Source organism: Coffea arabica, chromosome 6c (genome assembly GCF_036785885.1).
Source record: "Coffea arabica cultivar ET-39 chromosome 6c, Coffea Arabica ET-39 HiFi, whole genome shotgun sequence".
NCBI lineage: Eukaryota > Viridiplantae > Streptophyta > Magnoliopsida > Gentianales > Rubiaceae > Coffea > Coffea arabica.
In genome coordinates, this window is record NC_092320.1 from 43,294,664 (window position 1) to 43,366,752 (window position 72,089).

Sequence of the window (72,089 nt, forward strand, 5' to 3'; positions counted from 1 at the left end):
ATCAATTACAAGGAGCAATGGTCTTTTCGAAATTAGATCTTCGACAGGGGTATTATCAATTGTTGATTAGGAAGGAGGATATCCCAAAAACTGCTTTCAATTCACGATATGGGTACTATGAATTTGCGGTCATGCCCTTTGGACTGACCAATGCCCATGCCGTTTTCATGGATTTAATGCATAGGGTTTTTAAGCCCTACCTAGATCGATTTGTCATTGTCTTTATCGATGACATCCTGGTTTACTCCAAGACGCATGAGGAACATGAGCAGCACTTAAGAATCATTTTGCAAACCCTAAGAGAGCATCAATTGTATGCAAAGTTCAGTAAGTGTGAGTTTTGGTTGGAGAAAATTTCTTTCTTAGAGCACGTAATTTCCCAAAAGGGCATCTCGGTTGACCCGGCAAAAGTAAAGGCCGTGACTGATTGGAAGAGACCAGAAAACCCTATGGAGATTCATAGTTTTCTAGGTTTGGCTGGGTACTACAGGCGTTTCATTAAACACTTTTCCAAACTGGCCGGTCCTTTAACCGACCTGACGAAATAACATGGTCGGTTCATGTGGGATGCCAAATGCGAAGCGAGTTTTCGAGAGTTAAAGAAAAGATTAACCATGGCACCGATTCTAGCTTTGCCTAACGGAGTAAATGGTTTTATCGTGTATACCGACGCCTCGCGAGAAGGTCTGAGGTGTGTGTTAATGTAGAATCGGAATGTGATCCCTTTGGCCTCTAGGAAATTGAAACCCCACAAGCAGAACTACCCAACCCATGATCTGGAGTTAGCCGCAGTTGTTTTTGCTCTGAAAAAATGGAGACACTATTTATACGGGGTGACTTTCGAGGTTTACTCAGATCATAAGAGCCTTAGATACCTCTTCTCACAGAAGGAATTGAATATGAGAGAGCGACGGTGGATGGAATTTCTAGAGGACTACGACTGCAGCATTAACTACCATCCGGGAAGAGCTAACGTGGCGGCTGATGCCCTAAGTCGAAAGGCTCAGGTAGCGGGGTTAATGATTAAGGAGTAGGGTCTATTAAATCGATTTGTGAGTGAAAATCCTGTCTGGGAAGTCAAAAGGTGACTTTTGGTAACGTTAAAGTAACGTCCACTCTACTGGAGCGAATTAAAGAAACTCAAAAGGAAGATTCTATGGTACGGAAGTGGGGAGAGAAAGTGGATAAAGGGGAATTGTCGGATTTCAACTTTAGTCCCAAGGGAGTATTGAAATGCCGAAACCGAGTGGTGGTGCCCAAGAATGAAATATTAAAGAAGGAGATCTTAGAAGAATCTCATCGGTCCAAGTATACGATCCATCCGGGTAGTAGCAAGATGTATCAGGACCTAAAAGGAGTCTATTGGTGGGACAACATGAAAAAGGAAATCACTCAATATATGCAAAAATGTCTCATCTGCCAACAAGTTAAGGCGGAGCATCAAAAACCATCTGCCTTGTTACAACCTCTGGAGATACCCGAATGGAAGTGGAAAAACATCACAATGGACTTCGTTTAAGGTTTGTCGCGAACGCAACAAGAACATGATGCCGTTTGGGTGATCGTCGACCGGTTAACCAAATCGGCCCATTTCTTGCCAATAAGCATGAAGTATTCCATGGATAAATTGACTCAGGTGTACATGGACGAGATCGTAAGACTACATCGAGTTCCTGTTGTGACACCCCCACTTCTCCCTAAGGCGAACCAAAAGGTATCCGCGGAACGCCTGCCCAACTCTCGCCATAACTCAAGCAATTTCTATTCAAGTTTATAACGGTGCTAGATGTCAACAACCAGATAATGATGCGGTTGAGCACGAGCCCCAAAGTGTACAAGTAGACCCTGTGAAGGTGTCCCAAGGCCCAGTGACACGAGGACGAGCTAAGAGATTCAAGGAGTCCCACCAAGCCTTGGTACGTGCCATCCAAACCCAAGAGAAACCGGGCATTGAAGGAATTGAGTTGGAACATCCTTGCATGACTACTAAAATGCTGCTTACAATTGAAGATGCAAGTGTTCAAGCTCCAAACGGCGGGCTGAGCCGCAGTAAGTACCCTCGCTGAGCCGTACGGGGGTCTCGCTGGGCTAGCTTTCGGTCAAGTGAAGGCCCAAAGGGCTGGCCGAACTTTCCTTGTTATTTTTCCAGTCTATTAGGTCTTAGTCACGGCTATAAGTAGCCTGAAGTCGCATGTTACATGGGGAGTTTTTGAGAGTATTGAATAAAATTTCCAGAATTTCGTCCATTCCTTGTGGCAAATTCCCTTAGCTTGTGAAAGCTAAGTTGAACATCCTAGAGCTGATCCTAGGCTGTTCGTGACTTATCAATCAAGCACACATACTTGATTGTGGCGTCCTCTACCGTTAAATCTGTTCTTGAGTGGTCCAAGTTCGGGTTCAACTCCATCAAATCTTCATCGTGTTCCTCTAGATCCGAAGTAGCTTCCGCGTCTCGCATCAAGATAGGTGAAGTCTCCGGTAACAAGTTAATCTCAAATTCTATCTCTCTTTGGGGTGGTAGATTCACTAACTCATCGGGAAACAAATCCGAATATTTGCCCACTACTGGAACATCTTCTACTTTCAACTTATCGGTGGGAGTGTTAATGAGAAAGGCTAAGTGTGAGGCCCCAGTTTGTTCTACGTTGATATATTCATTAATTGGGCGGTAACGTTTGGTTTTGGGAGTATTTCGAAAACCCTAAGTAGGGATTAAGATTTAAACCCTCAGTTCCGGTTAAGATTGAAAACTCGTTTTCCTACATTTTCTTTATTAGAAAATTTCCCAGATAATTTTTATTGAGTAACTAGAGTTTTTAGATGATTTTTCTAGTATTAGTTAGTTTTTGAGAAATTAAGAACGTATATCGGACGTGGGACCCACTAGTGCGAAAAGTTCGGAAAAATTCGGCCAATTAGGTTAAATTCCGGATACTGTGTAAAATTTATCGGGTGTTAAGAGATAAGTAGAGTGTGTGAAATGATTGATGTGAGAGAGAAAAAGAAGTGATAAGATTGCATTAATGGAGTGACAAGTGTCACACAACCATTGGTTAGACTTTGTTGGCAACTATTCACACTTTTGACTTTTGACCAAATTGAGTAAATATCTTGAAAAAAATTGCTCAAAAATCACCATTTCTTCTCCTCATATGGCCGGCCCTCTCTCTCCAAAAGGAAGCAAGAAACTCTTCAAGTTTTAGCTCCAATCTTGCTCAAGGTGAACCATCCAACCATTTGATCTTGCAATTACTCCATAAAATCCCTTTAGTTAGTGATAGTGAGTGATTTGGTGAAGCTTTCTTGGAGAGCTAAGGTGTCCTACTACTTCCTCTCTCTTGTTTTCTTGGTAAGTGATGCTCAAACTTCCTCCTACACCTAATGATGCTTAAGTTATGCTTAGTAGTGATTAAAGTGCTGAAATTTCTGGTTTTTATCTTGGTTTGAAATGATTTGGTGAAGTTTTTCTATTTTTGAGGAATTTTCTGGTTTAATATGATCTTGATGTTGGGGACTTGTATGATGAATTGCAATGGTGGAAAATGACTCTAGTGAGTGTGAATTGTTGATAAATGCAATCAATTTTGGATTTGGATGGAAAAATGGAAAGTTAGGGTTCATGAACCCCCAATTCTGTCCGGTTTTAGATCATAGGGTTAGAGGCCGAATTGGACTTTACTCAAAACATGAAAGTTGTAGGTATTGATGTGTTTGAGGTTTCTGTAAATTTTTAGGTCATTTGGATTAGTGTAGTGTGAGTTATGTCGAAATTACTGTAGCTGTTCTGCTTTGGCCAGAATGCGAAAACTGCGTTTGTATTTGGCTATTTTGACTGGAATTGGTTGGGATTTTGAAGTTGGTGTCTTCTGATGAAATGTAGCTGGATGTCTTAGCTAACATATGCCTTTGGAATTTCGGCATTTGGACTTGTATAGACTGAGTTATACCGATTACAGTTTTATTGGTTTTGCAAACCTGTTTTGGTAATTCTGGTTTCGTATTTTGCATATTTGAACTAGTTGTGCTAGGATTTGGACTGAGTGGCCTTCTACATTGTTGTACTCCTGTTTCTTAGCTTCGAAACGGTGGGTCTTACACCCCCATCCGATAACCGTAGTGAATTTGGTGCCATTACCGCATATTGAGGTTAAATGCGGTTTGTGATTCTAGTACGTTTTTGGAAAGTTTATGGCTGGAACTTTGGCTTCACATTTGACTGAGTTACAAGCTGTTTGGGCTTCTGACCAAAACACCAAACTTATAGCCCTATATCAGAGCTTTCTAACGCCCTTGGAATTTCATGAATCGGATTTATAAAACCTGAGATATAGCCGAGCAAACAAGGCCTGCCCGTGAAAATGACCAGAAATCTGTTTTGGTCCTGATGACCAATTTCCGTTCCGAATTTGGATTGCCGACCTTCATGAAAGTTGTTCCATTTGGAATGAACTATCTAACTGCTAATTTTCAGCTCTTTTGACCATGTGTAGCATAGAAAACAGTTTGTACTCAAAACTGACCATTTGTGCATTGGCCAGATTTCGTAAGTGATTGTGTTTGGTTCATTTGGGACTGAAGCCTCCAGTTTCAGTTCTGGATGTCTTCATAACAGTTGTTGTTCATCCTTTAAGCTTCGATTTGGCATCTCATCCGCCTTAATCCGATATCCGTAGCTCAACTTATGGGTGAACTAGAAATGAGTATCAAATCTGCCGTTTGCCGTTTCCGCACGCGTGCGTGTGCCCTTTCCGTACTTGCGTGTGCCGATGTTGCTGTTTTATTTGTTTTGGGCACGTTAGTGGCCGTTTATGACATCATGTGATGCAATCTTCTATTTCAGATCGTGGTGTGCTAGGCGGAGCTGGTGGGCCCTACTAGCGAACACGCACGAAGTGATTTTCACGTTTGTACTACTTTTGTACTTTGTGTAAGTATTCAGGCCGGTTTGGTGTATTTTCTTTGCTATGTGTTTGAGATATGTGAAAAGGGCACTTAGGCGAGGGTGTACTTTATCGCACTCGACCTAAACCCTAATTTGAATGTATAATTGTACTTGGCATATGTATATGAACCTTTTGGAACCAAAACCCTTGAGCTTGTGGCTCGGGGCGACTTTCGAATAAAGTTTGTGAAGTTTGCAAAGTTTGTGATTTTGAATAATTTTGTGAAGTTTGTGAGTTTGGGGCGAACTCTTGACCTGGTTGGACTATTCGAGCCGGTTAGGGCTTGGTCGAAGGCAGTCCAACTTAGTCTGAGGTCACCAAGTTTGTAGGTTCATTTTATGAACCAATTTTGTGAATCCGGTTCACCGAGAAGGTGACCAAGTTTGTGACCCGAGCTTGTGACTCAAGCTCAAGTTTGTGATTTCGTTCGCCCGGGCAAGTTTGTGAGGTGACTGGCCAGTGAGGGTGATAAGGTGTCGGTGGGTGTACAAGTGAAGTTCTACGGACTATTATTTGCAGTCGACGGAGTGTCGGCAGGAGATCACGCATGGCACATGAGTTGGCTTTGGAGCCACCTGTATCCTTATTATGTGATGTTACTTTTCTGCTTTTGCTTTACTCTTATTGTGTAACTGTTACGTGAAATTTATGCTTTCGCCCCTGTTTACTTACTAAGCATATAGCTTACCCCATTCCTTTTGTTTTCCTTAGCAGGGGCCGACGCGGGGACTTTTGGCTCGTATACTAGTATAGTTAGTTTGGCTTGTAATAGTTGAACAGTTAGGATGTTTGTTTTTGTTTTGGTGGTTTGACTCGATACTTTTAGAGAATGTAATTATAACTCTTTTGGGATTGTATATATTGTTTTTAGTGCTCTTTCGAACTTTAAGTTTTGAATCCTGGCGCGAGCTAGGCAGGCGGCCCGCCGATACCCTTGGGTTCGCCCTTGGGAGAAGTGGGGTCGTCACAGTTGGTATCAGAGCTTAGGCTTCAGATCTCTGTAGTGTATCCTAGGCTGAAAGTTTAGGATGCCGGACTGTGGGATTTGATTTTATTTGAAAGTTAAGCAATTGAGGGATAAAACCTATAGCTGCTTCGCGTGGTCTCTGCGCGGGGTGAGCTTGGATGAAGTGGTGAATAAGTATGAAGGACTAGATGCTCGGTCAAGCATAAGTTATGGATCATAAATGTTATAGGCCTTAAATCTTTCTCATGGTATCTGAGGACCATAGGTAGGTTCGTCAGGTAGGAATTTCGATTGTAGATAGTTTACTCTTGGGACTGCAGCTTGAGATGTGAATTATCTTATTTCGGATTCTTGTGCCTGAGTACTCCAGAGTTGAGGCGCTGCTAAGTACTTGAGATTTGCATTTTGGGGAACATGAACAAGCTTTGTCTGGCTAGAGTGAGTACAAGAGATCAACGGGCACTTTGGGAAGTGGAGTAAGAAACCGGACGAGGGTGGTTTTCACTGAGTGTGGGACGACAAGTCGCGTTTCTTTCATTTGCCCTTGTATTGTCCCTACATGTCATTTACTTGTGGTATGTTAATACCTGCATCTATAGTACTTGCTGCACTTGACTTTGTCTAACTTGAAATGTCTCTTGGTGTATATGGTGCATTATATTGCGTACATTTTGGCGTGACTTGTATATATATGTACACCTTTTGATCTTTTGATTATTTCAAGTTTTTCAACCCTTAGCTCGTTGATTGCAATTTCGAGGACGAAATTGTCCTAAGTGGGGGAGATTGTGAGGCCCCAGTTCGTTCTACGTTGATATATTCATTAATTGGGCGGTAACGTTTGGTTTTGGGAGTATTTCGAAAACCCTAAGTAGGGATTAAGATTTAAACCCTCAGTTCCGGTTAAGATTGAAAACCCGTTTTCCTACATTTTCTTTATTAGAAAATTCCCAGATAATTTTTATTGAGTAACTAGAGTTTTTAGATGATTTTTCTAGTATTAGTTAGTTTTTGAGAAATTAAGAACGTATATCGGACGTGGGACCCACTAGTGCGAAAAGTTCGAAAAAATTCGGCCAATTAGGTTAAATTCCGGATACTGTGTAAAATTTATCGGGTGTTAAGAGATAAGTAGAGTGTGTGAAATGATTGATGTGAGAGAGAAAAAGAAGTGATAAGATTGCATTAATGGAGTGACAAGTGTCACACAACCATTGGTTAGACTTTGTTGGCAACTATTCACACTTTTGACTTTTGACCAAATTGAGTAAATATCTTGAAAAAATTGCTCAAAAATCACCATTTCTTCTCCTCATATGGCCGGCCCTCTCTCTCCAAAAGGAAGCAAGAAACTCTTCAAGTTTTAGCTCCAATCTTGCTCAAGGTGAACCATCCAACCATTTGATCTTGCAATTACTCCATAAAATCCCTTTAGTTAGTGATAGTGAGTGATTTGGTGAAGCTTTCTTGGAGAGCTAAGGTGTCCTACTACTTCCTCTCTCTTGTTTTCTTGGTAAGTGATGCTCAAACTTCCTCCTACACCTAATGATGCTTAAGTTATGCTTAGTAGTGATTAAAGTGCTGAAATTTCTGGTTTTTATCTTGGTTTGAAATGATTTGGTGAAGTTTTTCTATTTTTGAGGAATTTTCTGGTTTAATATGATCTTGATGTTGGGGACTTGTATGATGAATTGTAATGGTGGAAAATGACTCTAGTGAGTGTGAATTGTTGATAAATGCAATCAATTTTGGATTTGGATGGAAAAATGGAAAGTTAGGGTTCATGAACCCCCAATTCTGTCCGGTTTTAGATCATAGGGTTAGAGGCCGAATTGGACTTTGCTCAAAACATGAAAGTTGTAGGTATTGATGTGTTTGAGGTGCCTGTAAAATTTCAGGTCATTTGGATTAGTGTAGTGTGAGTTATGTCGAAATTACTGTAGCTGTTCTGCTTTGGCCAGAATGCGAAAACTGCGTTTGTATTTGGCTATTTTGACTGGAATTGGTTGGGATTTTGAAGTTAGTGTCTTCTGATGAAATGTATCTGGATGTCTTAGCTAACATATGCCTTTGGAATTTCGGCATTTGGACTTGTATAGACTGAGTTATACCGATTACAGTTTTATTGGTTTTGCAAACCTGTTTTGGTAATTCTGGTTTCGTATTTTGCATATTTGAACTAGTTGTGCTAGGATTTGGACTGAGTGGCCTTCTACATTGTTGTACTCCTATTTCTTAGCTTCAAAACGGTGGGTCTTACATCCCCATCCGATAACCGTAGTGAATTTGGTGCCATTACCGCATATTGAGGTTAAATACGGTTTGTGATTCTAGTACGTTTTTGGAAAGTTTATGGCTGGAACTTTGGCTTCACATTTGACTGAGTTACAAGCTGTTTGGGCTTCTGACCAAAACACCAAACTTATAGCCCTATATCAGAGCTTTCTAACGCCCTTGGAATTTCATGAATCGGATTTATAAAACCTGAGATATAGCCGAGCAAACAAGGCCTGCCCGTGAAAATGACCAGAAATCTGTTTTGGTCCTGATGACCAATTTCCGTTCCGAATTTGGATTGCCGACCTTCATGAAAGTTGTTCCATTTGGAATGAACTATCTAACTGCTAATTTTCAGCTCTTTTGACCATGTGTAGCATAGAAAACAGTTTGTACTCAAAACTGACCATTTGTGCATTGGCCAGATTTCGTAAGTGATTGTGTTTGGTTCATTTGGGACTGAAGCCTCCAGTTTCAGTTCTGGATGTCTTCATAACAGTTGTTGTTCATCCTTTAAGCTTCGATTTGGCATCTCATCCGCCTTAATCCGATATCCGTAGCTCAACTTATGGGTGAACTAGAAATGAGTATCAAATCTGCCGTTTGCCGTTTCCGCACGCGTGCGTGTGCCCTTTCCGTACTTGCGTGTGCCGATGTTGCTGTTTTATTTGTTTTGGGCACGTTAGTGGCCGTTTATGACATCATGTGATGCAATCTTCTATTTCAGATCGTGGTGTGCTAGGCGGAGCTGGTGGGCCCTACTAGCGAACACGCACGAAGTGATTTTCACGTTTGTACTACTTTTGTACTTTGTGTAAGTATTCAGGCCGGTTTGGTGTATTTTCTTTGCTATGTGTTTGAGATATGTGAAAAGGGCACTTAGGCGAGGGTGTACTTTATCGCACTCGACCTAAACCCTAATTTGAATGTATAATTGTACTTGGCATATGTATATGAACCTTTTGGAACCAAAACCCTTGAGCTTGTGGCTCGGGGCGACTTTCGAATAAAGTTTGTGAAGTTTGCAAAGTTTGTGATTTTGAATAATTTTGTGAAGTTTGTGAGTTTGGGGCGAACTCTTGACCTGGTTGGACTATTCGAGCCGGTTAGGGCTTGGTCGAAGGCAGTCCAACTTAGTCTGAGGTCACCAAGTTTGTAGGTTCATTTTATGAACCAATTTTGTGAATCCGGTTCACCGAGAAGGTGACCAAGTTTGTGACCCGAGCTTGTGACTCAAGCTCAAGTTTGTGATTTCGTTCGCCCGGGCAAGTTTGTGAGGTGACTGGCCAGTGAGGGTGATAAGGTGTCGGTGGGTGTACAAGTGAAGTTCTACGGACTATTATTTGCAGTCGACGGAGTGTCGGCAGGAGATCACGCATGGCACATGAGTTGGCTTTGGAGCCACCTGTATCCTTATTATGTGATGTTACTTTTCTGCTTTTGCTTTACTCTTATTGTGTAACTGTTACGTGAAATTTATGCTTTCGCCCCTGTTTACTTACTAAGCATATAGCTTACCCCATTCCTTTTGTTTTCCTTAGCAGGGGCCGACGCGGGGACTTTTGGCTCGTATACTAGTATAGTTAGTTTGGCTTGTAATAGTTGAACAGTTAGGATGTTTGTTTTTGTTTTGGTGGTTTGACTCGATACTTTTGGAGAATGTAATTATAACTCTTTTGGGATTGTATATATTGTTTTTAGTGCTCTTTCGAACTTTAAGTTTTGAGTCCTGGCGCGAGCTAGGCAGGCGGCCTGCCGATATCCTTGGGTTCGCCCTTGGGAGAAGTGGGGTCGTCACACTAAGAACCCTTGTGCCCCTCTACTCAATAATTTCCTAGCCTGAATGCCCGAAATCATTGCAGATGAGGCTAAACTGCCCCTCACATCTAACTTTAAGGTCGCTTCCCCCGGTATATGAAATTCCACTACCTTTCTTTTACAGTCAAGTTGGGCATCATACCTAGCTAACCAGTACATGCCCAATATCACATCGTACCCTTTGTTAGCCAAGCTTATCAAATTCCCCAATAACTTCCACTCTCCTATCCAAATTTCACAGTTTACGAACATTTTACTAGTAACCAAACATTGGTCCCCCGTAGGCGTACTCACTTCCAATTCATAGGGCAGGTTTACAGGGGTTATATCAATTCCACACATGAATTCGGGATTAACAAAGGAATGGGTAGCACAGGGGTCTATCAAAATCCTAGCTAGACGGTGGAAGACAGGAATCGTACCTTCTACCATCTCCGCCGAATCAGGCACAGGACGTTGCTCAAGAAAGTACACTCGCGCAGGCACCTTCGGTTTCGTCCCTTCCACTTTTGACTGCCCTGAAGTCGCCTTAGAAGATTGGGTAAACCCTCTTGCCTCTCGGGGTTGAACCGGACAACTGGCTATCTGGTGCTCCGCGCTCCAACAGGGTAGGCATTTCTTCTCTTTTCTCCAACAGTTATCTTCCGTGTGGTTTGGCTTCCCACAAAACCCACACGGTCCACGAAAAATAGTGGCGGAGCTCTCTTGTGCGGCACTCCTCTGTTGGCCACGCCCCGTCTGGCCACCTCTTGGCAGAGTCCCTCTTACCGTTCTCGAAAATCGTCCTCCAGCTCCCCTTCCAAATTTAGGAGGGATACTCTTATCCCCCTTAGTGGAACTATTCCCCGAAAATCCATGTTTTCTAACTTGAAAATTCCGAATTTGAAGCCCTACGTTCTTGGCCCGCAAATCCTTATCCACAACATCACTAAAAATGTTAATTTGGGTCACGGCTAAATCATTTTAGATTTCCACATTTAACCCCTGAATAAAACATCATAGCCTTCTTTGTTCAGTCATAATGAGTTCAGGGGCAAATTTAGCTAATCGGGTAAACAGGCTCTCGTATTCGGCTACGGATTAGGTGCCTTGGCGAAATCGGATGAACTCGTCTTCCTTCTTTTCTTGGATCAAGGGCAGAAAATACTTCGCGTTAAATTCCCTAACGAAGTTCGCCCACGTTCTTGGTGTCTGCTCCCTCTCCCACTTGGTGCGTATAACATTCCACCAGGAACGAGAGGCCCCTTCTAGCTGAAAGACCGCAAAAGTAACCTGTCTCTCTTCTGAATAATGTAAGGCCACAAAGATGTCTACCATTTTCTCCAACCACCTTTCAGCCAATCGGGATAGGGCCCTCCAAGAAATTTCGGTGGGGAGAACTTCTGGAACCTTTCAAGAGCTCGATCCTCACTTTCCACATGGTTCCCAGGGTTTCCAGGATTCCCGACAGGTGGGGTAGGGTTGTGGCCCTGTTGTTGCACTATGTGGGCCAGCAAATCGGTCATTTGCTGCATAGTGACAGCTATTTGGACATTGGGATCAACCCTAGGTTCAGGGTTTGGTCCAGACGAGATTTCCCCAGCGCCCCTTTCAGACGTGGGTTGCTTAACTCCACGCCCACGCTCTCGTCTACTACGAGTGCCCTCCATTGGTTTAAATCAAACTAAAATCAAGACACAAATATAATATTAAAGAGGCACATAAGCATATACATGATCCAATAAGCAAATAACACACACAAGACATATACATACAACACATAACAGGATCAAGTAGTTATACAAAAACAGTCAGTCAAGTACATACAAAAGTCATCCCATAAAACAAAAAGGGTCCTCCAAAACAATATACAAAGTTAGGCCAAAACAGCTAATTAAGTGATTTTCCTAACTATTCCCTTCATGGGATCAAAAGTGGTTCAAAAGAACTCTAGCCTAGCTTCCTATGGAGGCCACAGACTCTCCCCCCTGGCTAGAACTAAGGGTACTCCCTTCGCCAGGTGTACCACCACTAGGAACCACTACTTGCGCATTGGCGCCAATCACACCTTGGATTAGCGCCTCGCACTCATTAATAATGCCTCTGAAACGGTCTCTAACCTCCCGGACGACATTAGTAAGGCGGGTGTTCACCACCTGCAACTGCTCCCTCAGAGCATTCGTCTGCTCCTGCTCTATAGCTATGTCTCCTTGGAGCTCTTCGATCCGGTCAGCCTGCATCCTTAGGATGCCCCTCAATTTAAGCGCCTCAGTGTGATCCCTCGCGGCGGCACTCCTAAGTCTTCTCCTCTCATCTAGCATCGCCAAGATCACATGGTCAGCATAAGAGTAATATTGGAAACACCTGCAACAGCGGGTTTGGCTGGCAGTGTACCAAAGCCGGATCAGACCTCCCGGCCTCTCCTGGTAATCAATAACTCGTGGCCGCCTCTGGGATGTCTCACCTCCACCCTGTCCACTCGTACCGGTCATAACCTACAAAGATAACAAAAGGGTTCTTATCTTAGACAACGTAAGCATAATCGTACCTAACAGTACCTTAACACTTCCCTCACAGGTCCTGAGGAACAAAATTTCAAACTTGCGTAGGTCATTTCTAACCTAGGCTCTGATACCACCTGTGACAGCCCCGCCCACCCATAAGGCGTACCAAAAGGGTTAGCGGACTGCCTGCCCAAATCTCGCCAGGACTACTAGAACGGTTGTATACAAACTAAAATGTTTCGGAATATTTTAGCGCGCTCAAATGAATCAAAATCATGAAACAAAAATTGGAAAAACGGAGCCGCACATGAATAGTACCGTACCTGTTCGAAACCTATATAAGTGCAATAACTTTATATACTCCAAGAAAGGGACATTTCCAAACCAAAATAACACATGTACATTACCAAACACTTTTATATACGCATAGTTACAAATTTACATTTCAAAAGAAATGTTGGATCCAAGTACATGTATGGATTTCCCAACTATCGAGGAGCTATACAAAAGAATATTAAAACTAGCTCAACTCGGCTTCAAAACATCATAGTTCCCAAAAGGTTATTCCCTGTAAGGAAAACAAAGTAACGAGGGTGAGCTTACGCTCGTGAGGTACCAACAAGACCCACCAGTAAACACATTTTATCACATAGTGACCCCAAAACTCATAAACACAACAAGTCAATATAAAAAGATACAATTGGCTCTCAAGAGCCACTTTCCACTTGCCGCACTTGATCACCAACCCGTTGACACTCCGTCAACCTTTAAAGAGAAGAACATCCTGTAGATCCCCACTTTACTCCATATCCCTTCCACCGGACACCCCCTTACCGGGCCCGAACACCTCACAGTAACAGAGAGGGTAGTCCTCGAGTATACCATAAAGTCGAGGAGTTAACACTCCACTCGACTGCAGTGAACCCAAGGTCCATTATCGATTCGGCCAAACCCTTGCCGGCTCGACTCGATTAAAGACCAATGGGGTATGAGCTCAAATAGCACAGTTAAGTTGTCGGGCAAAGCCCCAAGCCATGTCAAATCACACATGTATACAATTTCACATTTGACAATAACAGTAGTATAGATAAGAGATCGGGAGCGATAAAGTACACTCTCATCTCATTCAAGCCATTCCAGTTCACATACAAGTATAAATAACCATCTCAGCATTAGACCATATAATGGCACACTCACCAAGGCAAGTAAGCAAATTCACAAGTTAGCTTCAGGCGTAGGCGTCGGATCACCGGCACGACCTACACAACAAAAATATCACAATTAAGACTCGAGCACGAGTCAAATCAAATCCACACACTACCAAAAAATAAGGTCCAATAGAACGTATAAGTGCATAGTCAAGCTAGGGAGAGTCCAAAAATGAAGTTTATGACCTAAAACCAAAAGACAGTTTTGACATCATTTAGCGGAACGGACACAACTGGAGCTACACTTATTGGATTGGGGTGTAATTTACACCATTTTGAAGCTAAGACAAAGGGATACAACTTTGAAGAAGACCACTCAGTCCAGTTCGTAGTGTAGCTTGGTCAAAATTTCAGTGTACCAACCCAGTATCGCACAAACAGGTTAACTAACCATAGTATGGTTAAATGACCATAACTCAGGCTACTGATGTCCAATTAAGGTGTTTCTAGGGCCGTTGGAAAACTAAGACCTAGCACTACAACTTTTATGTTTTGGCCAAAATCTAATTCGGTAATGATCAGGGTGAAAAGTCACGGCCAGATTGGGTGAAATGTCCACCCTGTCCAGCGAACTCTTCCTATGGCAGTCTACGGTATTTCCGCCTTTTCTCAGGCTACACAGGTCAGACTAGCCTGAAATTTTACAGGCAACTAGTTAACACCATTGGATACAACTTTTATGTTTTAACCTAAGCCTGATTCGGCCTTTAACATGCTCAAATAAATCTGGACAGAACAGGCCTGTTTGGAACCCTAAAGCTAAAATTTCCGTACAAAACCAAAATTTTCCGCAAACAATCGTAACTAACCTATATAAACTCCATTTCACACCATAACAAACCATCAATCCATGACTAAACAATAATTTATATATTAAAACAGAAAAACCCTCAATAAATAGGAAAATTAGACAACTCAACCATAACTTATGAAATAATCCACAAAATGACATGCTTCACCACTAGAAACCCTTAATTGATCATTATTATCTTGAGAAGGAAGATATCTTGACAGCTCACCTTTGCAACTCCAAGAAGCAAGATAACTAGAGCTTGTTCTTCACAAATGGCTCCACTAAAAGCCTTAAACTAGTTTATCAACTCACTTTTGTGGAGGAATTTGGAATTTAAACGGTAGGTTTGCAAGATTCAAGCAAGAAAGGAAGGAAAATTGAAGAAGCTTTCTCTCTTCTTTTCTCTCTAGTTGCTCGGCCAAGAAGCTTAGAAATGAAGATGGTTTTTGGTCAAAATTGTTTTGGTAAAGGTAAAGAAAGACTAGTCAAATGTCCACCATCCAATGAAAATGCAACATGTGGCTCTCTCAAGCTTATCTCATTTCTTTTGTCTTTCAAGACTTAATTAACTAGCTAACCCCTAATTATCTCATAACACCTAATAAATTAATCCTAGAATATTATACTTAACCTAATCGGCCGAATTTTATCGAACTTTCCGCACTAGCGGGTCCCACATCCAGTATACTCTCCTAATTTCTCATGAACTAACTTTATACTAGAAAAATGATTTTAAAAACATATTTACTCATAAAAATTATCTGAAAAATTTTCCTAATGAAGGAAATGTATAAAAGGCGTGTAATTAAATAAAACAAAGCCTAGAAAATAAGAAAATTCACTGGTTCTCACACAATCTCATAAGAAAGCTGGAAGTTCTTAAAAGTTCATTTTGTTGGAAACCAGAAATTTCCAGCTTTATGCGACAACATTTGAAAAATCATATCTTGAGTTCGGTAAGTCTAAAAATTGGAAAATTTATATCGTTAGAAACTAGATTCAATGTAATAAAACTTTCCAGAAAACACTTTTCCCATATTCCAATCAGAAATCGTTCAAATCTCAGCTCAAACTTGCTTCTTTATTAAAACAGGGCAGAAACAGTCTTGATTTTTAGTAAAGTTTGAAAATGTGGAAAAATTCACAGAAATTGAATTATTCTCTGAAATTTATAACATAGAAAGAAATTCAAGTCAAGTTTCAAATGCAATAAGCGAAACTCAATATGGATTTTCCAACACCAAGATATAACAGTTTTAAGAAAACTGATTTTTGCAACCTGTTCCGTAGATTTTCAGTCATAAGGCTTCAGCATAGTTTCGAAATCTGACCATAACTGACGCTACACAAGTCCAAATTGGAAATGGTTTATGGCGTTGAAAACTAGATTCAAAATTCTATAAATCATCAGAAGAAATCATGTTCAAATTCTTTTCACAAGAGGGACGAAATTGAGCCACAAAATGCAGCTGTATAATTTTCTCGAGTAAACAAGTGAAGCAAATCAGTCCACTTTGCCGGTTCACTACGGCTCACTCAAAATGAATTAGCAATGAAATTTTATATTGTTGGAAGCTCTTGGTGTCTAGTTTCAAATGCCATAAACAACACTTGATTTTGACTTTTATACAAAGATTTATGCATAGTCAAAGAGCCCCTGGTCGGCTGGCCTAGCAACTTTTCCAATTTTCTTTCTTTTCTCAAAACTCAAGTTTTACCCAACCAACGGAAACAATTTTTGAAAGATAATTTTTACACACACAATACAACATATAACAAGCATTTTTCTAGCCATTTGAGCAACAAAATTCAAAATTAAAGCAAGGGAACAAGACAGTAAAATTTCGGTGAGCCTCTCCCCTTGATTTCTTCAACTTTCTCTCCACTACCAAGCCAAATATCAAGCCATAACTCACAAGATTAGCAACCAACAAGCAAGAATCCTCAAGTCCTCTACCTAGAAGTTCACCTCAAGGCCACTACCTAGGATATAAAGCAAGAAACAAAGGTTTCCTCAAGTCCTCTAGCTTAGATTTTTTGTTAGGGTTTTCAAATCCATGCAAAACAACCACTAACCATTACTAATCCTTGTAAAAATTAAAGATCAAAAGAGATGAGCTTGTTACCTCTTCAAGCTTCTTGAACCCTAGTTGGAGACAAGATTTTGTTTCACCAACAATCCACCAAAAATCTCCACAAGATAGCAACTTTCCTCTAGCTAAAGCAATATCCAAAGGTCCTGGGGGTTGGGATGTGGATCTTTGAGCAAGATTAAGACCAAAAGTTGAAGCTTTTTCTTCCTTCTTCTTGAGCTCCAAGTTCGGCCAAGAGAGAGAGAGAATGAGGAAAGATGAGCTTTTGATTTGTGGTGTAAAATGAAGAAGAAAAGCTAGCATTTTATTTGGTGAGAAAGTCAACTTTGAATAGTGGCGTAATAGTGTCATGCACTACCAATTTCCTTCTTGTTTGCTACACTTAAATATTAACCCTCCAAGGTAGTTCCTCTAGCAATACAAATGCTCATCCTTACTAGTCTAAAATTAATTCTCCAAATCTCCGATTAGTCGCGCCGGTGCGACTTTTGAAAAATTTTGATGCATAAACAATAAAAGTATAATTTAAGTAAAATTCATGCTAAAATAATAAAATTAAATAACACCAATGAAAATAATTTTAAAATAGGCTAAATTAACAATAAAAATATGAGTCCTCACAAGTAGCTCTCTCGATCATTCCTTCTTTTGTTTAATTGCTCTAGTTGGAATCTTAAAGTTTCGTACTTGCTTGAATAATGGTTTTGGTGTGGAAAACGAGAACCTTGGTGGGACCATTTGATTTGCTCTGCTTTGTCGGTGAGTATTCCAATGCATGTTATTTGATTATGTACGACTTGAGAAAATGTTATTGTGAGGACTCACAAAAAAAATTAAATATTTTAAGTTCTATTTCGAGCTTATTTAAATATTTAATTGTCCATTTACTCTGATTATTATTTTCTAACCTCTTTAGACCTAATTACATGGAACTATAGTTTCATTATATTTTTAAAATGATTTTTTTCAAAAAATTAATTTTTGGAAACTCGTTAGTGAAAATAGTGAAAAAGTGTTTGGAAATTTTAACTGATTGAGAGTACAATAAGTTTGGAAAATTGGAGACTTACACAATGGTTCTAAAATAGGTAATTTTATATTTAAATACTCAAGTGATAGTTATTAGTACTATCGTTATAAGAAATTCTTGGAGGTTTCGCTTTATCGCGTTTAATTTGGAAATACACGTTTTACACGCACAATTTAATTAAGGAACTTTAGACCCTTATTTTGGGACAATTAAGAGTGGATAATATTTATATGAAAGTAAGTGTACTAGTGGGTAGCCTGGGCCAGGGATCCAGCCGCACTGCTCCTAAAAGCTTAAGCTGTTAGGGCCAGCCTCCCCCTGACTTAAGTACCGTGGCCACTCCTAACCAACCTTCGATGTGGGACTACTGTTCCCCTTCTTGGCGCATCCTGCCTCGAGTACTTTTTCACCCCACCGAAAGCCTGGCTCTGATACCACAAGTAGCCTGGGCCAGGGATCCAGCCGCACTGCTCCTAAAAGCTTAAGCTGTTAGGGCCAGCCTCCCCCTGACTTAAGTACCGTGGCCACTCCTAACCAACCTTCGATGTGGGACTACTGTTCCCCTTCTTGGCGCATCCTGCCTCGGGTACTTTTTACATGCTGGTCATACTGTGGTGACTGCTCTTGTTCCTCCTCAGGCTCAACTATTTCTGGTTCTGGTTCTGCCATATTGATGTGAGGAATAGTTTCTTCATCTGATGAAGATTCTGAGGAATCAGTTTCAGGGGAATCAGTTTCACTTCCTGAAGATTCAGAAGAAATATTTTCTTCTGAACTGGTCTCTTTAGGAGAATCATCATGAATTTCAGTATAAGTAGAAATGTACGGTAATGAGCTATCATGAAATTCTTCTAATACTGTTGACAGAGGATTGTCAAAGATTCTGGTGGCTTCATTTGCTTTTCTTTCCTGTTCCACAGAAAAAGTAGGATTAGTAAATGTACTAATCATTAATGAAGTTGGAGGATTCTGTTGAGAGGATGATGGTAATTCTATTGCAGCTTGCTTTGCTTTCCTTTCTCTTTCAGCCTCAGCTTTTCTTTGCTCCTTCTCAGCCATTCTTTTTGCTATTTCAGCATCTTTTTGAATCTGTTTGTTTTTACGGTATTCTCGTAAAGTTGCTGCAATATCAAAAGGTTTTGGGGTCTGTGGCTGTTGTTCAGAGAAATAAAGAGATGGTGATGGAGTAGAAACCCCACCAAAGTAGAAAGGTGTCGGCCAGTTCCTCAGGGGTACTGCCCCGTACATAGAACCTACCTTGGAAAGAGGCGCTGAGGGTCCTACATCATACATAGGAACTTGTCCTGTTGTTTTGAGTATGTGTAGTTGATCTTGAATGAATTTTGTTTCCTTTTCTTTATTTAAAATGAAATCAACTAGAGTGGAAGGATCTGTAGGCATGATGTATTTAAGCTCTTGAAGTCTTTTTTCAAAAACTTCAATCATATGAGAAACCTGAGACTGCTGGTTTGATACAGTTGTATCAATTTGTTCAATTTTGTCTTTGGTTTCGGAGATGTTCTTATGGATAGAGATAAGAGCAGTATTTTGAACAAGAGAATTCTCAGTCTGCCAATTAAGAACATCTTCTGTGGGATTTGGGCGAACAGTTTCTCCACTTGGTAAAACTGTTGAGGAAATATTTTGGATTTTTGGGGTATGTCTCGAACCATTTTTATTGAAGGTTTCCAACTTTGGAAAATCTGCTTCATTAAACATAAAGCATTCTTGGACCTGTAGGGTTGGAATTTGAACCAAAGGTTCAGTCTTGCAAAATGGTTTTGGTTTCCAATTTGTTTCTTCTTTTGCCAAAATGTCAAGACACTTTTTATAATAAGGATGAAGTTCCTTTTTTGAAGAAATTTGGAGTGTCTTCGGACTTTTGGAAATCCAGACAGAAGGAATTTGATAACCATTAAACTTACTTCTCTGAGAGATAAAACCCTCAGTATCTGAATCTGGACCTTCTGGATCTAGATCTGGTTTGCAAGGTCGAGGCTCAACTTGCTTTGGTTTTGATCTTTTCTTGCAAGATAAATCTGATAATTCAAAACCAAGAATATTTTCTATCTGACATTCCTCACAAATATTGCAAACATCAAAATAAACATGACCTGAAATAGGATCCTGAAACCATGAGACTGGAAGTCCTTCTTTGTCAAAATATTTAATAATATCTTGACTGCGATGTACCTGTTGAAGGTTGTGCGGATGATCATTATGTATATCCCATTGTTTCTCAAATTCTGTGGGATAATACATTGGAACCTGTACACACATGATAGAAGGAATATGAGATTTTGAATTCAAACTCCTTAAATGAGAATGATCAAATGAAATTGAGGTTCTCCCTTCTTTTGTGTGACTGATCCTTGAATTGCAAGAACTTCAAGAATCTTGTTCAAGAAGCTCAAGAACTTCCACAAATTATGTTGTGGTATCCAAGGTTTGCAAGAACAACGACCAAACTCAAGAAATAGGCAAAACAGAATTCAGTAATACTCAATATAAAATTCCAGCAACTTGAACACTAAAAAAAGGTATGTGACTTTTTTTTTTTTTTTTGGACTCTAATGATTCAAACACAAAACTAACAGAATCAAGAATGAAATTTGGGCAGAAAAAACACACAAAAATGCTGAAACAATTCTGGAAAAATTCGGACAGCACACACCAACATGAACAAAAATTCGGACTTCACAAAAACCTTTCCCACAATTTGACACAAAACCCTAATGACCTAGCAGCGAATATTAGGGATAAAAACTGGCTCAAAACAATAAAAAGGATATAACGTGATACCTCTTTAACTAGCTTTGATTACCAACTGATACGAACGTCACCAACTTGTGACGAAACCCGTAAGAGACAAGCTCACAAGATCTAGAGGAATTGGAACATGCTTGGGGTGGTTGAACCTTGACCCGTTAATCACGTGGCTAACGAACTGTGGTATGGGGTAGATGACGCCACAATCTAGTGTGATTCTAGATTGATAAGCCTAACTTGAAGATCCCAGGGAATTAGTCTAAGATATTCCAGAGAAGCTTACAAGAAGCCAATGAGAGAACTCTCAAGTTTTTGTTCATAAGTAATAGCCCTATTTATACTGCTACTAGGTGCAAGACAACCAAGAGGGATTAGGCTTCCATGAGGCCCTTATCCCTAGCTAATCTCGACCCAAACTAGCAAGACTAAGTCGGACGTCCTAAGCTCACAAACGAGCTCTTGGTTCGGCCCTATGCTCAACATGAGCTTATTGATCTAGTCCAACAACTACTACTAATTAAATACTCAAACCCTAAATAACTAGGCTATTAACCACAGGACTTTAATGGGGTCTGTGGCCTTCAAGCATGACTTCCTTCATCGAACAAGGCCTCTAACAAGATGATTTGTCTTTTATCCTCATACGCAAGGCCTTCTATACACTTAGGCCTCCCGACTTGCTCTTGGACAGCTTTAATTAGAAGTTGAAGCACATCCTGCAGTCTCTTGGCACGTGCTCATGTGACGGGACCTAGAGGCACTCTCACTTGTTCTACTTGCATGGTTTGAGCTGCACTTCCATTCACATCGTAGTGTGAAACTTGGTGAAAAGTTTGATTGAATCTCATTGAGAAAATTCTGATTTCTTCAAGAGAGGCAATCAAGTGACCTAAGAAGTGATTGGAGAGATTATTAGAGTGTGTAAATTTGAGTGATACACGAGTGACAAGTGCATACATGTGAGCTTGTATGTTATGAGGAATTTCTTTTCTTTGCTAACCAATTTTGCAGGTCACTTAACCATGCCTCGTGGAGCTGTATCATCAAGAATTCTTGGTGTACGAACCTTCCAAGAGGAGGGGTTTTGATCACTCTAGTTCCAAAACTTCTTCATGATTGTCACATTCACAACATGAGTTTCATTCACTTTGGGAGGAAATGGATCATTTCCGTGCTTTGTGTGCATATAAAAGGTATAAGCGTACTTGTGATGAGTATGAGGAGGAGCAAAGAAGTTTGCATCGAGTATCTAATTCGAGGTCATCAAGCAAACGAAATTCATTTAAGGAGTGTCATGACAATCGAGCCATGGAGCCTAAGAATTCTCGGATTGAGTCAAACCCTCATGAACCAATGGATGATTTCCAAAGTTGGACTAAAAACTGGGTTGATTCTATGAAGGAGGAAATTAGCCAAGTACTGAATTCATACTTTGAGCGACTCAATTATGTGTCAACTGATGGTAATAAAGGAGATGTTCCTTCTAGTCCACCATTGATTGAAGAAGTATCTATGAATGCTAGCAATGAACTTGAGCTTGAAAACCTTGAAATTCCATCTATACAAGTTAGTTGTCATGAGCTACTTGAGAAGGAAGAAAAGGGAGAAAGTGCACTAACTTTGGGCAAAAATGTAAGTACTTATTTACCTAACGAACTTACCTTTGCTTTGTTTAGTGTTTCTTTTTTTATGCAGATCAAGCAAAGTCAAGTAGAGTTGATATTGATGTGTTCCATTCCAAAGTCAATTGTACACTTTGCAAGTTTCCATAGAGTTTGTCTTCTAGGAGTTAAATTCCTTTGGTATCAATTCATGGAACAATATCAACTCAAATCTGTCCACACCAATGGAGAGTTAATTCGAGCTCATCTTGAAGGGAACATTCCAAATTTTAGGGCTATTTGTGTATCAAGTCGTTTAAAGAATGAGTTCCTCAATGATCATTGCCACTACAATTATCGTCTTGCCCTTAGTCCACGTGAAGCTCCAACTCCAACAAAGCTGCCTTGGTGTCTTGCAAGTGTATTCGAGCATGAGCTCGGTTTCATGAGATACACGTCACACCATTTTGAGGATCCTTACCTCATGATCACAAGCGATCAAGTTGAGCATACATTGAAGCTGCTTCGTGAGATTCAAGGTTCAACAAGGGTTGTTTTTCAACTTAGCAAGTGGTTTTTGCATTCGATGAAATTTGCAATCATCATAACAAGATTGACTCAAAGGCATGTAACTCTTCTTGTCATCATTCGTGCTTCAATTTGTAGGCAAATTGCTTTCAAGAGGAGGGGAATGATGAGAATATGAAGATCCAAATCCCTATTCAAACACATGAAGAGTTAGAAGCAAATTAGTCTAGTTAAGTTATTCCCTTAGTAGTTGTGTCATTTGATTAAAATAGTGATGGCAAAGGTTTAAGTGCTGATTTATTTGCTGTTTTAATTAGTTTATCTATGTAACTAAATTCGGCCAGCTTAGTCTCTCAAGTGAACCGAATTCCTAGTTGCTAGTTTTAGGAAAATAAGTGATTCCAAATCACATTAGGATTTCTAGACAATTCTAAAGCACATTAGGACCTGATACGAACCTGCATGAAGGTATGAACTTGTATTCCACCAAACCCTGGATCTAAACGAAAATATCAAGTTGGGGTGCGGAATAACACTTGACCCCTCTAAACCGCGAAACTATGAACCAAGAAGAATTCTTGACCCACAACCTAATAATTTAGCGAACCAAAAGTGTAGGTAGGAGAACGCCACAACCAAGGTATATATTTGATTGATAAGTTCGAATTGAATAATTCAAGAAAAACTCTCAAGTATTCAAAGAAAGCTCTCTTGGACAAGAGAAAGTGAATAACTCGCAATTTTTGTTATTTTCTCATTAGTTAAAAACATTTGGAAGGACTAGGCTATTTATAGCCTTACATGGATTTAAAACCCTAATGTGTTTTGGAATTGTCTAGAAATCCTAATGTGATTTGGAATCACTTATTTTCCTAAAACTAGTAACTAGGAATTCGGCTCATTTGAGAGACTAAGCTGGCTGAATTTAGCTTCGGGCGGGTTCATATCACTTAACATTCCAACCTCTAGTGTCCCTACAAAAGTAAAATATAAATTAAAGAATAAATCTTGTATATACTGACAGGGCATACACTATCATAATTAGCTGAATGCCACATAGGTAAAATTTAGACTTGAAATTTAGCATATATGGCATTCATCTAAATATGACAGTGTATACATTCTCAGTGTATAGAAAATTAATCATAAATTGAAATAAAAGTATACAAAAGGGAAATACAATCAACATGAAAAGTCAAAACATCATTGTAAAAAAACACAATTTAAAACATCATTGTAAAAAAACACAATTTAAAACATCATTGTAACAAACACGAAATTTGAGAGAATCTTGTTTTCAACTATTGGTCTTCAGACTCCTACTCCAAGTCATGTTTTATAATTTTTTCTCTAGGAATTATTGGATTGTATTTTTAATCATTAATTATTAGTTCTTTAAATAATTATCCTTTATCTGAATTGATTATTCTTCTTTACATCTAATTTTGATGGAATACAATATATTGAATATTTTAATTTATTATATTATTGTAACAATGAACCAAGCTTAATTTGCTTGAAATCTACAATTTTTTTTAACAAAAACTAAAACCATGTAATAAAATAGAATTGTTTAAGAAATTGATATTGATTCAATCATATAATCTATCAGACGTGTCAAGCACAATTTGCAATGCTTGGCAATGCTAAGAAAAAAAGAAGAATGGTAGAGATTTTCATTTTTTATATTTAAAATTAGACTTTGTCGCGTGCTATTGGTCCATTTGCGTACTAGTCATAGTATTGTTAATTTGAAACCATATTTGTTATTACTTCTTTGCTGCATTGTTTTATATTATTATTATATACTCAATATTCACTTCCTTCTTGAAGTAAAAATCTTGGTTTTGTATATAATTGTTAGACGATGGTAAATACACTACCACCTAGTAGAGTGGCTGAGGTATATGTTGTGTATATAGTGTTTTATTTGGTTAATTTTTGCTAACACTATATTAATTGAACTCTTTTAAGCGGAACAAATATGAGAGGGCAAAAATTTTGTACATTTGACGGTAACAAGGCGTGCCTATATGAAATAACACTCAGTGTACTTCTATTGCAGATTTGCAAGATTTGTAAGTTGTAGCAATAGATTAATACTACGTTAGAAGTCCAATATATCAAAGTTATTGTAGCTTCGGGTGCAAAGTGGAAATTGATAAGAAGTTTGGGGTACAAAGTTAAAATCGACCTACCATCTAATAGGCACCTCGTGTGCATGCTTAGAATCCGCTTAGTCACCAACAGATATTGATGTAAGTGAAAGAGATTTGCATCCCTTAACCATGAGCTCTTGGGTTCGAAACTTATGGGAACAGGAAGGACAATGTTAGGAGAGTTTCTCCCTGCAAGGGACCCGACTCGACTCGAACAAGATTAATCGTAAATTGTAAAATTGATGCGGACACTTGTGAGTTATAAAAAAAAAATGAAATCCGTTTAGTCCACATGACCCCGTCAACCATTGAATAAAATGGGGCGAAACTAAACATTTAGGATAGAATGTGTTTGAAATTGCTATTCTTATTGTATGGTGAGAATCATTCACAAATTAGTGGATGCAATGCGGAATTCGTCCTTCTAGAGTTACCAGCTGTAAGCTACATGTAACAATCAGTATCCCTTATTCCTTTTTTTTTGGTTGCTAATTTCTTTTTGAAAGTCACAATATATTTAGTAAGGCAATAAGTTTTTGTGCATATATTGACCAAAAAAACTAGTGTTTCTGCACGTAGAAACATCACACATGTGGGCTAAATTGGGGGAAAAATCATGTGGCTCTTATTACTTAAGAATAATTTTAGAAACCTCCCCTAAGTTTTTTGATAATTTTACTAGTTTGCCTTGATGTTTGCAAAATTTCCCTGAGGTTAAGGTTTTGATAATAAAATTAATCCAATTAGTAAAAATAAGGAGAGAGATGAAACTTTTATTTCATAATTACCCCTTATGCATGTATATAAATTGTATTAGTAAAAAAATTTAAAAATAATTAATAAATACATTTCACCACTCAAAAAGTTAACATTTAATAAATTAAATAACACAAATAAGCAACAAAACTATACTAATGATCACAAGATTTAACAAAATAGACTAGGGATCTCTTTTGACATGATATTTGCTATAATTATGGTGATTTTGAACAGAAAAAATTTTTGAATTTTGCTTTTCTTTTTCCTCGATTCTCCTTTACTAATATCTAATGATTAAGTAATTAAAGCACTAATTAACTATTAGTAACTAATTAATGAAAATAACTGTTGAAGATTTCTATAATGATGAACGATGACTTGTATTTACGAAATAATATCAATTCATATACCTAATGGCGGAAGGAGGAAAAAGAAAGGTAAAATTCAAAAATTTTTCTATTACAAGAATCATAACAAATATCATGTCGAAAGAAATGACTATTCTATTTGTTGAATCTTGTGATCATAAGTGTAGTTTGTTGTTTATTTGTGTTATCTAATTTATGAAATATGAACTTTTTGAGTGGTGAAATGTGTGTATTAATTGTTTCTAACTTTTAATTATTTTTATTCTTTTACTAATACAACTTATATATATGCATAAGAGATATTTATGAAATAAAAGTTTCATCTCTCTCATTAAAGTACTTTTAATATTACTTTTTCTAATTGGACTAATTTTGTTATCAGATCCTAACTTCAGAGGAGGTTTGTATAATTTTACAAATTTTAGGAAAAACTAGTGAAATTGTCAGAAACCTCAGGGAGATTTCTGAAATTATCCCTATTATTTATCCATTCAAGAAATTTTGTTTTGCGGACAACAAAGCAAAATATATAAGGAAATGTTAGTTGCACTCCACTTTTTCTCAACTATACTCTTATCATTTGTTTTTTCACATAATCTATTAAATGAAAATCATATGATAAAAATAATAATAAAAGTCCGATTAATAAAAAGAAAGTGTAATTAAGATTTCTGAAAATCAACACCTCAAAAAAGGATTTCTGAAAATATATTAGGGATAATTTCACAAACCTCCCTTGAGATTTTTGACAATTTCACTCGACCCCCTTCAAGTTTAAGAAATTACATTAACCTCCCTTGGTGTGATAATATGACTATAATGTTTTTCACTTAATAAATAATTCACAATATGATGTAAATGTTAAATAAAACCAAGAAAAAGAAAAAAGAAAAAGAAACCCTACCTCTTCTATTCTCTACCAACAGCCATTCTTTCTTTCTTCCTTTCTTTCACTCTTGTAACAACGATTCTCTTTTCCTTTCTCTTATTGTTTCTTTATCTTTTCTTTCCTCTTACCTTTTCTCTATATCCACATTTCTATTTATCTTAATGATGACCTACCATAACATAACCATTTCTATTTATTTGATGCATATAACACTATTTTACTTGCAGGAGTAGATTTCATTGTCAACTAAAGAGAAATGAGTATGTTTGTAGTGATGATAAAAAAAATAAAAAATGGAATTGATAACTAAGAAGCATGGAAGATAAGGGATTGTTGGGTTGATTATTATCCTGAAAACTTGTATAGGATGTTAATAAATGTATTTTATTTTCTTTACTTGATTAATATTGTTGGTTCTGGTTTTGTTATGAATGGTTTTACTTTGTTTTACAATGTTAATATATATTTCTGTGGAGGTCGGAGTATTATTCTACTGGTGGTGGTCAGTTAGATTATTATTTGTTTTGTGACAATGCTAGGTTTTACGACAATGCTAGGTATTAGAGTGTGAGTTTAGTTGTTGGTTGTCAAGGGAGAATTGAATTTTCAAAAACATTTAAGTTGGGATGATATTACAAGACAGATTTTGGGATTTTTGGAGCTGCTAAAATTCTTGAACAGTTCAAACTATTTGCTTAGTAGGTTTGTCGCATATTTGAAAATAATTAGATTTGACGTTGAAATTTGAAGTATTTGCTTGGTGGTGGTGCTGTTGCAAATTTGGAAGAAAGTGTTGAGGAAACTAGTTTTCTTTTGTTAAAGGGTAATTTAGGATATTTGAGGAAAAATCTAGCCTGATGGACCTATTTTGTTACCTAAATAGTAAAATCAAGGGAACTAGGTGTAATTTCTAAAAATTGAGAGGAACTCTCTGTAATTATCATATACTTTGGGGAAGGTTTGTGAAATTATCCCAATATATTATACATGTGAGACACGAAATCCAGCATCACACTGCCCGAGCAACGAAGCCATACATGCTAGGGATAATTTCATAAACCTCCCCTGAGGTTTTATGAAATATCATCTAGCTCTTTTGACGTTTTCAAAATCTCACCTTGAATTGATATTTTGGTAACATTGGAAGCCCTTCTAACCAAAAGTATATTAAAAAGTTCATGTTTGAGGAGAGAGATTATTTTAGTGCCTTTAATACCCTTGGCCTATAAAAAATGAACATTTTACAAATCAAGGAAAAAAAGTACTAAATTGGAACAATCTTAAAAGTGAGGAGATGAAAATTGGTAAAATTTTATGTTATAACCAATAGTAACTTCTACAGTGGGAAGAGATAGTAAAAACAAAATACTATTTTTTAAATTATTTTTATAAATAGAACCCTTCATAGTGTTGAAGGTAATTAGCATGTAAAATCATACATTTGAGCAAAAAAAACTTAGTAATAGATGAAATTTAACTTCAATATCATACAAAATATTTACTCAAAATAGACAGACTTTTTTTATGGGTGTGAAATATGAAAATTTTATTATAGAAAAAGTCAGAATTTGAAAAACTATTTGAAGTTTCAATTACTTTATTTCTCTTGCGCTCTACATGAATAGGAATAAATAAACAAATAAATAAAGTTGTGAAACACCAAAAAAAGGACAAAATAAAAAGAACCTGCAACTATTCTTCTTCAAATGCATTGAATATTTCATTGATTAAATCATATATTTCATTAATATTTGCAATTTAATTATACATAAATAAATTTAAATATGAGAGTATTATTGACAATTCATCACATTTGATATTAGTATATGGCCCTACTATCACTTTAAGGGTGCTAAGTGAGAATTTAAAAAGTTTAGGGGAGCTAGGTGATATTTCATGAAACCTCAAGGGAGGTTTCTGAAATTATCCCTAAATGCTATTAACTCCCTTGAAAGCTTCCTATACCACAGCTCAATTGCTCAAGACTTCCCCTGCCGTTCAACTAGTGCAGATCCCTTTTCCTCTTTCTTTTTCTCCAATCACTCCTGGAGCCTGCTTTTCAACAGTTGCACCGCTGCATCTCCCGAGTTTCCTGAGTTTTGGTCTGAACTGCCTCTTCACTCTTTTCTCTCTGGTCAGTTTGAAAAGGACTCTACTTTATCTTCTTGCTCTTTTTTTTTTGGTTAGTTTCCTTTGTTTATAAAGACAGATTGATGATGGACCGATGGCTTTAGTACGTGTTGATGTTTGTTGATCGTTGGCAAGTTTGGCAAATAATTCACTTTTCAATAAAGCTGTGCAAAACGTACTTCTGGAACTTTTAATCCATTTTTCTGGAAATTTCAATCTCCCTTCATGAATACCATCTCATATCGCTGCCTGTATTGAATCTAAGTTGGTGTAAATTATCGTAAATTTTGCATATGTTATACTAAATTACTAAGTGTACTCTTATCAACATGGTTAAAAAAAAAAAAAAAAAAAACTCTCTCGACCCTCTCCGCACCGGTCATATCCCTAACTGTGAGGCATAAACGTGGAACGCTAAAGGCTGGTGCTTTTTGATTAGATTACTTGAAAGCTCTTTTTTCATATTACTATTATCTTACAAGATTAGTCTTTTCTTTTTTGATTTTTTGAGGGAAGATAGTATTTTTTTTTTTCCATTCTCAACTTTCTACAACTACTCCGTATATATTACACGGGAGGAAACTCATTTACCTCGAAACAAGACGAGTGCGTTACGGCGCCTATTAGATTTGAGAAAAAAAATTCTGGATGTTTGATACTGGCAAGGAAATTTAATCTCCGAGCGAACACCAAAAGAAGGACTTAGGTCCTGTTTGGATTATAATTTTCTCAAATTTTTATAGAAATTATGTTATAGCTATTTAATATAAATGAGGTTAAAAAATAATTGAAAAATATGATTACAAAATTACGTATATTTTCTCTGTCTAATATATTAGTCATATTTGAAAATATGTGCCTTTTATGCATAATATATTTCGTCAAAAAGTTTTTTCTTTTGTTCTATCATAGCGATTTAATATATATATGATATAAAAATAATTGAAAAATATGTTGATGAAATCAAGTGTTTGAATTGAGATGATTTGAAATAAAATAATTTATTTTATAAATTTTAATTATTTTTTTATTTTATATACATTATATTATAAAAAATATTATAATAATTATCTCAAATAAATTATTTAAATAAATTTTTATTTAAATAATAAATTTTTTTTTGATGAAAGATGACTTTCCAAATAAAGCCTAGGGTTCCTCCTAATTGCCACCGAACCAACCGTCATTAGTCCGGTGGCTGGGGGCGGAGGGCAGTAGATTTTCTTAATTGTCAGTCAATGGATGTTGAAAGCTGAGGCACTCTTGTCGTTGTATTTGCATGTTCCGAGGCCAAGAAAGGCCCGAGAAGCGTGTCAATTTTTGTTTCACATAACCCCTATTAAAGGCACTTCCGAGAAACGTGTCAACTTTTGTTGTTGCAGCGTTTGTCGTTTTATGTTTAAAATTGTACTACAATTTGAAAGTTTGAGACTGACCCTTTTTCGGCTAGACAATGAGTTTGTTTGGACAAGCCAAATTTGGTTTGCAAAATTTGTTTTCACAAATCCCAATCACCTTTTTATCTTCCCAATCACCTTTTTATTTCACATACATCACATCACAAAAAGTGCTACAGTAAATATCTCAAATAAATCATCCAAATAAACTCTTATCCAAACAAACTCAATTAGTTTTGACCCCTTTCGAACCATAACGTCTAAAACGATGATGGAATAACTTTATCGGTATTGCACTTAATGTATTGGTAGTGCACAATTTTAAAAACATCAACATTTGAGAAAAGTTATTGGCACTAAATTTTGTTTTATATTAGACGTGTTCACATTTTAACGTAGACAATGAACATGTTTAATTGTAATTAATAAAAATGAAAATGGTAAAGTTTGATAACAATATTCTTTATTAGTGCTGTTGCATATAAATTTTTGGAAAGCAAAATATTATGTTCCTAAATTTTTTTTAAATGTAAAATGGATGTATTTGGAGAGAGTGTTATTTGAAATATTATGTAAAATAATTATTATAGTATTTTTTATAATGTGATACATGTGAGATAAAAAGATAGTGAGAAAGATTAAAAAAATGATTCAAAAACGTGTTTGCGATGCAAGTACAAATATTGTTTTCAATAATCACATGTCAACACACTCAAAATTTATTATTTACATATCTACTTCAATTTGCTTGAATAAAAATAATGTGGCGATCCATTTATGTTTTTCATTTATTGTCACCCCTCTTTTATGTATGAATCTCGAAAAATGTGGTTCAAGTGATTTTTTGGTAAAATGTGTCAACAGAAACTTTTTGATGCCAACTTTGCAAATTTAACATAGCTTATGTCTTTCCTGTTTCTTATCATTTCTTGATAAAATTGCTAAGAAAAAAGAAAAATTTTTAAATTTTTATCATCTCTTTCTTGTATATAAGATAAAAATACTGCATTAATTTCGTTCTTTAATTATGGAAAAGAATTTATCTTTTTTAAGTAAAGTTACATTTTTTATATTATTAGCTAGCCCAAACATGTCAACTAATTAACTTAATAATGTCAATTCCCAAACTTTTGTTGTAGTTGAGATTGTCTTTATATGCTGTTAAAAATAGTTTATGGATTGGCTCTCTGCATCTTTGAAAAAAATAATATTTGAAGATGTTCTTAAAAATAGGCTTGAAAATAAATTTTGTATCAGTTATTTAAAACTAAATTAAGTTTTATTCTAAATGAATACATAAACTAGTTTATACACTCGTGCAAAGCACTTGATAAGTTTACTCGTGCGGTTTGCAACAGTGTAGTCAGAAGAGGCGGCAAGATTAATTACTAGACTTGCTAAATAGTTGGTTTGCATCGAGATAAAAGCTTCCTGTCATCATTCATATGCACTTGTATTTTATTGTTATTATTTTTGTTTACAAGTTTAACAATGTAGTAAATGATTGTTGTCCATTAAACGGAGGCTGCCTTTTAAAGAAAAAAGGTAAAACTCCTATTAGGGTTTCTTTTAAAAAAAATAATGTAAACAGAGGCCACCTTTTTTCTCAATAAAGGAACAGGCTCCAATAAGCATTCTCTAAGAGGTGTCTCAAGTGATACTTTTTAAAAGAGCAAGTATAATTCGAGAAATTACATAAATTTAATGTGGCCCAATAAATGTGAGTGTCTGAATTTATATTAAGTGTAAATATACTAGTAAGCATCCACTGGAACTCATTAAAAAAATCTTAAGAAACATTAAGACTAACTGTTGTTAGACAAGTTTTTAACAGAAAGTACTTGTGGCAACAAAGGCACTATATACATTATTTTTTTTTTAAGGGAATACCACCTGTTTTGGCTTTTTTTTTGGGGGGGTGGGGTGGTTGCATAACTGACATGATTTCTTATGTATGATATTTTCTAAAACTATGATAATCATACTCAAAGAATCATAGGCATTAAATCACATTTAGCTGCTATAAATCCTACTTAACTAGCCATTATCCATTTTGTTGTATATTCCTTTTTTTTTCTTCTAGAAGATGAGATAGCAGAAAAGGTAACATCAACTTGATAACGAGAACTTAAGAATTTATTACTAGGAATGCTTATAGCTTAGATTCTGTACAGATAATTTCTGTTTTAGGTGGACAGTTCGTTCTTAATTGGTTTATGCCAATGAAACATTTCCATTTTATTCAATTGGAAAGAAATCTTTGTAACCTATTAACTGCTGCAATGTAGGTATTGACTTAAAATCTGAACAAATGGATTCAACTTTTTTACATTGTTAGTATAAAGATATTTGACATGGGTCTAAATGCATGATATATAACCTTTATTCAAATTCTAAATTTTCTTTTTTCATATGTGACTTGCATGTACACTTGTTGGCATTAATAAAATGGGCACTGGCAAAGTAAGAAAGCTTAATCCTTGTTCAATTGCTACCGAGAATAGGGTCTGCTTGAGTTATATAATTGTTAGGTACAGGTAACAAAATCATCTTGATGTGGTGTTTCTTCTTTGGGAGGGTGTTAAATCGGCAGGCCTTGCACCTAATCATTATGGAGTAAGTTGGAGTCATTGTCTTCTCTGCGTTCCAGTTAAAAAATCTAATTACTTGTGTTCAAGAACGACTTACTTAGGTAGGACATGTTTACTACGCACTGTTAGACATTCTTACATGGGGCCTTCACTTCAACAACTGTCATTGCTGCCCGTCAAGCCTCCTGATAGCAGTCCACAGGCCAGGAATGTTGACTAATTTGAGATACAATAATCCCAGTAGCACTATCAGCAGAAAGTCAATTGCTTTTCTTAATTTCGAGTAGCTAATTTTCTTTGTTTTAATGCATGTGGCAGAGACATAACTAAAATGTCTGAAGATGTCAGCAAGAAATTGTTGACAGAAGTTAAGCATGGTGAAGAACATCTTAACGAGGAAGAGAAACTCAAGGACCGGATATGGAGTGAATCGAAAAAAATGTGGGTTGTTGCAGCTCCAGCAATATTTACCAGATTTTCAACATTTGGGACTAGTGTCATCACCCAGGCATTTGTTGGTCATATTGGAGCTACACAGCTGGCTGCTTACTCTTTGGTCCAGACTGTCCTTTTGAGGTTTGCCAATGGCATCCTGGTAACTATTTTTAACATCTTTCTATGTTGTCATATTTACAAGCATTTTTCCTTAGTTTCTGATTTCGAGTTATTCTCCATCTTGTTACAAAACTTTGGCAAATGGCAGTACAAATTAGCAAACTTGACCCTGTGGAGAGCAAGCCACTATTCTGCCTGTATACCAACATTAATATTTTTCACACATTTACATAGATGACCAACAATTAATACTTATACTATCAGTTTAAGCTTTCTTTGGATCCATAAAGAGTCGAGAAGGTTTCCACTTCATTGATCTATTTAGGAGCTTGATAGTTTGGTATTACCAGATAGTTTCTGGCCTATTAAGTGGAAGAGCAGCTTATGCAGAGAAGAGATTCTGTAAAATCTTACTCTATTTTAGGAAAAGCATAGCTATTATGCTTGTCAATGTTTACTAGAATTTTTCTCCTTTTTTTTATTTATAATGAATTTATACAAATATGAATAATTTAAATACAAAAATTAATAACAATACTACATGTTTGTTCATATTAACTTTAAGAAATTAATGGATTCTAAATGTTCAATTATTTATTAATTTTTAAAAATTTGATTACATACTTTCACAATAATATGATAGTATACCTCAAATAATGTATCTCATATCAAAAACTTCGTAGATATTTTTTTTTTATAAATATTCTTTTAGATAATTTATATTTTTATAATGACCATAAACTTTGAACTATATATTCACATTTAATTAAGTAGAAAAAATCCAGCAATGTGTTTTTTTCATCAATAAATATTTAGTTTCAAGCAATATTGGTAAATCTGTCGATGTAATAGTATATTCTTTGTTTTGAACTAAGTTAATTCAAAATCAGGGGAAGAGATGATGAACAATTTAAATACTAATTAATGATATGGTGATGAAAGGAAGTAATTTATGGAATATGTAACATTTTGAATAATTGTGATTTGAAAAAGGTTTTACTATAGTTCTTTATGTAATAATTTGATAGAAAATAGAATCATTAAAATAAAATTAGTTGATTTTTAAAGAAATATCATTAAGATAAAATTAATTATTTTTTAAAGTTATTTTAAAATTAGAGATAATTTTTAAACATATGATAGAATCCAAATAGGATTCAATATAGGAAAAACCCAAGTGACCCATAACCCATTAATTCTCTTCAATTAGGTATGCGATGTAGGAGTGAGAAACAACTCTGATTAAAATAGCTACTTTCATATATATATATATAAATGAGCTTTAGCCAAATCTGATTATTAAGTCCCTATGAATGAATGCTATACTACAAATGGGCAGTAGGAACAAAATATGAGGTAGACAATATTTAACACGTCAAATCAGTGTATTTGGCGTAGTATTAGACATCTCAAATTGATTCTAGTTTTCTATATTTTTCATGATATTTTGCATTCCCTTACGCACTTGGCATAAAAGAAAGGGATAATTTCATAAACCTCCCCTAAGGTTTCTGACAATTGCAGCTACCTCCTTTGAAGTATGAAAAATTACACTTACCTCCCTTGGTGCTATGAAAAGACTATAATAGCCTTAACAACTTTACAAATCCTAAGTGAAAAGTGGGTGTAAGAAGAAAAGAAAATCACATTTTGCAAATAATTCTTTATTCAAAAGCGCCGCTAACTTCATCTCACTTAATACATTATATTCAATTCTTGGATCATTTAAATGGACTTCTTGCTTAGTTTTATAAATAGCCAACTAGTAGGGATGCATTTGTTAAAAGCAATTTCTTCACAACTTACTTAGTAAAAGAAAAAAAAAAGAAATCCAAACATTAAAAAATAATGCCTTAAAACATGGCCTAAATTTTACTATAAAGAACCTCCTTAAAATTTTTTACTTAGCAAGTAATGCTGATATTTTATTTCTTTTATCATTCAATTTATTTTGTAAATCAAATAGGGGCAATATAGGAGATATTTTGTGCTTACATCACCATTTGTTATTAAAACTTACTTTTCAGGGGAGGTTTCTGTAATTTTTCAGATCTCAAGGGAGGTGATTGCAATTGTCAAAAATTTTAAGGGATGTTTCTGAATTATTCCTAAAAGAAAAGGCAAATGACCTGATATTATTCTCATATGTGGTGATTGATGTAGAACGATAGTGTTCACGCTGTGGTTGGTGCCGCGACTTCAGACCTTGATCATAGAAACTGAATATTATACTAGGCTCTTTTTCTTTGACCTATCTTAGCATAGATGGTGGATCTTCTTTTATCATTGTTCATGCAACTTCATTGTGTTATCAAATCGAAAAACATACCCTGATGAATGCAGTAGTGAAATACCCAACAGGTTGTCGGTCAGCTCACTGTATGACATTCTTGTGCAACCTGCAGCATCCAAAAATTCTACCAAAAAGATATAGGAGATAAATTTATGTATATGGAGAGGCAATTTATATACATACACAAATATGTGGGAGAAAGGGGAATGAATATCAATCATATATAATAACAAGACTCTCAAATTTCACTCTTCTCAATTGATAAGAATAAGACTCCTTAAAATTAGATGACTTGGCAAACAAATCTTACAACTACAAAAAATTTTCTAATAAAATATTGATTTTTAAATAATAAAACTATTATAACTTAACTCTAACAAACAAGTAAAAAACTTGATTTGATTAAAACACTGTTAAATAACAATACAGAAACTTCTATTTTTAGACTTGATTTAAAATGCCAACATTGGTCCTTTAAATCAAGTTCTCTCTAGGATTAGATTTGATACAATCACCAACATTAATCTTCCTTGCAAATTCAGTCAATGTCACTCTATACTAGTTTTTCATTTACTTTTTTTCGTTGCAATAATCCATGCACCTGAATAGACTGTTTTTCTTCACACAATTTGATGTCAATTTATTGACAACTCATCACTTTGTAATTTTTGTAATTACAATTCAACTGACAAGACTTTTCTCTGATCTCTGTCTTCATAATAACAATCAATTTAACAATTTTTGAATCAATCTTATGGTCCAATTTTCACAATTGGTTAATCCCTGACCAAATTTATGGTCTAACTCAATCAACTGACTTCTTCTAATATAACCTTGTGCGCCAACTCTCTTATAGCAAAACGTGTAGGATTAATTTCGTAATCAGGCCAATTCTTCAATATTCATAGGCACTCCATAATCAATTTCTTCAATATTCATAGGCTCTGATCCTAGATGTAGAACCCAAAAAAATTCCACCAAAAAGCTATAGGAGATAAATTTCGAGATAAATTTCATAGAATCAATATATATGGGGAGACAATTTACGCACATACAAGAGAGGAATAAATATCAATATTATACCATTATAACTTGGCTCTCAAATTTTACTATTCTCAACTAACAATAATAAAACTCCCTATTTATACATTAGATGACTTGACAAACAAGTCTTGCAACCAATAGAATTTCCTAATAAAATACCAATTTCTAAATAATAAAACCACTGCCCCTAGCGGATAGGTCAACTGGTTCCATAGCCTAGTAGTTACCAGCAGGTCCTGTGTGTGCTACCTCACTGTGTATCATTAGGGTAAAACTCTACACAGACTTGGAGGATTAGTCTGGCCGAGAGGTTGGGATACCTCTAAGTGAAATAATAATAATAATAATAATAATAAAACTACTATAACTTGCCTCTGACAAAACTATTAAAAACTTGATTTGACTAAAACACTACTAAAGAAGAATACAAAAACTTCTATTTTTTAAGCTTAATTTAATATGTCAACACAATCCCCTTCCTAAAAAAATTTCGAATTTTTGCATATCAAAACCATTGTTTATTTTTAGTATGCACCTTTTTACGCATTTCTAAGGTGGTGGTTTTGGTGATATTGTAAAATTTAAATTGAGCAGTGGAGTTTCCATAGATCAGGCTAGTGCAATACTTTGGAACATGTAAACTGAAGTGGTATTTAAGGTTTCTTTTCTTCTGTATGCCAAATTTGAATATACAGCTGGGCATGGCTAGTGGATTGGAAACTCTTTGTGGGCAAGCCTATGGGGGAAAGCAATATCATATGCTTGGAGTCTATCTGCAAAGGTCGTGGATTGTCTTATCTGTGACATCAACTGTGCTTCTACCAATTTTCATTTTCACTGCCCCAATTTTAAGAGCTTTAGGACAGGAAGAAGCTATTTCAGAAGTGGCAGGAACTATTGCTGACTGGTTAATTCCTGTGCTCTATGCATTCGGTGTATCATTTACCTGCCAAATGTTCCTCCAAGCACAAAGCAAGAACATGATTATTGCATATGTTGCAGCCTTTTCTCTATCAATCCACGTGCTTCTCTCATGGCTTTTAACAGTGAAATACAAATATGGAATTCCTGGTGCCATGATTTCTACAATCTTGGCTTTTTGGCTTCCCAATGTTGGCCAACTTCTGTTTGTTCTTTGCGGAGGCTGCCGGGAAACATGGAAAGGTCTTTCATCCTTGGCTTTCAAAGATCTCTTGCCAATTATTAAGCTTTCATTATCATCTGGTGCAATGGTATGGTAAGATAATTCTTTGGTTACACTCTTAAAAACTCTAGCATCTTGGAAGATTTGCACCTACTGTGACAACGAAAGAAAGTGGTGCCAATGCTTTAAAAAAAAAAAAAAGAGCTCTTTATTAAATCATTGCTTGAGGAATCTCTTTGGGAAATTTCAACCTTGTTTAAAGAAGCAAAATTTTTGTGTGGAAGAATAATAAATCTGTTCATGATGTGTCACATCGGTAATCAAGCAGTGTAAGCCAAGCTTGTTGCTTGCCATTTTGGATGGCAATAAACTTTTGTTATTGCCTCACCATGTGAAGCAAAGTTGTGTTGCAAAATCTGCATCATTAAAGTACCAATTGAGCAGATTTTATATGAGTGGATCTAGTTGGGGAAACGGTTATTCCTCATTTTCATCTTCCATCTGTTTTGATGTGAAAATATTGGAAACACAGTAATCTTTCTTATAGCAGGGTGAAAGTTTTAATCCAGTGTGCAAACTATTCTTATGCAAACATGAAAAATACCTTCTTTCGTAATTGACATATAGGTATTTCCTTCTTAGACGTTTTACTTGTATAATTTTTGGACCTTCTATGCAGTCTCGAGCTGTGGTACAACACCATATTGATTCTTCTCACTGGAAACATGAAGAATGCAGAGGTTGCAATTGATGCTCTTTCTATTTGGTATTGATTTCTTCCTCTTTCTTAAAATTCTCTCCTTTCCGTACTTGCGTCAAGTTCTAGTTTATCAAACCAGCAAAAAATGTTTTCCTTTTGCAGCCTAAATATTAGTGGCTGGGAGATGATGATTTCTCTTGGCTTCATGGCTGCAGCAAGGTAATTCCGCTACAAGTTTGCATATGCATTGAGCTCTTTTCTTTCAACATTAAATAAGTCATAAAAGTGATATGATTTGCTAAAGCCTAAGCGGGCTTTCACAGTGCCTGTAACTTACAGCACTTTTTTGACTTATTTTGTTTCTCTTGATGATGAATCACATAATGTTCCATTCTGTTCTCCGTAACAGTACATCCTAAAGACTACTAATCATTTACCCTCCTCACATATCTAGTGTACGAGTTGCGAATGAACTTGGAAGGGGGAGCGCTAAAGCAGCAAAGTTCTCCATATGGTTTTCGGTTCTGACATCTTTGGCCATTGGATTTGTGCTATTCATATTCTTTCTCTTCTTTCGAGAACGTGTATCTTACATATTCACCACAAGTCCTGATGTGGCTGTAGCAGTTGGTCAGTTATCGCCATTGTTAGCATTTTCCATACTTCTGAACAGTGTTCAACCGGTTCTTTCTGGTAAGCTTGTTTTTTTTATCTGTCATATTGATGGTTGTTATCAGTTATAGAAAGAGTAAAATGAAAAAATCAAGATGGTTCTGGTTCCGCCAGATTGCTCTAAAGATGTTGTGACCTTGTGAATTTTAAGTTTTAACATCTCAAAAGAAATTACCAAAAAAGAAAAAGCAAGTTTTCTATTTTTTTTTTAATATAAATGATACTATATGAAATAATTCTTCCTTTTTCAAGGGGTTGCTGTGGGGGCTGGATGGCAGGGAACTGTGGCATGTGTCAACGTGGGTTGCTATTATTTGCTAGGCATACCCATTGGAGTGGTGCTTGGTTACGTTATTAAATTGCAAGTACAAGTAAGTTCTATTTTGGTACCCATTCTTAGTTACAGCACTAGATAAATGGAAGGATCAGTTTGTTGATTTTTGGTTTGTTTCTTGTATTCTTTTATAACAATGAGTGGAGTATAAAGGACAAGCTTACAAGTGGTGGGATACATTCAAGGGATAATTTTAGAAACCTCCTTTGAGGTTTTTGACAATTTCACTAGTTTTCCCTGAAGTTTGCAAAATTACACAAATCTTTCATGAGGTTAAGGTTTTGCTAACAAAATTAGTTCAATTAGAAAAAGCAACATTAAAAAAGTACTTTAAGAAGAGATATGAACTTTTATTTCATAAATGCCCCTTAGGCATATATATAAGTTGTATTAGTAAAAAAATAAAAATAATTAAAAATTAGAAACAATTGATACAAACATTTTACCGTTCCAAAAGTTCATATTTAATATATTAGACATACAAATAAGTAATAAAATTATACTAATGATCACGAAATTTAACAAAGCAGATTAGGCATCTCTTTTTACATGATGTTTGTTATGATTTTTGTGATTTTGAATAGAAAAATTTTTAAATTTTGCCTTTCTTTTCCCTCTTTTCTCCTTTACTTCCACGAAATTATTTTACAACTGTCACAATTTTAAGAGTTTCAAAGAAAATATCCTCATGAACAATCTTGTTTTGCCCTATATTTTTTTCTTTTACCAAAATTCTTCTTTCCACATTGTGTACAACTGATTTTTTGGTCATTGTCAAATTCTATCTATAACAAAATAGTATCAATTGATGTTATTTTATAATTACAAGTCATCGTTCATCATTAAAGAAATTTTTAACAGTTATTTTCATTAATTAGTTATTAATAATTAATTAGTGCTCTGATTACTTAATCGTTAGATATTAATAAAGGAGAAAGGAGAGAAAAGAAAGGTAAATTTTGAAAAAAATTTTCTGTTCAAAATCACAAGAATCATAGTAAACATCATATCAAAAGATATAAATAGTCTGTTTTGCTGAATCTTTTGATGATTAATATAGTTTTGTTGCTTATTTATGTTGTCTAATTTATTGAATATAAACTTTTTGAGTGGTGAAATATGTATATTAGTTGTTTTTAATTTTTAATTATTTTTATTCTGTTACTAATACAACTTATATACATGCATAAGGGTATTTATGAAATAAAATTTCATCTCTTTTCTTAAAATATTTTTTTAATGTTACTTTTTCTTATTGGACTAATTTTGTTATCAAAACCTTCATCTCTTTTTGGTTTGTGAAATTTTGTAAACTTCAAGGGAGGCTAGTGAAATTGTTAGAAACCTTATAGGAGGTTTCTAAAGTTATCCCTTTATTCAAAATAATCTTAGACAGGCAATCCCCATTTTTAATAGGTACATTAAATTACATTGAATGAAACTAAGAAGGTGAGTACCATTCGTGCTGTTGCATCAATCGCTAAATCTTGTCATTGGATCAAGGTCTCAAAATATTAGGGGTCTCTAATTTTTTTCTCTCTGAATTAGAATCTACTCGACTTATACACCAAATAAAATTTCTAAATAAAAAAGAACCAGATAAGTAAAAGCAATTGTTTTTGCTAAACACTTTCGTGTTCTCCACCTTTTTGCTTCGCTGTTTCTTCCTCACCTGTGTAAACGAATGTGACAAATTGAAGTTCATTTTGTAGGGTGTTTGGATTGGAATGCTAATTGGTACGCTAGTCCAAACCATTGTACTTATTGTAATCACATTGAGGACAGATTGGGATCGACAGGTATTTCATTGTCCAATTTGTTCCTTTTTAATTCTCCACTTTTGATAGTTAGTTTAATAAAATTCTTACTTTGGTTTGCAGGTATTGATTGCACAACAACGAATCAATAGGTGGTTTATACCATCTGAAAATGACAATAGATCCGAATCTCTCTGATATATTTGATGTTTTCGTCTTTTATTTTGTCATTAAAACTAAATTAAATGCTTAATTGCAGCACAACAATAATTAACTCTACATTATTCTGTAGAATGCAAATGATTGAAAAAGGACGAATTATTATAAATATGTTTACTAGACTATTTTGATCCTTCTGATGCCTAGATAACACTGATTAAGCATCTTAGACATAAAAATAAATCGACAAGAGCCAAAGTAGAGTGTTCAATTGATGGAGACAAATATGCTATTCATTTATTACATGATTTGGATTTCAATAAGATTTTGTTCTAGAAGGAGATGGACAAAAGGTTATCAAAATGCTGGACTGTCGTGCTCCATTTTTCACGATGGAAAATAAAAGGAATTTATAAAAAGATGTGATTTTATTTTAAAACAAGTGAAAAAGGACCTAGAATGGGATTTAAAAAAAATGCGACAATTTGGGTCCAAAATTTAGTCTAAAAGGGTTTTTAAGAAAAATAGGAGTCGTCACTTGGTATTGAGTTTTGGTGTATCAAGTCACCCAAAAATAAAGTAAAATAAAATAAAACCCTTTTTGACAACTCCAGATCTTTGAAAACAAGAGAAAATGAATTCGGGAGTCACGGTTGAAGAAAGGGAAGGCAAAGGTTCGATTAACTCAAACCTAAGGCACCCTTTCAACCTAGTCTAAACTAGTTGCGAGGTTTAGTCAAAATTTTCCTAATCTAACCCTTAATTTTATCATATTTGGATGTTTCCTATATGAATGCAAATCTAAATTTATAAAAATATCGAAAAGGACAAAATGTTCATTCAAGGATTTAATTGAACCAATTGCATTAATTGCAAAGGGCAAAATAATTCCTTGAAGGTGCCACGAGTATGCAAATGATAAAAATAAAAGAAAAGAAATTAAATTAAATTATATACATAGATATAAGTGATCAAAGAAAAATGAATGCAATATAAAAGGTAGGCAAAAACTCGTGACATAATTTTCTTATATAGGGATTAACGGGGTATTTAAACTAAAAAGTTATAATCACTCATTTCCCATGTTTGAAAAATAATTCTCCTAATATGCACAAGCAAATAAGCTAACTTATTATACAATGTCCTAAATGAAATTCAATTCTAAATGACATGATTAACACATATAGAGGATAGGGGATAATATAATATGGAATATCATGCAAATGAAAAAAAATCCTAAAAATGAAAATATGCGTGAAAATGTAGTAAATAGCACACAAAGATAAATCTAGCGCAAGACAACCTAAAGGGTCTAGTGTTGGACTAGCCCATTTCTAAAAATCTAGCGTTGGACTAGCAAATAAGCGGATGGAGAAGCCACAACTAGCGTTGAATTAGTGTGGTGACGTCATGCATTAATAGTACATAGTAAAACAAATAAAGCATAAATTAAAACAAATAAGCACATAAGAGCACGTAACACATAACACGTAAATATAATATCTAGATGCAAAAAAAAATCCTAAGGAAAGCGGGTAAGGCACATAACACACAACCTACCTATTACATCGGGGAGCCTAACTACAACTCTAAAAGGAAAAAATATAATAAAACAAATTTAATTATCCTATCTATTACATTGTTGAGGTATTTAAATGCCTCTCAAATAACTATAAAATTAACTAAACAAACATAAGAAAATTTAAATGAACATTCAAATCAAATAAACAAAACATATAAAAATATATAAACACATAGGAGCACGTAGGAGCACATAAGAGCACGTAGTTAACATTGAAATAATAATAGGGGTACCTCCCTTTTGAAGCGATGACTAAATGGGAGTCAAATTGCCCTATTTATACTCAAAATGAACAAAAGATTCATGGCACCAATTTAATTAAAAATAATAATAATGATAGAAAATACTAAATTAACCTTAACATATCAAATGTAAGGAAATTTAAGAACATCTAAAATTACAAGTTAAATATACTCAAAAGAAACATAATTAGCTATTAAAGAAAAGTAACAATTATAATGAAGAGAGACAAAACTCACCAGAGACTAAATTGCAAAAATTGAAAACTTTTGGGGACAAAAATTATATTTTTCAAAGTTTAGGGGTCAAAATTAAATGAAAGATAAAACTTAGAGGCCAAAGTGCAATTAATTTAAGGACTCAAGTGAAAGAAATTTAAAATGTTTTGGGCCACGGTGAAACTACTCCAAAAATTAGGGGCTAAAGTGCAAGTTCGTTTCTGATTTGGGCAAGAAAAGGGCATCGGGCCTCCCTTTTTATTTTACTTGGGCCGAACCTACCTAAGCCCAGCTGAACGCCTAAGTCAAAACACACAGGCCAGCCCGTCTTTTATCACTCAAACCCAGCCAAAATACATGGGCTCCAACCTCTTAGCCCAACGGAAAACCCAAAAGATAAACCAGAACCCAAGTCAAAACCCAACTAAAAAAAAACAAGCCCACTACAAAAAATTAGCCCAAACCATTTTTCTTTCTTTTCTTTTTCTTCTCTTCTTCTTCTTCTTTCTTTTCTTTCTTCCCCGTTCGTTCCTCCTCCTTCTCTGACCATCTGAGGCTTACTTCAGTTGGCGGCCATGGTGGCCGCAGGTGGCGCCGCCGTCGCCGCCACCTCCGGCGGCAGTCGCCGGCGACCTCTCTGGTCACCAAAATTTATCAAAATACACACCCCAACTCGATTTTTCGCATAGATTCCGTTTTGAAGTTAGTTTTTACAAAAAAAGAAAGAAAAGTGGCCAAATGGCCGAAAAACAGCTGCATTTTTTTATTATTTTTAGACCTTTAAACCTTCACCAAAAATTCATAAAAATATATTACAATACTCCTTATAATCTTTACATTACAACTATAAACTTAGCTAACAAGAAAACAACAACAAAAGACTACATTAAGGCAAAACAGTTTCTAAAATTTATTTTTTTTATTTTGGCATTTTTTCAAACAATTAACATGCATTCACAAAAAACACATTTCCTTTTCCTCAATCTAGTTCATGCCATTTCCCAAATTCCAACAATATAACAACAAAAATAAAAACCAGCAAACAAACGAAATTAATATGCAACAACCACAATAAATAAACAGCAAAAGCAGGAGAAATCAGACATTGAAACATGGATGTAATATGATGAAAAAAAACTAAAAAAAAAATACCTCAATGTAGGTGGTAATCCCTTGATCAAAATGTTTGATACAATTTCCACGCCTTGAGCGTATCTCCCTGACTCCCAAGGTTTCTTTCGTCTGGTCTTTTCTATCCGTTGAGAGCTTCAGGAAAGCCAAAGTGGAGAGCTCCTTTTCTTTTTGCTGGCTTGCCTTCTGGTCTCCTGAAACTAGAGAGAGCCGAGGGATGTATTTTTGGGGGAGGAAGAGTGGAGAGCTTTTTTTTTTTTGTGGCCTGTCTGATTTTTCCAGAGAGAGCTGAGGGAGGAAATTTGTAGCCAAAGTAGCTTTTTGTGTGTGTTTTCTCCTCTGCAAAATGTTGAGTGTTGGCAAAGCCAAAAACTCATGGCTAAGAGGGAGTCAAATGGGTTTGGTTTCCTTCAAAATGATGGCTTCTGCCAAATGAAAAGAAAAGCCCATGGGAGTTGAGTGTAGAATGGGTTGATAGGGGTTTTGGTACAGAAAATGATGAAAATGTGTAAGTTCAGTAATAATTTGATTTTGATTTGATTTTTTTTAATTTTTTTAATTTATTATTTTTTTTGACTTTTCCTCTTCTTTTTTTTTTTAAAAGATAAATCTACAAAATATACTTAAAAATGCAGAAAAATAAATGACTTATCAAATAGAAATATTCAAGAAAACATAAAATTTGACAAAAATTTGGTGTCTACAGCTTACCTCTCTTTGTCTAGGGTTTCAAAGAAATTCAAGACAAAGACGTAGACACCAAAAATGGCTATTCTGTTTCTTTTAACTACACCTAAGTTAAAACAACAAGCCAACACTTGGCTATAATTATTGAGCAAAAGGATGTAGTCATATTGCAGAAAACGTGATCGGACTCATGTAGAGTTGCCTACGTATCCCGCCCTGGGAATCAGGTCAAACGTAGTTCGAATACACGTGAAACCCAATGAAATAAGTACATTGACAATCTGTGATATTTACAAAAATTGAAAAAGTTTGAACTCTCAGAACTTCTAAACATGAAATACAAAATGAATGATACGGCACAATTATTAATCAAATAATGAAGAAAAACAGTCAGTGGGATAAAATCCAAGCCTGCCGAGGTTGGAAAGATAAAACACATGCCCAACGAAAATAAAAATGGTCAGTGGGATAAAACTAGAGCCTGCCGAGGTTGAAGGGATAAAATTCATGCCCAACGAAAATAAAAACGGTCAGTGGGATAAAACCCGAGCCTGCCGAGGTTGGAAGGATAAGACCCAGCCCAACGAAAATAAAAACGGTCAGTGGGATAAAACCCTAGCCTGCCGAGGTTGGAGGGATAAAACCCATGCCTAACGAAAATAAAAACGGTCAGTGGGATAAAACCCGAGCCTGCCGAGGTTGAAGGGATAAGACCCATGCCCAACAAAAATAAAAACGGTTAGTGGGATAAAACCCGAGCCTGCTGAGGTTGGAGGGATAAGACCCATGCCCAACGAAAACAAAAACAGTCGAAATGAAAACACAAATTCTATGCAATCGAACTGAAGGATCAGAATGCATGTTGCTTAAAAAGTAATAAACCAAGAAAACTTACTTGGTGGACTTGCAACTCTTTTGATTTTTCAAACTTTAAAAGAAAGCGAATAATGATTTTTTCGAAAATGTATAGCAACACTTGGAGCTCAATCCTTCTACCGTTTGCCTCAGTGTGAATCATGCTTAATTAAACTAGTATTGTGTCACATAATTTTCCTGCAAAAAAGGAAGAAAACGAAACAGTTGTGATGAAAATACTGCCACCACCATGTGATCCCTTCGCCTTGAGAACCATGTAAACATGAGTTTCAGTATCAACAAATCGCTCCCTTAGGTTCAGTCGATAACCCCCTTCAGAATCTTTGCAACTGCTAAATGTCAATCGACCATACTTTATTATTACATGACCTTCGATTTCATGACTTCTTTGGGATAAATTATAAGGGATTGTTTTTTGAGTAAGACCCAAAAAATGAAAAAATATAAACAATTAAAAAAAAGTAGTATTCATCATGCAATAATGCTAATATGAAATAGACAATGATACACAATAAATAAATGAAATAGCAAATAGAATAGTAAAACAAAATTGTTGAATTTTTGAATATAGGCCCAAGGATCAAAATTTGGATTCGTATTTAGAGGATGGCCTTTGATGAGGAAAAATGCTCCATCTGACCCTTTCGTAGTCATCCATTTTGGAATTCATTGTCGGCAAAAGAACAACAGTATGAAAGAGACCCAAATCAACATAGTCACCAGCTTTCAAACCTCAACATCTTCTTCTCTGTTGCTGATTCTCTTATACTCCAAAACCCTACCTCAGCGCCCTTTCGGATTTTCACTAAGGTTATCCCCACCCCTTTTCTTATTTTTTCTTTTTCTTCTTGTTTTGTTTTTCCCTTTTTTTCTTTTCTTTTCTTTTTCTCTTTTTCTTCTCTTTTTTTTTGACTCTTTTTTTTTTAGAAGGTGTCCTTTCAGGTTTTCACCTAGAGACATAGACAAGACAATTTTAACCCCAACTGTATCACTGCAGTCATACTCTGATAATGAGTAGCATCAGTGAGACAATCTTCTCTGACATGTTTCAGAAAAGTTTGTATTTACATCATTTGCTAGTTGATTAAAAAATTTTTTTTTCAAAATACTGCAAAAGGTGAAATTCGACAAAGGAAAGGTTAAGGCTTGAAAGGCTTGACAGCGGATCATATGATGGGTTTGCAATAATTTGAGATAGCATTCTTTCAAAACTTACCTCGATCTAGGGTGAGAAAGAGATAAAATTTGCCCCAGTTTAATTCTGACAGAATCTATATTTTCTTTTTTTTTTCTATTTTCTTTTTATTTTTGTTTTTTTTAGAAACAAATTGCCCCAGTATGGGGTTAGTGATCTTAAGGGACTGCCAAGCGAAAAGGAAAATGGTTATGAAAAATCAAAAGGAAAGAAGAAAAATTAGGGATAGAATATCGAAATGGAAAAATGAGAGGAAGTATGCCGAAATCCATCTCTTGCAGTATTTTAAAATTTTTTTTTAATAATCAAATGAAAAACTTTTTGCACATGTCTGCATTGATTGGTTGGGAAAAAACTTGACCGTCCATTCCATAAGAATAAGCGCTCCTCCGGATAGCACTTTCTTAACAATGAATGGTGCTTGCCAAGTGGGAGCAAACTTCCCTTTAGCCTCATCTTGCATTGGAATTATCTCCAACGTCAAACAAACGGGGCTTGACTTTTTGTTATAAGCCCAAGCCATTCATTGCTGATAACATTGTCCATGGCAGATGGCATTCAACCTCTTTTCATCAATCAAAAACAACTGCTCCTGACATTTTTCGACCCATTCAGTTTCTTCTATCTGAGCTTCCATCAGAATGCGTAAGGAAGGAATTTCAACTTCTGCAGGTAGTATTGTTTTCATTCTATACATAAGAGAGTAAGGAGTTGCACCAGTAGAAGTTCTGATAGTAGTTCTGTAGGCCATCAATGCGTAAGGCAGCTTCTCATGCCAATCCCGGTGTGCTTCAGTCATCTTACGAATGATTTTCTTCAAATTCTTATTTGCGGCTTCGACGGCTCCATTCATCTGAAGCCTATAAATGGCAGAATTTCGATGTCTGATCTTGAACTGTTCATATAATATCCACCATATCATTGTTGAGGTTTTTGGCATTATCAATTATCAACGTCTCTGGTACCTCAAAACGACAGATGATATTATTTCTCAAGAAATCCGACACCACTTTCTTAGTCACATGCTTATAGGACGCGGTCTCAACCCACTTGGTGAAATATTCAATCGCCACTAAAATGAATCGATGACCATTTCAAGCAGGAGGATCAATAGTTCCGATCACATTCATTCCCCAGATCGAACATGGCCATGGAGCAGTCATACTATGCAATTCTATAGGAGGAGCACGTATAACATCACCATGCATTTGACACTTAACACACTTTCTAACAAAATCTACTCAGTCATGCTCCATGGTAAGCCAAAAATATCCTGTTCTTATGATCTTCTTAGCCAGTAGATGCCCATTCATGTGTGACCCACAAACCCCACTATGTACTTCTTTCATCATATAACCGCCTTCCTCTTCATTGATGCATTTTAGAAGGCCCAAATCAGATGTTTTCTTGTATAGCACTTCTCCATTCAAGAAGAATCTTGATGATATTCTGCGTAAGAAACTTTTTGCAACAGAATCAGTATCAGGAGGGTAGGATCCAGTTTTCATGAATTCCTTAATATCATTGTACCATGAGCGATCATCAGTGACCCTTTCCGTAATCAGACAATGCGTTGGCCTATTCTGAAGTTGAATCTATATAGGTTCAATCACCAGTTCATCGGGATGTTGGATCATCGAAGACAGAATAGCTAAAGCATCAGCAAAGGCATTATGAGTGCGGGGAATATGTCTGAGTTCCAAATTCCTGAATTTGCTGGCCAAACTAAGCAAGTTATAATGATACAACATAATTTTTGAATCCCGAGTTACCCACTGCTTAAGCGTCTGGTGCACAAGTAAATCAGAATCACTGAATGCTATCAGGTCTTTGATCTCCATGTTCAATGTCATTTTCAATCCAAAAATATAAACTTCATACTCAGCCATGTTGTTGGTACAAGAAAACTGTAATTTGGCGGTAGCAGGATAATGTTTTCCTTCAAGCGACACTAAAATACTTTCAGTAACTGTGTTGAGTCTGATATTTTCAATCCCTTGTATCATCGGAATTCTTTGCAGATACCAAATTACCTCATGACTCGTTGCGGAACATACGCGACCAATCCATTGGTGCCTGCTAGAGGGATAAAACTGTGTTGGGTAGTCGTGAAAACCGGATCCCTAACTTTTGTCCAATCCAAAATCCATTGTATTTTCTCAGGTGTCAAGCTATCGAACTCTTGAATAAACTGACTCGAAAATGCAATTCGATAATACTTTTTGACCCTTTCTCGGTGTGATTCGATCCAATTCTCTGTGGGGAGACAAGATCCCAAAGGATTGAGCGTTCTCTTCGCTAGATGCTCCATTACCCACATTTGAAGTATCAAATTTGACCCATAAAAGAAACCACTCTTCTTTTGACATTCAGTAGCGGCCGTGAAGATGTCGGCAATGATTACAGGTACCAAGGTAGGGGGTTCATTCCATTAATTCCCAAAAATAGGCTCTGAACCATGTTGATAGTGAAAAATACGATCTTTCCATGCTTTTGCAGGAGAAACAACAGATTGATCAAAGCTAATCCAAACGCTTGCACTCATTTCTCTACCCATTGCTCTTTACTTATAAAAAAATCGGTTCGGTACTGTTCATAGGACCCTCTTTCTCCAAATCGTTCATACAGAAACTCTAACGGACATGATCTCGCATCCGGATGTTGGTTCATGCTAGCTTGTCTTAATCCCAAAAACCTATAAAACTGTTCCCTTGTTCCACTAGTTGGATATATCATAGGATAACCTTTCCCAGGTATCTGCAATAATCCTTCTATTTCTTCTAAAGCTGGCGTTAGTTCGCATTCACCGAATTGAAAAATAGAACCTTCTGGATCCCAGTACCCGAGTAGAGCTTGAATGATTGCAACATTTGGGGTTATGCTTAGAAGACTCGGTAAATGTCCCACATACTTGAACAGTCTTTTCACCTCATATGTCATATTATTTTTCCAGTTTGTTAGTTCCCGAGGTATCTGGTTCAGCATTCTGCACGGAGCCATCTGTGGAGGAATTTCACTTTTAGTACCTTACCTCGGGATTTTACCCCTTAGGTAATACAAAATTGTAAACATGCAAGTCTCATTGGATTACCTATCCAAGACAAAAGGTGGCTTATTCCTACCGTGGGATTCCCTATGCGGCATTCCCTCTATGGTTAATGCATGATGACAATTTATTAAAGCATATATACGATGAAATAATTGAAATATGACCTAAAAGTGCCTCATTTAAATGCCGAGATAAGTCTAAAATGATGTGCAGTACATATATGCATGTAATTAACTAAAATTTAAACATGCTTTGTGACAGCCCCACCTTCCCCTAAGGCGAACCAAAGGGGTTAGCGGACTGCCTGCCCAGCTCTCGCCAGGACTAACGGTACAGTTTACGTCAATCTATAACGTTCCGGAACATACCTTTGCGCGCAAACAAACCAAAATCACAAAATTAAAAAAAACGAAAATCGAAGCCAAAATGAATAGTGCAGGCCACGTCAGAATCCGGCCGGATTCTCGGCCGGATACAAGGCCGAGAGCAATCCAAATTTTTTCCAAAACCCCATGCAATCCGGCCAGCAATCCGGCCAAGATTCCGGCCGGATTGTCTGGCCGGATACCGGCCAGAGAGCAACTGGCCGGATTCTTTTTTTTCCAAGGCCAATCCGGCCTTCAATCCGGCCAGTTTCTGGCCGGATTCCTGGCCGGATTTGGTACTGTTCATCCACGCCAAAATTTTTCCCGTTTTCGTTTGAAGTCGTCTTGATCCGAAATTCATCCAAATCACAGCCAAGCATATATATACATTAAAAACAACATTTACAAGCCAAATGGCGTACAAGCGATCCCATTAGTTCCTACCAATACATTTAGGCCAACACAAGCCCTTCATTAAAGAAAGCTATACACTTAGGGTTATCACCCTCAAGGAGCTAAACAAAATTACATGTACAAGAGCTCAACTTGTCATCCAACTATCAAAATCTTTCCAAAAGTGTTCATTTTCCTGTAAGGAAAACAAATGACACGGAATGAGCTAAAGCCCAGTGGTATACCACCCAGTAAGCAATCAAAGTCATATAAGAATGAACTTTGATTTAAAGTGCACAAATAAGCAACGAAGCAAAACGGTAAAAGGATACGGTCGGCTCTCAAGAGCCCAATTCCACGCTTGTAATCTTGATCCAACCCCATTGACCCTCCGTCAATGTTAAAAGTACCAAACCGTAGACCACACTTTACTTCCATTCCTTCCACCTATCATACCCCAACCGGGCCCGCACTCCAATTCAGTAGCTTTTGGTAATACTCGAGTATACCGGAACCAAGAGTCTCATTACTACAAGGTCCCTCAGTACAGTCCCCGTGGCAATTCAATCTTCACGACCAAGCCCTCGTCGGCTCGATCCAATTGACTACCAAACGGGGTTGAGCTCAGTAATGCAGTAAGGCCGTTGGACATCGTCCAAACGACATCAATTCAGTATCCATGAAATGGGGTTTACCAACCAATATAGCAAGTTCAGTAATGCAATAAAACGGTAGCCATTCAGTGACAATATCAAAAGAGGTGAGGGCGGTCAAGTACACCCTCACCTTAATCAATTTCAATATTCAGGTAAGCCATCAAGGCATCACATATCATTTAACAAAGCCACATAGTAACAATTTAGTGAGTGGTATACTCACCAAGCAAGTAAGTGGTATTTCATGTACCACGATCACCAAGCCGTCGTGCACTACCTTCAAGCCCTAGAACATATAACACATACAATGAGACTCGATAACGAGTCATATAGCAACGCTAAACACAACCCCAATAGGGTTTCATATACATAAATGAGCATAATAGCAAACCAGAAATTAGAAAATGGCCTTAGTCTTGGCCCCCAAATAGAAAACTGTTTTACACTCATTATGCGGTAATGGCGTCAAATTCTCTACGGTTATCGGATGGGGGTGTAAGACCCACCGTTTCGAAGCTATGAAACAGGGCTACAATAATGTAGAAGACCACTCAATCCAGTTCGTAACACAACTAGGTCAAATATGCCAAATACTAACCCAGAATTCCTCAAACAGGTTCGCAAAACACAAAAAAAACTGTAATCGGTATATCTCAGTCCATACCAGTCCAAATGCCGAAATTCCAAAGGCATATGTTAGCTAAGACACTCAGCTACATTTCATCAGAAGACACCAACTCCAAAATCCAAACCAATTCCAGTCAAAATGGCCAATTACTATCGCAGTTTTCGCATTCTGTCCAAAGCAGAACAGCTACAGTAATTTCATCATAACTCATTCTACATTAATCCAAATGACCTTAAATTTTACAGGCATCTCAATCACACCAATACCTACAACTTTCATGTTTTGAGCAAAGTCTAATTCGGCCTCTAACCCAGTGATCTAAAACCGGACAGAATTGGGATTTAAGAACCCTAACTTTTCAATTTTCACACCAAATCCAAAATTGGTTGCATTTATCCACCTTTCACACCCACTAGAGTCATTTTAGTCCATTGCCAATCATCACCAACAACCACACCATCATAATCCTATTAAACCAGAAAAATCATCATAAAATGGAAAACTTCACCAAAACAAACCAAATCAAGAAACAAATCATATATTCCTTCTCTCATGCCCCCCATTAAGCACAAAATAAGTATCATTAGAGGTAGTAAGGTGTTTCAAGCTTCACTTACCAAGAACCAAGAGAGAGGAGGATGTTGGGCACCTTAATCCTTCAAACAAAGTTCACCTCTACACTCACTAACACTAGAAGATAGGATTTTATGGAGTGAAATGGATGGAAGCAAATGTTTTTGGTTGATTTGCACCAAGTAGAAGCTTGAAAATTGAAGAAATCTCCTTCCTTTCTTGCTCAAGGTGGCCGGCCAACAAGGAGAGAAAAATGGTGATTTTTTGGTGAATTTTGGATATTTAATCCCTTGGTCAAATAAGTCAAGACAATGAATAGTAATTCTTAAAAGTTCAACCAATAAGAAAGTGACATGTATCACTCTATTAAATGCATCCTTATCATTCTCTTCTCTCTCACATCAATCACTTCACACACCCTACTTATCTCTTAATACCCGATAAACTTTTAACAGTATCCGAAACTTAACCTTATTGGCCGAATTTTTCCGAACTTTTCGCACTAGTGGGTCCCACGTCCAATATTTATTCTTAATTTTCTAAAAACTCACCAATGCTAGAAAAATCATCTTAAAACTATAATTGCTCATAAAATCCTCTCAGAAAATATTTTTAAGCCAGAAAATACAGAAAACATGCAATTAAGGGGAAATAAACCCTAGGAAAATAATTAGGGTTTTACGGGTTCTCACATGCTTGATATAGAAGGTGGTCTTATCCTAAACGAGTACCATGCTAGGACTCTTATTTCTAAAGTTCGTGTATGCAGAAAAAGAGAAAACAAGAAGATGTTAGCTCAACAAGTAACACATAACACGTTGGGACAATAAATGATACAAGAATGAAAAGCAAAGAGAAAGGGGTGAAATCCCTCCCCTCGTGTCTAGTGTTACTAAACGGGTAAGGTTGACTCTATCTTAGGTAATTTCTAATATGGATGCATGAGGTTTGGTGTGACAGCCCCACCTCCCCCTAAGGCGAACCAAAGGGTTTGGCGGACCGCCTGCCCAACTCTCGCCGGGACTACGGGGTCAAATCACTCCCAACTCTGTAGCACGCGTGATAGAAACCAAAGAAAACAAACGATTGGGAAACCTCCAAGTTAAATGTAACTTACCAACTCATAATATTGTAAAAATCCCTGCCAGATTTTTATTTTTATTTGTTTCCTTTTCACACTTGGATACTACACTCGTCCGAAATCTCAGTAATGTCATTGAACTACATGTAGCCAAAAGAATGAACACGTTCGAGCGGGGTAACACATGTACATGATTAAACACTTTTATATAATTACATGATTGCAAAATTACACATTAAAAGGGAGTTGTTGGATCAAAATACATTCAAGGTTTATATCTCTTGAGGAGCTATACAAAAGAATATATATCTAGCTCAACTCATGCTTCCAAATATCATTGTTCCCAAAAGATTTTCCTGTAAGGAAAACAAGGATAACAAAACGGGGTGAGCTATAAGCTCAATGAGGTACCAAAAATAATAACAGTCAAGGACCAAGGAACTTCATGCTCAATTATCACATAGGTGTACCAATTAAGGAGATATGTAAACACTGAGATAGAAAGGATACAGATGGCGCTCAGGAGCCAATTTCCCGTTGCAGTACTTGATCCGACTACGTTGATCCTCCGTCAACTTTCAACTAAACAAAACCAGTCCAGTAGAACACCGCTTTAACGCCGAATCCCGTTCACCATTCATACCCCCTTACCGGGCCCGAACGCCAAATAAAACAGGAATGGTAATACTCGAGTATACCGGAATCAAGAGTCTCAATACTCAAAGATTCCATAAAAATAGGCACCCACGGATTATCAATTTTCTCGACCAAGCCCTTGCATGGCTCGATTTAATTAACTCCCCATGAGGTTGAGCTCAGATTTAACAGGACGATCAAGTTTAACAGGACAATCGTGGACACACTTCCAAACGATCGAATACAAGTGCAAGTAACAAATTCAAGTACATAACAAGTACCAGAAATAGATTCCAGTTTGTTCAGTACAGGCAAGAGAACGAGTGTGATAAAGTACACTCTCATCTCATACAAGATAAACGGTCAGGAAAGATATTCAAGTAGCAAGTTGCAAGTACAGAAAACCAGTTTAACAATAACTCAGGGGAGTGGTACACTCACCTGATCAAACAAGGATAATTTCAAAAGTTTCCTTCCCAAGTGTGGCTTCACTCGTCGTTACCTCCTAGAACAATCAAGGCAAACACTTAAGACTCGACTCCAAGACCGAGTATGGAATTCGCAAGTGAGACTCGGTTACAAGCCGTATGCCTAGTCAAAAGAACCATTAATGCAAAGCAAAGAGGTGACCTCGGAGTGAAAAGGTAACAATTATTCTTAAAAGCATGAACAACCTCAAAGCCCTTCCTACAATGACTGACCAAATCCAAATTTGAAGTAGATAAAGAAAGCAAGATCAATACTAGGAAAACAGAATTTTTCCAGTTCCGCGCGACCTTATATGAAAAATCATATCTCAAGTTTTGTAAGTCCAAAATTAATAAAAGTTATACCGTTGGAAAATACATTCAAAGGGCTATAACTTTCCAGAAAACACTATTGTAAGATTCAGAACGTAAGTCAGTTGAATTCAAGTCGTAAGTTGCTGCTTTATCCAGTGGAGGACAGAACAGGTACAAGATTTCAGTCAACTTTGAAAAATCACCATAAATTGGACAAATAGAAACAGGATATGAGATTTACACAGTTTATAGCCCTATGAATCTAGTTTAAAATGCAACAAACACAACTCAATTCCGACATTTCTACATCAAGATATAGCAAATCTCCAGAGACTGCGCAGAAGCTCTTGCAAACATTTGGACAGCACTTCCCCTTGTCTCTCTTTACTTTTCCAGCCATCAAGGTTTCTTTTGTTTTCCTCAATCACTCCCAAAGGCACACACAAAATAAGTTCATTCAATAGCCATTCAGTAAGCTCCAAGTAGTACAAGTACAATTCAAGCTAGGAAAAAGTCCGGAAATGAAAGTTAAGCTCAAAACCAGAAAAACAGTTTTTTTGACATCATTTTGCGGTAATGACACCCAAGGCACTACGATTACCGGATGAAGGTGTATGATACACCATTTCGAAGCTAAAATACAGGGCTACAACATTACAGAAGGTCACTCAACCCATTTTCAAGTGCAACCAGGTCAAAAATGCAAGATACTACACCAAAACCCGTAAAAACAGTTTCACAAACCACATTCTAGTACAAACCTCATAAATCAGCCTACCTAAGTCCAAATCCAGAAATTCCAAAGCCATCCGAAAGCTTAGAAACAGGGATACATTTCATCAGAAGACCTCAACAACAAATTCCGAAGCAATACCAACCAAAACACCCAATTACAAGTGCAATTCTTACATTCGGGTAAAACCAGGACAACAAGGGTAATTTCGACTTTTCTCATGCTACGCTACTCCGATTGACCTGAAATTTTGTAGGCACCTCTAAAATATCATTTTCTACAACTTGCATGTTTTAAGCCAAGGCCAATTAGGCCTCTAACTATGAGCTACAAAACCGGGCAGAATGTCATCATCATAAATCCTAACTTTCCAAAATTTCTTCCAAAACAGAAATTGTTTGCAATTAACCACTTTTTCCACCTCATAGAGTCCTTAAACATCATTTGCAATCATCATATATAGCCACACAATCATGTTCATATTAAAACAGAAAAATCACCAATAATTAGAAAACTTCACCAATTCAACCAAAACTCAAAATATAATCCATAAAGTTGCATCTCATACCACCACTAATCATAAATTAGGCATCATTAGAGGAAGGAAAGTGGTTCTTCACAACTCACCTTAGAAACAAGAGAGAGAGAGAGCAATTAGTCCTCTTAGCTTTCCAAATAACTCCACACAACACCTCACTATCACTCCCTTAAGTGTTTCTATGGAGCAAAAACAAAATTCAATGGTTGATTTAGAAGATTGGAGCAAAGATTGAAGCAACTTGGAGAGCTTTCTTTCTTTCTTTCTTGAGAGAGAGGGCCGGCCAAGATGAAGAGAAAAATGATGAATTTTTGGTGATTTTTGTGATTTATTTGGTCAAATAGAAAAAGGTGAATAGTGGTCTTTTGTAAGAGTCAATCCTATGGTGACGCTTGTCACCTCATTAATTACTTGCCTAACTTTTGTCCTTCTTATACCAATCCACTTAGCATCCTCTACTTATATCTTAACACCCGGTAAATTAATTCCAGTATCCAAAACTTAACCTAGTTGGCCAAATTTTTCCAAACTTTTCGCCCTAGTGGGTCCCACGTCCGGTATACGCTCCAAAATTCTCATGAACTCATTTATACTAGAAAAATAACTTGAAAACTCTATTTACTCATAAAAATTATTTAGAAAATTTTTCTAATAAAGAAAATGCATAAAAGGCGTGCAATTAAATAAAGTAACGCCTAGAAAATAAGAAAATTTACGGGCTCTCACATTTGTCTTACTAATGCATCTAGACTCGATAAGGTTTCAGGCTCCCAAGCCTTCAGACCAAAAGGTTAAGGATCATCAATTCCAAAACCTTCGGTCAGTGGCTTGAGTGATCCCTTAGGCATCGCTATGGACGTAGAGCACACCATCCGCATACCTAAAGAAATCGATTCTAATCCTACAAGGAAATGTGGGATGGCGCCCACGAAAAAATAAAAATAGGGTAAAAAGCAATGCATGCACGTATGATGTGCTTCCTTTTGAGGGGAGAGATTATAATTAAAACACGTGTGGAGGCTCTAAGGTGATATTCCCCCCACCCAAGATGCAAGCGCGATAGAAGTATACAAACATAAGTAAATGAAAGTAAGTAACAAATCATCGCATACACGGATATCAAGAGACGGTCGCGTGTGTGAAATGCAAAAATCCTAGAAATGAGGAAAAAGAAAAAGTAAAAGAAATACGCAACGTAAACATCCAAATATGATAAGTGAAAGGGTTAAAAAGAGAAAAGACAACTAAACCAAGTGCTTGGACTCTCTAGCGTCCCCAGTGGAGTCGCCAAGTTGTCGCGCCCCATTTTTCGCGATAGAAAAGAAAGAAGAAGGAGTTTATAAGAGATGTGATTTTACTTAAAAAAATAAGTGAAAAAGGACCAAGAATGGGACTTTAAAAAATGCGACAATTTGGGTCCAAAATTTTAGTCTACTGTGACAGCCCCACTTTCCCCTAGGGCGAACCAAAGGGGTTAGCGGACTGCCTGCCCAGCTCTCGCCAGGACTAACGATACAGACTAGAACTATCTATAGCGATCCGGAACTTACAAACGAGCGTAACCAGGTCAAAATGGTAAAATAACCCAAAATAAAAAAAATGAAATCCGGAGTCGGCCATGAATAGTAACCGACCCGTCAGAACCCAACCGAAATAGCTAACAACCATTCACATCTGAACTTTAGCGTTCACAAATCAAAATGACATACAAAAGTTTTCAAAAGTTAATATATACACATGGTTTGCCAAATCAAAAGAGAAAACGCCCCCAAAAGTACACTTAGGGTTTTAAAACAGTGAGCTATACAAAAGATATGTCCAACTAGCTCAGTTCGGCAACCGATTATCAAATCCAGACCAAAAGTGTTTATTTTCCTGTAAGGAAAACAAAAGGAACAGAAAGGGGTAAGCTTGCGCTCAATGAGGTACCAAACAGATAGCATTAAAATCATGGCATTTCACGTTTAGCAAATCAAGTACACATGCCAGATATAAAGCAAAGGAACCCATGATTCAAATCAGAAGGATACGGGTGGCTCTCAGGAGCCAAGTTTCCAGCGCAGTACTTGATCTAAACCGGTTGACTCTCCGTCAACGTATAAAGAACCAACGCGTCCGTAGATCCCCCTTTACACCGAATTCCGTCCACCAAACACCCCTTTACCGGGCCCGCTCACCGTAACCGAACAGAAATGGTAATACTCGAGTATACCTGGAATCAAGGGTCTCAATACCCAAAATCCCCGAACAGACTACCATGGTTCGTTATCTAATCGTCCAGGCCCTTGCCGGCCCGACTCGAATAACTTAGCCACAGGATTGAGCTCATAGGTCATAGAAATCCGAACAGATGCAGACATAGATAACAGATTCAAATTTTGCATAGTAAATTGGCATATGATCAGACTAGAGAACGAGTGTGATAAAGTACACCCTCGTCTCGAACAAATAAACAGATTGCAGAGCAAAATCAAGTTAAACAACAATGAAGGGGAGTGGTACACTCACCGATTCAACTTCAAAAAGTTTCACTTCAGATTGGCCTTAATCGCCAAGAAACCCTAAAATAATCAAAATAAACCAATTGAAGGTTTTACTTCCAGAATCGAGTAAACAGAATGCACATGTGAGGCTTGACTACACGTCGTACGCCTTGCCAAATAAATACTAATGCAAGGGTGCAAAACATGATTTTCTTGGAAACGAAAAGGTAGCATGAAAACCTAGGCGCAAACAACCCAAAAGCCTTTCATTCTACCAAAAGGCAAACCTAACTTAAAGGAACCAAACGGCCTAGAAAATCGGGCAGCACTTCCCCTAAATCTCTTACTTTTCCAGCCATTAAGGCTACATTCTATCCTCAAATCAGTCCCAACATCTCACACAAAATTCATCTCATTTCCCAAAAGCCGTTCACTAGGCTCAAAGTGGTACAAGTACAAAAATTAACTAGGAAACAACCGAAATGAAAGCAAGCCCTAAAAGAGACTCGATAACGAGTCATAAACCAATGCCAACCACAACCCCAATAAGGTTTCATATGCATATATAAGCATCATAGGTAACCAGAAATTAAGAAATGGCTTTAACTTAGGCCTTAACAAAAAAACGTATTTGACCTCATAATGCGGTAATGACACCACTTTCACTACGGTTATCGAATGGGGTGCAAGACCCACCGTTTCGAAGCTATGAAACAGAGCTACAACAATGTAGAAGGTCGCTCAATCCAGTTCCTGGCCCAACTAGGTCAAAAATGCCAAACACTAAACCAGAATCACCAAAACAGGTTTGCAAAACACAGAAAACTGTAATCGGTATATCTCAGTCCATACAAGTCCAACTGCCGAAATTCCAAAGGCATAAGTTAGCTAAGACATCCAAATACATTTCATCAGAAGACACCAACTTCAAAATCCAAACCAAAACCAGTCAAAATGGCCAATTACTATCGCAGTTTTCGCATTCTGTCCAAAGCAGAACAGCTACAGTAATTTCGTCATAACTCATTCTACATTAATCCAAATGACCTGAAATTTTACAGGCACCTCCAACACATCAATACCTACAACTTTGATGTTTTAAGCAAAGTCTAATTCGGCCTCTAACCCAGTGATCTAAAACCGGACAGAATTGGGATTTTATGAACCCTAACTTTCCATTTTTCACACCAAATCCAAAATTGATTGCATTTAACCACAATTCACACTCACTAGAGTCATTTCCAACCATTACAATTCATCATACAAGCCCCCAACATCAAGATCATATTAAACCAGAAAAATTCCCAATAAAATAAAAACTTCACCAAAACAAGCTAAATCAAGAGATAAATCACATTTTCAAACACTCAAGCCACTTCTAAGCATCATATAACCATTATTAGAGGTAGTAGGGTGTTCAAGCAACACTTACCAAGAAATCAAGAGAGAGAGGGATTGTGGACACCTTAGCTTCTCCAAAAAATTTCACCAAATCACTTACTAGCACCAACTAGAGGGAATTTATGGAGTAGAAACTAGTTTAAGTAATTTTCTTGGAAGATTTGAGCTAGTTTGAAGCTTGAAACTTGGAGAAGTTTTCTTCCTTTTCCTTGCAAGAGGTTCGGCCATGAGAGAGAGAAGAAATGGTGATTTTTGTGAAATTTTAAGATATTTAATCACTTGGTAAAAAAAGTCAAAAAGTGAATAGTGTCCAACCAATCAAATGGTGACACTTGTCACTTCATAAATGAATCTCTATCTCTTTGTTTCCCCCTCATACCAATCCAAATAACATCCTCTACTTATCTCTTAACACCCGATAAATTAACTCCAGTATCCAAAACTTAACCTTATTGGCCGAATTTTTCCAAACTTTTCGCACTAGTGGGTCCCACGTCCACTATTTACTCTTAATTTTCTAAAATTTCTCCAATGCTAGGAAAATCATCTTAAAACTATAATTGCTCATAAAATTCACTAAGAAAATATTTCTACGCCAGAAAATGCAGAAAACATGCAATTAAGGGGAAATAAACCCTAGGAAAATAATTAGGGTTTTACGGGTTCTCACATATACCCGTACGCCTGCTGCCCCAATTGTGAGAACCCTGAAAAATATATATAAGCCAGTGCATAGTTCAATTTCATTTCTTTTATTCCTTAATAATTTCTAGCATTATTTTTACTTGCTTGCAATTAAGTACGTAAAAACAAGTTTATGTGAAAAAGAATAAAATTTTCCTAAGTTATGAAATTTCTTGGTTTTGCTAGACTAAATTAATATCTTTAGAGTTAGATTAATTTTCTGCCTTAGCATAAAACGTTGGAATTCTTAGTTGCCATTATGCTAAATTAATGACACTTGAGTCGATAACCTTACTATCTTAAAACAAATTATTTAAAATCCAATGATTAATTCCAATTAGTTGCTAACGTTAAATGTTAATAGGAATTTCCGCGTTAAGATGAAAACCAATGAATTTTAGATAAACATGATACTAATATACTAAACATACTTAAGGCGTGAAAATTTCGATAATTATAGTCTTATCCTTCTTTGTTTTCATAATAAGTGCGTAAAAATAATTTTTATGTGCAAACTGACACACTTGTATTAAATTATTATTTCACTTGACTTTATTATGCTAAATCGATAAATTTCGAGTTAGACTAACTCTATTTCTTGAGAATAAATAATTGGAAATTATGATAACTAATTTAATCGCTAAATAATGTTAGGAATTACTAGGAACCTTAATATTAAAGTGTAATCGATAAATTTTCGATAAAAATGGTTTAAGTATACTAGTATATAATTAGGCGTTCAAATCACACTTGGGGATAATTTTTGGAATTAAGTTAGAATTGAGGATTTAAGTAGAGGTTAGGAAGAAAAGTGAAAAGACTAAATGCCCATACAACCACAACATTTCCATGCAAAACCAAACAATCCCTCTGACAGCATTACAAGCACCGCACATCCGACCAATAGAAATTTTAACCATCTCAACACGCAATCTCCTACTCAAAACAGCGGCACCATCCCTCTTCCTCTTCATTTCATATCCCAAACCACACTCCACCATTCTACTTAGCTCCGGACCAAGAACAAAGAGGGAGAGAGAGACTTACCTTGTGAGCAGCAAAGTGGAACTGTGAGAGCTGCAATCCGCGAGCTGCAAAATTTTCTGCTTCGGGCCGCAAGCTGAGGGAGAAAACCGTGAGCAAGTCCCACCATTCTGCACTTCCAGTTCTGCACCCTTCACATCCAACCAACCGAAATCAACCCCACCACAACACCACTCCAGCCGCAACTCAGGAACCAGGACCAACAAACCTGCGCGTGAAGCCGAGAGGAAGGAAAGAAAAATTTCTAGATTTTCGTGTGTGAGCTAAGTTGTTTCTGAGGTAATTTCTGTGCCAAGTTAAGCTAATTAATGGTAGATGATAGTGATTAGTAGCATGCATGTTGAATTTATGTACTGGATGATGACTTAGAGAAGAAAAAAAATTCTGTTGTGCGCACCTTTGGGATTTCCGAGAGTTGATTATGAAATGTTGATCTTAAGTTAATAATTTTTGAAAATCTGAGCCTGCATGGTTGATTAAATAAGTAATCACTAACCAATTAAATTGTTTAAAGCTTTGCATGCTGAGTTAAAACCATCGGATGATGATTTTGGAAAAGAAGATTCTGATTATAAGAAAGAAAACTTTTTGCCGAGTGTTAATTGGATAATGCAGCCTTAATCTGGTTTAATTGGTGTAAGCCGAGCTTATTGTGGTGATTAGATAGTTCATAACAAGTTAATTAGGCTCTGCATGTAGTTAATTAATTAGTTTAAACCAGAAAAATAAAATCAAAATGCAACCTGCCACATGCATGTCATCCGAGCCAAGCTGGAATAATTTTTAGAAATGTAGATGTTGATGGCTGTTATTCGAACTCGATTCGGTACTGGAAATGTTAAGCCGTTAACTAAGTGTTTACAGGTCAAATTTGAGTAAGTAATACTATGTTTTAACCAAGAAAATAAAATGAAAACAGAAAGTTTCTTCATACATGTTCATCCGTGACTAGCTGGACAGATTTCTGGATTTTTGGGATGTTTGAAGCTGTTATTCGAATTCGATTTCGAACCAGAAATGTTAATTAGCTAGCCAAAGGTTCACATGACGAATTTGAGAATCTAAAACCATGTTTTAGCCAAGGAAAAGTTGGATTTATAAAATCCTAAGTGCTGGAAAAGTATTGATAGCCGAGGGGTATGAACCAGAATTTTCAGTTTGTCTTTGGAAATTTTAATTGGTTTCTGGAAATTTATTTTATTTTTCCCTTGGAATATAATGGTTTAGTAATACATAAGAGATGTAAATTTTAAGTTGTTTAGCAATGAAATATTGGATATATTGAAAGATTGAACCAAAAATGTTGGCATATAAAGGCTAGAATTTCTTTTGTGATAGCCGAAGGTTGAGTTGGAATCTCAGCTTGGTTTTGAAATTTTTTCTTTGAAGCATAATGGTTGGAAATGCCTGGAATATGTAGTTTTAAAGTTCTATAAGATATGTTGATGTGAAGCATTTGAATTGTGGTTTGAATTGATAAAAAATGTTGAAGTGTAGACCTAGAAAATTCTCAAGCAAGTTGATAGAGATAGTAAAGGAATTTTCCAGATTTCTTGTGGCGAATTTTAGTTCTAAAAATGTTGTTTTGGGCTGAAAATTTCATATTATTGCACAATACACTCTGTAACTTAACAACCATCCTCTGCATGTCAAGTTAGTGTTAACAAAGGAGTTTTTCACAAGTGGAAAATGAGATTTCAGATTTTCGGATTTCACTGACCAGTCTCAGTAAAATGCTTATATCTTGGTGTAGGAAAATCCGATTAAGGTTCCGTCAGTGGCATTTGAAACTAGAGTCATGGACCTTTGTTCTGTAGAAATTTCATATTTTTCCTCCATGTGTACTGCTGTCCGTGACTCCTCAAAGCAGGCTGTCCTGCTTGAATGTCCTGTTTCTTCATGAAACTGAATTTTGACTTGGATCGAACATTTGGCCTATTTGTGATTTGAATCTCTGAAAAGTGTCTTCTGGGATGTGATAGTACTAAAAATCTATTTTACAACAGTATAACTTTCACAATTGTTTGATTTGTGGAACTAGAGTTATTTAAGAGTTAAGTTAGTCGTGACTTTTCTCTTGGTTTTGAGTTGAATTTCTGTTTGAATTGTGGTAGAAAGTGATTGCTTGATGTCCAGAGCTAATGATTGACGAAGCTCTTGGCCATTTGAATGATTTTATAGGTATTAAAGGGTGATGAAATTTAATTGCTGGAATTGCTTGGAGGCCTTACATTTATTTTGATTTAGTTAAGATATGATATGAGCTTGCTAAAACCAAGTGCTAATGATTGACGAAGCCTTGGTCATTCGTTTTATTCTTGATCAGAATTGAATCTGTTGAAACCTAGGGCTAATGATTGACGAAGCCCTAGTGAGATTTCTATTTGAAATGTGAGTTTGTTATATTGACAAATCTGAAATATTATGTGCTTGTAAATCGGAATCGTAAGGAATCCATTTTGGTCCTGTGAACTTGAGAAGTTTTTTTTAAGCAAGCTATTTAAATATATCTTCACTCTAGTATGGTACGATAAAACTTAGCACTGTATGTTAAAGTTAGAAATGTCATGTAGGGATTTTCTAAACCTTGCCAACTCGATATTTCTCCTTTAAGCGTAAACTAGCCTTATTACTTTTAGAAAATGATTTCACTAGTTTTAAAACCCTAAGTCTTGATCTATTTCCTTTTCTTTCCTTAAAACTGTCCCTGGCTAATTGTCTAGAGGAAAATTTCCAAAATACAAGATTTTAGTGACTTTAACTAAAAATAGCAGAAAACTTCCTCGGCAAGAAAACTTATTCTAAATAAAATAGTACTAGCCGCACTCGTATAGAGAAAAATATTTTTAAGGAAAGCCATATAAAACATTTCCTACTTTTACTAAATTTCAATCCTAAGTGGATGGTCGAATTGTTTCAAGAAAATAATACTAGTTACCCTTTTCTAAGGAAAAGTATCTCAAGGAAAACTATAAGAAACATTTTTACTACTTTTGTCAAGTTTCAACCTAAGTAGATTTTTGAAATTACTTGAGAAAGTAAACTAGTAATATATTAGATAATTCCCTATACGAATAAGTTTAAAAATTGAATAGAGAACTTATAGTTTCAAAATTTGGTTTTTAGGATATTGCGAGGACGCGGAATTCGATTCCTAACTTGATATCTGAACTTCACTCTTGGTGAGTGTCCCTGCTTGTTCTATGCTTACTTGGTTAAAGTGCTTTCTTGACTCAATATGTGATAATTTGCAAAACTAGTTTTTGATCCATCGAAGTGAGCAGTGTGTACTTTATCGCACTAGCCGTTCGAGTGGTGACTTGCGTGAAACATCTTTTCTCATGAATCCGTGAATCTAAACGCTGTAACGTCGTTGGGTGAATCGCTCGATGCATGAATCTGACTGCAATCACGTCGTTGGGTGAATCCCTCGACGCATGAATCTAACTACAATAACGTTGTTGGGTGAATCCCTCGACCAATCATCTACGGGTATATCTCGAGTATACTGCGTCATTAGTCGGTGTTCGGGCCCGGGACAGGGGTATGAATGGTGATGGGTTAGGATTAAAATGAGTGGATCTACATGGACTATAAGTAGTGAGAGTTGACGGAGGGTCAACTACGATGAATGGTGATCAAGCAAGGAAAATGGCTCCTGAGAGCCCCTGTATCCTACCTTGTGCTGTTATACGCTTTCCTAACTGTTCAATTTGGTTAAGTTATTACTCGCTGTTTGATTTACGTGACTGCATGTTTTGGGGCACCACTGAGCTTTAGCTCACCCCACGTTTATTTGTTTTCCTTGACAGGTTCTGGAAATTGAAAGCTTTGAAACTTATCCATGGTTCGTTTTGGGATGTATTTGTATACTACGACTATTTGTGTGGGCTGTAGTGTGTTAAATTTGGATAATGTACTTTTTATTTTGGATTGCCACTTGAAGCTGGAAAATGTGTAAAACTTAATTTGGATGTTTGGCTTGATTGTTGTATTTTGTTGTATGAATTTTTTTTTCTTAGTTGGGACGGTACGATTCTATTCTGCAGTTCGTAACGCGTGAAATGTTTAGGAGCCGTCGTTTGGCTATTTTAAATCACTGCTATCTCTGAAGTTAATGTGGTTTTAGTGACAGTCTTCTTCGGAGGAATTGTTTTGTAATAGATTAGGTTATTCTTCGAAAGGTTTTGGGTTAGAATGCTTGCGTGAGTCCTAGCGAGAGCTGGGCAGACGGCCCGCCAACCCTTTGGTTCGCCTTAGGGGGAAGTGGGGTCGCCACACCAATATCTGCCAACCTATCTGCAGGTGAGTTCGCCTCACGGAAAATATGTGAGATGGAGGCCGAAAAGCCCTCCAGAAGACCTCTAACTTTCCTCAAAATATTACATAACGGCCACTTAGCAATTACCCCAGAGACAACCAACTGCACCAAGGCCTTGGAATCCACCTCTACCAACGATGGGCGAAACCCCCTTTGTAAACACAACTGCATACCAAACAGTAATGCCATACTTTCAGCCTCCAACACATCCTGTTCTCCGAATTCTTTGTAATAAGCAAAAATGAGTTTCCCCTGATAATCCCACAACAGTCCCCCACCCGTGGCCCTACCATGATTCACGCTGGCGTCCGAGTTGAATTTAAGTAAACCAAAAGGCAGTTTCTGTGACGCCCCCACTTCTCCCTAAGGCGAACCAAAGGCTATCCGCGGGACGCCTGCCCAGCTCTCGCCAGGACTCACTACAATCCATCATTCAAAAGCCAGAAATACTTTAAGTAATTTCAATACATAATTAAAGTACTTCAAATATCTCACACTTACAATTACACAGCTTTCAAGCTTAAATACAACCCAACGGAAAAGGGTACAATAGGCATCCGTTATAATATAACTTAAAATCTTCAAAAGAAGCAATCTAGTACTACTCACGAGCACCCTTGGTCTCGAACCCTGTAAAAGAAAACCACAACGTGGGATGAGCTACACAGCCCAGTGAGGTTCCAGGACACTCTAACAGTTCAAATAAATCAAGTAGATTGGGCATATCATATGCATGGTTCAAGGTTACACAATGGCATGTTATCATGAGGTGATAATCATTGTACGGGTAATTTGAGACATTTATCATGAGACAGTTATTATGGTTCAAGACACTGGCATGTATAGTTCACGAGTGATTGGAGCTTATTACAGGCATAGCTCAGGATTTCATATTGGCATTTTAGCATGAAACAATTATCATGATACCAGGTAAACATATACTGTAGGATACGGTGTTCCAGTGGAACTCTGTCGGTCATCTGCACCTTATGACTTCCGGATCCCCACGGTACGATCTGGCCATCGCCTTATCCCTCCAGTGGTAATACTCGAGTATACCGAAATGGTGGCCCAGGGTTCCAACCTACCCGACCGAGCCCAGTCCTGGCTCGAGTAGGTCAGTAACCAAGGGCAGGGCCCAAGTTCAGCTTAGAGTTTACAACATGCACAGGTAACCAAGTAATTCGATAAAAGGTAAAATTCATCATTTGAGTAGGTCGAGTGAGGTAAAGTACACACTCGCCTAATAATGATGGACAGCTTCATATAACATGTGATTCATGATAATCAAGTAATCAAGTAGATACTTAGCACGTAAGCACGTAAGCAATACAAGTTGATTTCATGGGAGCATGTAATTCACGAATATCGAATAGTCATGTAGATTGGAAATCATGTGAGCAAATAGTCAAGTAATCAAGTAGTCATGTAGTTGGTAAACGGTTCACGATTAACGGTTGACGGTTAACGGTTAACGGTTAAGTAGTGATGGTTAATTGACAGGCATTTGTCATATGAATAGGCCATCATTGGCCGTTATCCCATTTTTACCATGTGAGAGTCGAGGAGATTGACTCCAACGACGTATGCATCCATAGCATACCAAGTCAAATTATTCGAGCACTTCCAAGCATGAGTTATTCATCTCAAAAGAGAACGAGTGCGATAAAGTGCACACTCGACTCCATTTTTCAAAAATCGAGTAGACTAAGCAAGCAATCTAGCAAGTTAAGCATGTATCGAGTTCATATGGTCATTTGATATGGTTAATCATTTAACCAATTCATGTAGATATGCAATGCAAGTATACATTTCTCAAATAGGCATGAGTATGGTAAATACTTAGCACATAGCACTTAACACTTAATAATCATGAAATAAGCGTGTCCTAGACCTATTCAATTACGTATTCCTATATGGAACACTCACCTAATTCAAAGCAAGCGAGTAGTTCTCAAACAAGCATTTTAGGTGTACGCTCCGAGATCCTCTGGAAGATTCCCTCGAGTGCCTGAGCAACAATAATCAACTACCACTCAATATCACTACAAATCTCTAATTATCGAGAAAGATTGTACGCTAGAGCAATCTAAGGAAATCTTATGAAAATGAACCTCAATTACTCGTAAATCGAGGTTCAAGAGGAGTTTCTTAAAGTCTAAAGAGAGAGACTAACATTTTCCATGAAATCGAGTTCAAAATGTTCAATCGGTATCGAGAAAAGAAGGCAAGTTTCTAAAATCTCATTTTCTAAGAAATTGACAAATTTCAGCTTTGGGTGTCAATTTAGAAAAATCGTATCTTGCACTATGTAGGTCCATAATTAGAAAGCTTGATACCGTTGGAAACTTCTTCAAAAGCACTAAAAGTTCCTAGAAGATACTTTTCCAGGATTCCAAACGGAAGATATTCAAAAATTGACTCAAAGTTGCTGCTTGGGACCATTATGACAGTTTTGGGGTTGGTTTTTGACCAACTTTGAAAATCCAGAAAAATTCACACAATACGAACTATCCTCCAAAATTTAGAACTCAATTAGAGTTACAATCAAAGTTTAAAACAAAACAAACGGAACAAGGATCAAAGTTTTGAGCGCCAAGATATAGCAGCTCAAAGTTGGCTAAAATTTCCTCCTCGATCAAGAATTTTCAGATTTAAACATGAACTTTGGGACGTTGGTTGAACACTGAAACGGACTTGGAATGGCACCAAATTTAGCAGTATTACACTACCATATAGGGGTTATTCCTCTGCAAATTTTCAAGCAAAATCTAGCACGAAGAGTCAATTAACAAAACTGTTGAAGTTTTCAAGAATTTCCAAGGCAATCTGCCTCGTACCTTTGTTTTCCTTTTCTCAAACATTTGGCCACTAAAAACCTCTCAAATATGGTTCATTTGCGTAGATAATGTCTAAGAAACATCCAAGCTGTATTTGGTAGGTGATTTATACCAAGAATTTCGAATGACAAGTCCCAAGTCAAGATTGGCTAATCGGCTAAGAGAAAAGGAAAAGTTTTCCAGATTCGAAGAGCAATTTCGGGTCATCATTTGCATATCAAAATGGTCTTAGAATATCAAAAAATTTTGCACAATTAAACCTCCATATGAGGACCACTCCTCTATCAAATTTCATTTGAAAATTCACACGAGAAGGTAGTTAACTAAACCATCAAAGTTCTAGAAATTTCCCAAGGCAAAACTGTCTTCTAGCTCTTCTTTCTTTTTAAACATTTTGTCCAATGCAACCAACCCAAATCTGGTTTATTTGTAAAACAAAGTCCAAGGAACATCTAATATAAAGTTTGGTAGATGTTGGACATCAAAGTTTCCAAAACAACAAGTCCCAAATCAAGCTAGGCCATTCAACTAGTCAAAAGAGGATTTTTACTCACTGCATCAGTTTCGAAATATGGCCAAACCTCACTCAATTCAACCTGGAATTGAGCGTGGTTGATGGCGTTGGAAAGCTCTCTCATAAAGGCAAATTTTATCAGAAGAAACCATTCCGAAATTCTATCCACAAACAGCTCGTTTTTGAGCATCAAGATACAAGTCCTGTCCTGTCTCCTGGAGAGAAACGAAACAGGACAGTGATTTTCAATCGAATGGTGTGGCTCACTCAAGTGGAACCAGAAAGTGAATTTGGTACCAATGGAAATCTGGGAATGTCTAGTTTCCAGTGCCGCAAACGGCACTTAAATTTGACATCGGAGGAAAGAGTTATGGCTGATACAAAATGACTGCCTGGGCAATACGGGATTCATTTTCCAGTTTTGCTAACTTTGGAAATCAACTCATTTGACCAACCAAATCATGTTATTTTTCAATGAAATTTTGTACACACTCACAATAACATTTAAACAACATAATCAAGTCATTAGAACCTCAAAATTGTGCACAAAATGGTCGGACAAGGCAGGGGCAAAATCGGAAACTTTTGCTTCTTGCACCCAATGAAGTTTCTATCAATTACACACCATTAATCCATCATTTTAACCACTAAACCAACAATATATCCACCATCAATCAACAAATCAGCAACAACCCAAGAGTGGGAGTTCATAGAGCCCACTTTCACATTTATACCATAAACAAGACTACCCACATGATTATATAACCTTATATGTGCAATATATCTTACAAAAACTAAGATCTATGGGTTGGATGATTTGCTACCTTCTTGGATGACTAGATCAGAAATTTTGGTCACTCTTTGCTCCAGAAAACCGTGACTTTTCAGCTCCCTTTTGCAGCTCAAAATACTCCTCAAGTGTTATACTAAGTGTAGGTGAAATTTGAAGTGAATTAGAGAAGATTTGGTGAAGATTTGATGGAGGAATTTGAAGAACTCTTGAGCTGTTTTTCTTGCTTGTTGTTCGGCCAGATGAGGGAGCAAGAGAGAGAGTGTGATCAGATTTCTAAGCTTCCAAGAGAAGACATTAACTTGTGGTCTCAAATCACCCATTAGTCAACTCACATTAGGAGCCGTTTGGCGCGATTAAGGCTCGATTTCTCGCGCGTTTGGTTCACCAGTGCACTAAACCTCTAATCCATTTATATTCATGTAGATAATATTCACTCTTAATTATCCCAAAATAAGGGTCTAAAGTCCCTCAAATAAAGTCACGCGTGTGGAAACGTGTACCGTCAATTTTATCGCTATAATGCGAAACCTCCGAGAAATTCTTATAACGACCGTACTACTAACCATCACTCGAGTATTTAAACATTAAAATGCCTAATTTAGGTCCATTGTACATGTCTCCAATATTTCAAACCTATTGTACTCTCAATCAGTCAAGATTTCCAAAGACGTGTTCACTATTTTCACTAAACGAGCTTCCGGAAATTAATTTTTGAAACAAGTCATTTTAAAAATATAATGAAACTATATTTTCATGTAATTAGGTCTCAAGAGCTTAGAAAATAATATTCGGAGTAAAAGACCAAATAAATAATTAAATAAGCTAGAAATAGGAGATTAAATAAGTAAATTTTGCGAGTCCTCACAACCTCCCCTCCTTAAAAGAATTTCGTCTTCGAAATTCATACCTTCTGTATTCTCAGACAACTCTGAACCATGTGGTGTATTCATGTTATGCGTTCTTTCAGATGCCATTGGTCGGTTTCTCCTTCCATTGACATGTCGAGAGATAGTTCCATTTCCTTGTTGAGCAGTAGTTTCTCGTGGATACCTCCTTGGACAGTCATGAACTTTATGGTTGGTACTCCCACACCCCATACACTTTCGTCCCTTTAGCCAACAGTTTTCTTCAGTGTGATTCGTCCTTCCACAATATCCACAAATTGGACGAGGTGTTGTGACCTGA

The 72,089-nt window shown here is 36.6% G+C and overlaps 2 protein-coding genes and 1 long non-coding RNA gene across 3 annotated transcripts; 1 reads left to right on the forward strand and 2 right to left on the reverse strand.

The window, feature by feature from the left end:
* The first annotated feature begins 28,666 nt into the window (after positions 1-28,666).
* On the forward strand, positions 28,667-41,654 carry LOC113694158 (protein DETOXIFICATION 21-like). The gene is made up of 9 exons (XM_072053421.1): positions 28,667-28,819; positions 33,122-33,398; positions 37,391-37,932; positions 38,519-38,605; positions 38,702-38,758; positions 38,994-39,232; positions 39,464-39,582; positions 41,258-41,344; positions 41,426-41,654. The coding sequence occupies exons 2-9, from the start codon at positions 33,135-33,137 to the stop codon at positions 41,498-41,500; spliced, it is 1,470 nt and encodes a 489-aa protein (XP_071909522.1). The 5' UTR covers positions 28,667-28,819; positions 33,122-33,134; the 3' UTR covers positions 41,501-41,654.
* A 6,977-nt stretch (positions 41,655-48,631) lies between these two features.
* Positions 48,632-49,396, reverse strand: LOC140008758 (uncharacterized). The gene is made up of 2 exons (XM_072053623.1): positions 49,004-49,396; positions 48,632-48,904 (listed from the first exon to the last, which is right to left on the reverse strand). The coding sequence occupies exons 1-2, from the start codon at positions 49,394-49,396 to the stop codon at positions 48,632-48,634; spliced, it is 666 nt and encodes a 221-aa protein (XP_071909724.1).
* Positions 49,397-58,538: 9,142 nt separating this feature from the next.
* Positions 58,539-59,391, reverse strand: LOC140008552 (uncharacterized). Its single transcript, XR_011815988.1, has 2 exons — positions 59,333-59,391; positions 58,539-58,699 (listed from the first exon to the last, which is right to left on the reverse strand). It is a non-coding gene; the product is annotated as an uncharacterized lncRNA (long non-coding RNA).
* Positions 59,392-72,089: the final 12,698 nt, after the last annotated feature.

Excerpts from the sequence above, each read along its gene's own strand:
- LOC113694158 (XM_072053421.1), top strand. The coding sequence starts at position 33,135 with ATGTCTGAAGATGTCAGCAAGAAATTGTTGACAGAAGTTAAGCATGGT. Across the intron at positions 39,233-39,463 it reads TGTTCAACCGGTTCTTTCTG|GGGTTGCTGTGGGGGCTGGA; the intron begins GTAAGCTTGTTT and ends TCCTTTTTCAAG. Across the intron at positions 39,583-41,257 it reads TTATTAAATTGCAAGTACAA|GGTGTTTGGATTGGAATGCT; the intron begins GTAAGTTCTATT and ends TTCATTTTGTAG.
- LOC140008758 (XM_072053623.1), bottom strand. The coding sequence starts at position 49,396 with ATGATACAAGGGATTGAAAATATCAGACTCAACACAGTTACTGAAAGT. Across the intron at positions 48,905-49,003 it reads TCCAACATCCCGATGAACTG|GAATTCATGAAAACTGGATC; the intron begins GTGATTGAACCT and ends AATGATATTAAG.